The sequence below is a fragment of the Coffea eugenioides genome, chromosome 1, assembly GCF_003713205.1.
Source record: "Coffea eugenioides isolate CCC68of chromosome 1, Ceug_1.0, whole genome shotgun sequence".
Classification (NCBI taxonomy): Eukaryota; Viridiplantae; Streptophyta; class Magnoliopsida; order Gentianales; family Rubiaceae; genus Coffea; species Coffea eugenioides.
In genome coordinates, this window is record NC_040035.1 from 3,067,265 (window position 1) to 3,139,353 (window position 72,089).

The window sequence follows — 72,089 nt, forward strand, 5'->3', positions numbered from 1 at the left end:
AAACTTAAGTTAGAGGTAATTGAAAATCAAAATCAGCTCAAATTTAAACGACATAAAAAGAGACCGGAAGAGATTGGGAAGAAACTAAAACCTTGCAACTCTGTTGAATTCGTAAGACGACTTACCAGGATTAAGTTGCAGAAGTCCCAACTTGGTAAAACTCAGTAACCACCATTCTTCACCTGTCTTGTTTTATACTAATATGGCAATCTTGATCAGTAGCAGCGAGGAATAGCATAATTGTTAACTCTTTAAATCAGTCAACGGGAGAAAATTTCTTGAATATACCCAGAAATCTCGTGTAGATGTTTCCTTTTCAAAAAATTAGGGAAGTGATCTTTGTTTCGTTGAATTTGAACAGTAGTTATTCATCTTTTGCGTGTCCTAAAAGACACGAACATTTGACTCATTTTTACCAGGACCTGATTTTCTCAATTTGGCTAATAATTAATGGCCACCCAACCATTTATTTTTCTTTTCTTTTTGAATGGCCACTCAGCATCTTGCAGCTCCCGAACAAGACTGCAAATGCAAGACTAGTTTGCAAGGACCCATTCAAAAAATATAAACTACAAAAAGTGCTTACCTGTATGATATAGTATTGACTGACTATGGGCTTTGTGTTGATATCACTTTAAAAATGAAAAGCAAAAGAGATCTCTTTCTTGATTTTACTGATAAAGTTAAGAGGGTCCCATTCTTCAAATACTGATGGCCAAAACATATCAAAACAAGTTGACGGAGTACTTCCCGTAGAGTGCTGAAGTTCTTCAAAGATTGGGAATTGGATTTAAGGCATCCTGGAAGTAGCGGAAGAATTATCTGGAGAATCATGGGTGACCCATTTGGATGGCTTCCTAGACATACTTTCAAATAAATTTTTATTTTCACATGAATGACTAATTTTATTAAACTAACATTCAAATTCATGACACACTTTTAAATGAATTTTTATTCTGACATGCATGACTAATTTTATTAAACTAACATTCATATTCATGAGGGTTCTTTAGGTGTGATAATGGAAAAAAAAAATTTGTATGTCTAAATTTCAGATTCAGCTCTTTAACATGCCTAGTTCCATGTTAACTTTAAGACAACAAGAAGATAAGTAAATCTTCTCAAACTTGCTCAAGCAATTGCATGCAATCCAAAATTTAAAGAGTACTCTTTAATTTCTTTTTTGGGGTGTTTTGAGCACTGCATAAATCATGCAAAGGAGCAAAAGACTTATTGTTTGAGTGCATTCCGCTGAATAAGTATAAAATCTTCTGGTTTCTGTAGTTTCTTCAAACAGCATGTGGAAGTTCTTAGACTTTCACCTAAAATAGTCAAGGAGGAGATTCATGTGTTTATTTGTTTCAGCAGAAGACAATTTTAAAGAAACTTTAGGAGTTAGGAGTTAGGACTACCAAATAAACAAATAAATAATACCAAGGCTATACACATTTTTATAAGAGCAAATCTGAGATCCTAGTCCTGCTATTTGATGGACCATTAGTAGTAAAAATCACTGTTATAGCTAAATTATGGCATAATCAAATGTGTTTTGAAGGAAAATATGCAATGATTGGCCAGGGCTCTCAGTTTTACAGTTCCCCTAAGAGCACCTTCAAGAAGTAGGTGATACCATGGAACACTATCAAAATCAATCACCTTTCCAACCAAAGCGAATATTGCTGCCTCATTTATATAAAAACAGTGGGAATACTTGATAACTAGCAGCAATGATCTAGTCCTCCTGGATTAGCAAAGACAAAACCATCAATTCCAGCTCTGCAATCAAAGGATGTAGAAGTACTATATTAATCAGTGCACCTGAAAACAAGCATCAAATCTGTATAGTTCTTCTCACAAGTTCAAGGACCTTCCAGATCTACTAAAGGAATTGCTTGAAGGATTAATGTGGTCTTCACCAAGACCTAAGTTAATAGTTCAGTCGGAGAAAACAAAAACATCCATAAGATTAAGTTTTTCCTGGAAGCATGTCATGAGTAGAAGTCACACAAGCTCAATAAATTATCCAAGAAATCACAATTCCAAATTAAAATCTCAGTAAACCAAGATTTCCTTATATGGAACCCAACAATCAGTTGCCTTGACTTTCTTTTTCTCATTATGATGCCTGTTACAAGGAGATCATAATCGTTTTAGGGAAAAATGCAATTTTATTCCCGGATGTTTGACCTGTATGCGAAATTGGTCCCTAATGCTTTGGCCAAATTTTCAAAATTTGTAATCTTAGGTAGATTTAGGACAATTAACGAAATAGAATAATAACTAACAGTCAACATCAAATTACTGTTAATCAACAACTTTGATTTTACGCTTTCGATCCCCAATGTTTTGACTTTGAATCATTATATTTCTCTAAATTTTAAATAATGATATTAAAGGTTTGAGCATGAATTCAGATACAAATTAGAATGAAATAGTTTTATATGGATAATCAAAATTAATTATGATAATTAAACTTCTTTTTCTTCTTTCTTATTTTTTTTCCAAAAATAGCTTTTATTGAATTCACTAGAAGTGTACAATAAGCTCTGCATCTATTACATCATAGCTTTGTTTCCTGTGTCTGTCAGCACTGTATACTCCAATGCCTCTATCTCTATAGTAACTAAGTATTTAGTTTATGACTCATATATACCTATAACACCTATCTAGTTCATCAAACACTTATCAAGTCCCCATTCGAGCATTAGTTCCAAATTTTCCTTTGTTCTTGGAGCACTCTCCCAAGATTGGACAAAATTTACAATTGCTGCAACAAGTTGAAATTGGTTTTGCTGGTTTGCTTAAAGATCCTGCTGTTCCTCTCTTGCCATAAGTGCCAAACAGTCGTAGAGAGAATAGCCTTCTAAGTTGAGTTGCAAAGGATTCACCCTTCAAGAAAACACTCCACCAATGCACCTCCATCTGCCAGCACATCTCCTCTATATAAAAGACACATTTTTTTTTGGGTACTTTTTGCCAAACTGACTTAGCAAAAGTACACGCAAAAAACAAGTGGTCTACTGACTCAATTCCCCCACAGAGTACACATGTTAAATCAACATTCTGCATTCCCCATTTTCTCAGTCTATCTTTTGTCATCAGCTTTCCTTGTACAGCCAACCATAAAGTAAAAGAAAGCTTCGGAATGCAACCCTTTCCCCACACCATTTTATGCCACTTCACAATTTCATCACTAGGGAATATCCTCATTGCAGATATGATAGAGAACATACCTGTTGATGAGCCTAGCCACCTCACATGGTCCTCTCTATGTGCGTTTTGCAATAGAGATGTAGGAGTTGCATCCTTCAAATCCTAACCAAGAGAGTTAAGTCTTCTTCCACGAGGCCATTTCCGGCACTTGTAATGAATAAAATCAGCCACCTCAGATCTTGTATTTAGTCCCAAGTTCTTGAGCAAGGGTATGGGGTATATCTTGTAGAGTGGTCCGGACGGATGCCAAGAATCATACCAAAATGACGTTTGGGCTCCATTGCCTATAGAAGTGCATATAAATGGCTGAGCTAGAACTCTACATTTTATTATTTTTCTCCAAATCCAAAAACAGCCAGCAGTTGTAGCTCCCAAAAACTTCTCCCATTCAGTATTACTGAATGTATCCACATCACCCCTAAATTGCCTTTTTTACTACAAATGTTTCACACTAGCTTTAAGATAAAGCACACATTCCATTGTGCAATGTTTTTTTTTTAAATTCCCAAACCACCTTCTTATTTTATTTATTCATGCTAATAATATATTATATGTTTCTCTTCTTTTGCATAGTTAATCTCAAATTTGATATAATATATGTATATTACTGTTTTTCACTATTAATAATTAATTGATAATGAGTTTTATTATTTTTATATATAATGTTTCTCACCATTCTCTCATTGAGCATCTAATTCCCCATTGGGCAATCGTTAGAGTTTAGTTCAAATGTTAGACTTTTAGAAATGCAAGTTTATTTAGGAAAAGTGCATAAATGTAAGGGAAGTAAGAATTTTTAGTATGTGTATATATATAGTAGTTTAGATGGAATTTATGTGCATTAATGAGTGCCCAATAGGTACTCATCAGAAAGATCCTTTTTCTAAAAGCATATGTGATATTTAACTGATGAGAAATAGGGAAGTTTCCTTAAAAAAATTGGTATTGGTGAAAGTTTACTTAATTTGGTGTTTAAATTATATAATTATGTATAATGCCATTAATTTGGTATTCAAATTATTGTCTTGTTTACAATTGTTAGTAAAATTGATTAATTCTAAACATTTCCAAATTATTGTATTGTTTACAATTGTTAGGGAACTTAATTAATTCTAAACATTTTCCCTTAATTTGGTATTATAGTTAATAGATAGTCGTGCTTATTTCTGTTATGGTTAATAAGTAAAACTAAGGAAATTGATGGTGGTTTCATTTATTACGAGGTTTATAACGTTTGATTGTTTGCTATAAGTTTGGTAAAACTATTTATGCTCTTATTTTATTTTGTAAAATCACAGGCAACTATGTGGCATGCCATGTTTGAAAGTGTCTACTTTTAAACTTTTTTTTAAAGCTGTATTAGGTAAGGTTAGGACATTTAAATAGATTATCATATGATACGTGGAAACTGTCTAATATTAAGTAATGTATTTACGTTAGTATCTATTCCATATGTTTAAAAGTAATTATAATGATTAAAATTAATCAAATTTCTTAAAAAAGAGAATGGAGAATTAGATCCTTAATGAGAGAATTGACCTGAAAATCCCTCATACAATACATACATACATACATATATACATACATATTATTGAGTTTGACTCATAGTGATCATTTATCAAAGAATGACTCTGGTTATTAATTGATTGAACAATCTGGAGCAATTTACTTATGATACTTAGTTGACATTCATAAAAAATATCTAATGAATTATAGGTAGATATTGAATCCTGGGTAAAAATCAATACTAAGAGGTATCAAAATACTAAGATTTATATATGTGGATAATTTCAAAAACTTCCCTTGATGTTTTTGACAATTACACATAAATACCCTCTAATATAAAAAAATTATACTACCCTCATTTCCTATCTGGCTTCAATCAATTGCAATTCAAATACTTCCTATTCGGTTTCATTGTGCTCCGATTAAAGAAATAAAGGAAACCATGTATTCTATTTTCTTCTAATTAAAACATCAATTACCTTCTTTTATCCAAACATGAATATGTAGACGTGCACTTGGAGCGCTTCTCTCTCTTTTTTTTTTGTTTTTTTTTTATAAATCCTGAAATTTAATTTGCGTAAAAAAAGAAGAAGAAGAAAAAGTAGTAGTGTCTCTTGCATAATCATTCACTCATTTTCCAGATTACATCATTCATCAACGCCAAAACATCATGGACAATTATTATTTTTTCCTAGTCCTCCAAAGAAAATGGTATCTCCCTAATTAAATTGCTTTCCAAGAACTGCATTGTAGCAATTTGGATTGTCGACGCGAACTTTAAAGTTTCCAGCAGGCTTCAAATTGTTTGATTCATCGATTACTTGAAGGGCTCTGATAAAACTTGATCCTCCAAATTTTTCTTGAGCAAAATGGCCATTTGAGTTGTAGTGTGCTGCCCATCTATAATTGTAGAGTTTAGCACCTCTCCACCCCATCCGATCACTGAAACACTTTCAGCCAGGTCTGAGAATATGGGAGGCAGGCCAGTAACCAATTATTTTATCGGCCGTTTTCCATGCTGGCCACCAAACATCTTGTTTTGGGTCCTAAAGAAATTTAGTTTACCCTCTAGATCAAATTTTCAAGTACGAGGAAAAAACAATTTGGAGCAAGGGAAGAAGCAAGAATCAAGATGATTAGAAAAAAGTATGTTAATTATAAGATGGTAAACCTTTTAACAGCTAATCTATGCTGATTTCTCAACCATTTTGATTCTTGTTACCTTCCAAATACGGAAGCCGAGTTCATATTGGGGTCCACGATAGGTAGAAATCCGATAAATGCCGCCTCCCAATACTACGTCTGGATTCGTGTGAACAAAGCCAGGGCAGTCCAAGTTGTAACACCCCGTTGGAATGATAGCTCATCAATGTTTTTAAATCCAAACCAGAGAGTGAACCGGAAAAACTTTGGATTTATGGTTCGATCGATTCAACTGATTTGACTCCGGTTCAAAGGTTTAATAAATTTTATTCATTTTAGTATTAAGAATTTTGAATAAAACTAAATTATTTATTTTAGAAAATAAATACTTAATAAAAATCGGTTGAACCTCCCGATTTTTACCGGTTTAACTGATTCATGACCGATTTTGATCGATTCAATTAATTCTTTGATTTTTTAATTGAATTGGATCGGAAGCATGATCGATTCGCTGTTCAATCGGTTGAATCGATCGGTCTGATCCGATTTTTAAAACATTGGTTTATACAACTAGATTAATAAGGAAATTTAGATTAGATGTAATGGCTTACAGTCCAGTAGGTGAAGGGTCTTGCTGTATTATCTCCATTAAGATTTGGGAGTACCTGTTATTTTAATAAGCAAATTAAGCAAATCATGGAATATGAGCCAAATGCTCAAGTGTTTATAGTTTAACAAGAAAATGAGTAGTTTGAAAAAAAAAATTATAGGGATGAATTACCATCCAACCAGCTTCATTGGAGTTGACCTTTGCATCAGGAATTCCAAGAATCCAGATTTGAGACGAGCTAAAGTCTTGGTTTTGAACTTGGGGTTTCCAAAGGTTTAGATATGCCTTTGTCCCAAAGTACTTGCCACCTTGCACGTATGCAAATGCACGCTAAAAATTGAAACGGAAACAATTCAAAGAACAGGAAAATCAAACTAAAATACAAAAATTAATGAATTCAAATTCCTCCACAATTAGTGTTCTATGATAAGATTCTATTCATATACAAAACTAGACAGCCAATATCGAGACGGATCGAGAAAAAGTTTACATTGGCGGGATGAGTTTTAATACTAGTGTAAAACGGTTTTAAATTTTTGTTGGTTTAAAAGTTCAATTTTTTTTTAAAAAAAAAATCAATTTTCTACGAGAGACAAATCAAAATTTTTGAAACTTACCGGGCCAACCCGGTAACATGGGTCCGCCCTTGGCCAATGTTATCCTAATGGTGTTTGAGTAGCAAGAATATTCTACAGTGCAATGATAATTGTTTCAAGTGATTGTACCATATGTATCAGAACTTTAACAATTGTGGGAAGGTATAAATATTTAATACCTTTATCTAAACAAGAATTTTCTTGATGTTTGCCTTCACATCAATTGGAGAAATTTGGAGAATGTTTTTGTGCTTCTTCTTGGCATATCTCTTGAGATTACTTGGATTTTGGTGTCTTCTGATTCCCTCAGGACACCTCCCATTCAACTGCCATAACTGAGTGATTTTATCATCCTCCCCATGGCCTTCAAAATCGAATGCATCATTCTCACCAATAATACCTTCCTCTGGGTGATAACTAGGCCTCCTCTGCAACATCCAAACATATACATTTTGCTTTCATCAAATAAAACAATTACCAAACGTATTCAAATGTTTACATATAAATCTAGAGAATTTTCCTTTGTATTGCTTTTAAGTAGAACAAAAATGCTCACCAGAATAGCATGGTTTTTGAGCAAAGGATGATCAAATGCTGGCTGATCATAAATATGAATGCAGTCAAAGGATGATTGTTGCCCAATTCGAATTGTTTGTTACCATTTATATTTTTGTAGACTTCTAGCCTTTACTATTTGCCTAACATTGAAATTATGGTAAGTCTTAACAGCTTTGTTACTATTTCCCATTCTAACTTGCTATTTGTGAAAAAAGGGAAAAGGATTAAGAACAGCAATTAGGATCCGATGTAACAAGTTATGATTTCTAATTGAATTTAGATTTAATTTCCATAGATAAATAAATAAATAAATATATCACATAATTTTTTTTTGGAAAAATCGTTCAAAACATCCCTCACATTTTGCAAAATAACTTTTTCTGTCCTTCACTTTTTAAAATGTAATTTTATGTCCATTACAAATTCACATTGGTCAAATTTGGTCCCTACTTAGATTTCCGACTAGTTTTTGGTCGGAATTCACCACGTGCCTTGCACATGATCATATTTTAAGGACAAAATTGTCAAATCAAATTTTATATAATTCGATTCATAATCCCTCACATTTCATAAATTAAATTTTTTCGTCCCTTACATTTTCACAAAATGAATTTTTTCATCCTTCACATTTTTCAAAATGAATTTTTTCATCTTTTATTGATCATGTGTGTGAATAATTTTTTTTAAATCCATGTATATATCTATTTTATTTCATCTGAACAGTACGAATAGCATTTGAAATCAAATAAAGATATATTACATACTATTCGTACTGCTCAAGTGAAATCAAATAGATATATACATGGGTTTAAAAAAATTGTAAAAAATTGTTAGTTTTTCACTTATATTCATTTTCTTTTACTCAAAATTTGAAAATAAAAAAGACATTGAATCTTAAATATTATCGAGTATTTATATCGAATTAAATTTGGACAGAAAAAATAAACAAAAGAAAAGTATGACAAAAAGAAATAAGTGATTGGCATTTTCAAAATTTAAGACAATCACAAGACAAGTAATTCAACTGTTGGTCTTAAAAGTGTCGAGTAGAAATTTCATATTTAAACTGAAATTTGTTAGCACAATTATAGAATTCGAGTTAGGACCCATTAATTAGATGACCTTATTATACAATTCAATAAATAAATTATTATCAAAAGAGAAATGTCACAAATATTGAATAGGTTCAAATGGTGAAATCATATAAATATATACATGGGCTTCAAACAAAATTATTAGTTTTAAACCCCTATATATATCTATTGAATAGCATGTGTATAACTATGATTAGCATGTTTAGATGAAATCCAATAGAGATAAATTGCATGTTATTCATACTGTTCAGATAAAATCAAATAGGCATATACGTGGGTTTATAAAAAAAAAAAAAAAAAAAGCTATTCATACACATGATCAATGAAGGATGCAAAAATTCATTTTGAAAAATGTGAGGGACGAAAAAATTCATTTTGTGAAATGTGAGAAACTATGAATCAGATTATGTAAAAATTTGATTTGACAATTTTGCCCTTCAAAAATAATCACATGCAAGTCACGTGGTGGATTCCGGCCAAAAACTAGTCAGAAACCTAGGTGAGGATTAAATTTGGTAATGTGAATTTGTAAGGGACGTAAAATTACACTTTTAAAAGTGAGGGACAAAAAAAGTTATCTTGTAAAATATGAGGGACGTTTTGAACGATTTTTCTTTTTTTTTACATATTTGGTAGTATGCTATACATATTCATTTAGTCGGCATAGTATACATGCTCATTGCATGCCAGGTGTGCTTACACAATTTTCTAGCTATAAAGCTTATTTAAATGCAGTTCCATCTTTTCCTTCAATAATACATTTTTAATTCTTGCTCATTAATTTAATGGAGTATATGCCTATTCTGGTGTGGATCAATGCTAATTAAGCTTGATTCTTGCAACATAAATTCATTTATGGAAGAAAAGAAAAAAAATATTAGAGTATACAACTGTTCCTTATTTTTTTTAATTAAGAACAATTAGAAAAGGATACACTCTATCGTCCGTATATATAATAAAAAGCTATTCACCTATTTATCTAATTCCAATGCTTATTCAATTTCATTTCTCTCTCAATAAGTGAGCATTATCATATGCGTGTATGTGTGTGTGTGTGTCTATATACATATATGTATGTATGTATGTATATCTAGATTTGATTTTAGAATGTTGATGACTTAGCTACTTTTACCTTCTACCAAGTGGAATATCTATCTGTCTAGTACATGAACCTATTTAATGTTTATGGTTTTTGATATTTTTATTCTTTTTCTTTTTTTTTGAAAAAAATTATTCTCTTTCCTTTTTGACTTCCTTATTTATAACAATTTTCAATTAATTTATTATTTTCCACATTATATGCATTTGTATTTATTATTCTTTTCTAAATTTTTTTTATCAATCAACTTATAGTTTTTTTTTATTTCTCTCCAATCACATCTTGTAAATTATTATTTGGCTTGATTATATATTAGAAGTTACTATTACTAAATTTTGAAAATTTTAGTGTAAAGAAAAATCAAATTCCGCTTATTTGTTTCCTTCAATCAATGCTAATATCAAAATGAAGACAATTTAATTTTAAATTTTAAACTTTTTTCCATTGATGACCACCTTAGTTTTATCCCATTGGTCAATAACAATAATTCCGTCCCATAATGCTCAGTGTGAACAAACTCAAATTTCATTTTGATTTCTACCAAAAACTAATAGTGAAATCGAGGATACTTAAAAAATAAAATATATTCAATTAGTTTAACAGGATATTGGTTCATATTGTGGTTATGCATAGGTTTGAGTACTCTTGGAATATGTAGACTCATTTTTCATCCATTTTGTTTTCTACTCTGCACGTTGTTTGGATGTTCAAATATAAGAGATTCATAGAATTCCATAGTTATATGATAATAGTTGTTGGATTTGGTGGGATAAAACCCAAATCCAACAATAGTAATAATTTTGCTTTTGCGCTTTATCCTTTCAATTTATGAAAAATAATATACAACATTTTCTCGCTCTTCCTTTTAATCTTTACTTTATTTTCTTTTCATGGGATAATAATGAAATATTATTGACTGTTTAATCCTCCCATGCCTTCCTTCTTAAATCTTACTCTTTCCTGCTAAAAAATAATAAAAATATGATTAAATGTGTTATGATACTACTTGATCCAATTTTTACCGATCTACATACTGTTGCCAATGAAGTGATGGTTGCTAGCATGTCACCTAGTTTGTGGAAGGAAAATCAAGAAAACCTTATGAATGAACCGATTAGGTGAAATGAGAATGCATGTATTATGCTAACTTCTAGGACGATTGCTATTCATTCTGCCTTGAGCAGTCTCAAGGACTTAAAAATTTGTGCCAAGAATAACTGATTAAGAAGGAAAGAATACACAAACAATGACCAATGGCTAAAGCTAATGAATTATAAAACATGAAATATGCTAGAAAAGTCATGAAGATTGCTCGGAAATGGAAATAACATTCAAACTAGTCTTGCTGATTTGTACAAAGACAGACATGAAACTACTGAAAATATGAACTAAAAACAAAATGATTGCATGAAAATTTGGAAATCCTAGAAATTAGCCTAATACTTCTAAGAAAACTTTGGAAATTCGAATTCTAGTATATGACTTCTAAGAAAGCTGTATAAAGGAGAGAAACATCAGATTTGTCATGTCTTTGCCGAGGGAAAAGGTTGTTACCAATTTGATGTATTTTTGGATATTTATAGATGTGGAGTTTTCCTCCAAAATCAGCAGTTCAACTCCATTAATGCTGTATCGCTTTGTATCAGCACCCAGGATTTGTTGAAGTGCTGCTTTTGTTGCAATTCCTTAGCCAAATCTTTGATTGCCAGCTTTTTCATCTTTCTGTTTGGTCCGATGGTTGCTCAAAGGGAGACATGCTTCGTTTCTGAGCTTGAACACCAGTCAACCTGAATTCATGTCTGGCCAGAAAATTCTAGGCTATTCAAGCTGATTAAGAGAAAAGGGCGGCCACAATTAATTCTTGCCGGCTTGAGGTTCTTGATGAAATTTGAATTTTTTCTGCACGTTATCCAAAAAAATGTATTTTTATTTAATAAATCAGCAAAGAATGTGATACAAGGCTTATTTTACTTGAAATTTTGTTAAAAAAAAATTAATGAACGGATTTAATTGTATCCAAATGTAAGAGAAATACTGTTATCCAACAAGCTTAATTGAAAAGTATTTGGTCCATTAATTTTAAGCACTAAATAGGGTTATTAAACTCCCTCTAAGTATTCAAAAGGTCTCTTCCAAAAACAAAAGTAAACAAATAGGTAAGCACCAGAAAATGAGGGGAAAATTATCTACATTGACATCTTACCAAACGATTTCAGATAAAAATAGAACAGGTACATCTCACATGCATAGTGTTCATTTTACCTCTCAATTTCAATTTTGATACAATATTTTATTCCTGCTATAATAGTGTGTCTAGAGAAATATGAGTGAACTAAATTCACAGTGTTACTCAAGACCATGATCGCCCAAAATTGGTAAACCTGCGGAATCAGGTCCAAGCAATGATAGAGGGGAAGAAATTGATAGAGGAGATGATGACAAACAGAAAGTGGACCCGCCATTATCCATGGTTTATTGACTATCTATCTTATACCAACTTTTAAGGTTTAAAATTGCAATTAATATAGAATATGAAAGTCATCTAAGTGACAACAAGAGGTTTAAAATTGCAATTAATACCATATGACATGTCACATGCAACCCTGCCTAGATAAAAAACATGGGTAAATTACATATAACTCCTGTGATTTCATTTATTGCCATGTGATCCTCTTAAAGTTTTAAAATATACACTTCACACCTCTATGATTTTATGTAAAGTAAAAATTTGAGGGAAAATAGTCTACAAAACATCATTAGTTAAAATTCTAATAGTACCCATACTTAAATGTTAAGTCAAACAATGACTTAATCACCTTATATAAAACCATAGGGAAATTACGTGTACAAATGCAATGACCATAAGGGAGTAAAGTGGATAATCATGTAAACAATATAGGGGTTTAATAGATATTGTGATTTCATCACAAACATTTTTGGAGCGTGTTTTGTATAATTGCTATAACTAATTGTGTATTCCATCCATTTTCACTTTACATAAATTCACTTGGGGGTTATATGGTAATTTTAAAACTTTAAGCGGGTCATCTGACATTATACAAAAACACAAGGGAGTTATACGTAATTTACCTTGAAAACATTTGGTTAGGCAAGCTCTAATTGAGATAAGGAGCGCTTGGCGCTATATAAGTAGGATACTATATTGAATTAAACCGGGTCTTTAGCAATTGAAATGAAAAAAAAGTTAACAAATTGCTGTCGTTTCTTCATTCCACTGATGACACCAGTACTGCACTAAATCCAAAAATTAGGGTTCCATTTAGCAAGTGAGTTTTTTGAGTGTTTGTCTAAAACTTTACTGTAACTTACTATAGAAGTTTTTAAAAATTTTTTGAAATATGTAAATTTTTGAATATTTTGAAGTGTATAGTTTAAAAATTTTGAGAAATTTTTTGATGTTATTGTAGTTGAAGTTTTTAAAAAACTTGTAGCAGATAAACTTGGCAAAAAACTCAAGTGCCCAATATTATACAATAAAATCTACCTATTCCCAATCCAAAGAAGTTTCTACATTAATATATTATCATGGAATTAAAAATTGCACTAATATACTGGAGAATGTAAATGTAATTACTTGACCAAAAAATAATAGATGAATTGTTTGTCAACAAAGAAAAAATAGTATAAGATGCATGAAATGGTTTTAATTTGCAAAGAAAATTGTTAAAGGATTTTGGTTTCAGGAATTGAAAAAAAAATAATAAAAGAAGGAGCTCAATTTACGCTCTCCATAATTTTGTTATAAACCATGATGTTCGAGCATACAATTAAACGAGGTGGTGGTCTTTTTAAGAATAAGCAAAAACTTAATACCTTACTTATAAATAATAAAACTTCCTCTTTAACTAGTGCCGAATTTTGATCTATATATGTTGCTAACATTAGCTTGACAACCAAGAGAGAAAACATGTCATCCAATTTCAGTAGCAAAAGTTCCACTTCCAATGGCAGTCATAGGAGCTGGGCTGAACAGACAAAGGATCGGTACCGGCATCCCTATGATATCGGGCCTAGCGTTTTTGAGGTTCCTAAGAGGTTGTCGGACACAAAGCCGGACGCTTATGCTCCTCGGAAAGTCGGCCTAGGACCTTATCATCATCTTCGCCCTGATCTCCAACTGATGACCAACAAAAAGCGAGATACAGTGAAAGTTTTGTTGAAAATCGAAGACATTGAGGAATTTATCAGGATAGTCGAGAATTGTCCAATATCTTTTGAAGCAAAGATCCGTTCCTGTTACAGCAGAAGCATTGATCTGGATCGAGAGAGTTTGGCTTGGATTGTAATCATCGACGCCATGTTCTTGCTGCATCTCGTTCAAGCCTACACGGAGAAACGGTCTGATAGTGGTTCTTCTTCCACTTCATCTTCCTCGGATGAATCATTTCTTGGAGATATAGTGATGTTGGAGAACCAAGTCCCCACGTTGTTGATGGAGGAAATCCCTAAGTTCCTCCAATACAAGTATCCTGTTCCCCCGGGCAAAGATATTGGAGAAGCATTGTGTCGCTTCTGCTACGACATAGCTCCAATTGAAATCGAGTATGACCCGAATTCGGAGCTTGATTATGCGATGTTCAAAGCCAGAGGGAACCATATTCTGCAATATGTGTACGATATCTGCTTAGGAGTAGATAGAGAGTTGGAAGAGCTACAAGAGGAGACATACAAGCGGGTTTATAATGGCAAAGTGAAAGCTGCACAACATATATGGGCTGTCACGCAACATGTTCTGTCTAGGCTAACAGAGCCTATTAAGCTGGGGGTAGATGAATTGTTGGCCGTGTTTAAAAGCTCGAAATCTGTGGGTCTTCCCGAGCCAGGAAAAGTTGGCTTGATTCTCACGACGGCTGAAAATGCTCGGAAAATTTGAAGTCCTAATACTAGTATTGATCAAGATGAGCAGCAAGGGAACTTACTCCCATCGGTGTCGCAACTGCACGACGTTTGTGAAACAACGTTTACTTGCCTTTTGCCGGCATCTGGTATCCAAGGTACTGTATACGATGTCACCGAGAATGTATTCTTCCTCCCAACCTTGAAACTGGGTAAAAATTCAGAGGTGATGTTAAGAAATCTATTGGCATTCGAAGCTTCAGCACCCGATCTTTCGTCAGTATTTCAAAATTTTATTTATCTCCTGCCTGGATTGATAAGAGGTGAGAAGGACGTGAAGATTCTAAGGAATGCCCAGATTGTCAAAGGGGAAATGGAAAATGATGAAGTCGTCTGCCTCTTCGCTAAGTTGAGGAAACCCATCATCGCTAACGGAAGTGACAAGAATGAAATGTCTACAGCTGATGAATTTGGCAATGCTCTCCGAAAACAATTCAGTAATAACCCTTTTGTGAAGACCTGCATCTGGATAAAGAATCGTATTGTTGCTTTCTTTAATCTCCTGAAGCCACTCGTCCCAGCATTGATCGTGCTGCTGCTTCTTTTCCAATCATTTTGCCAAATCTATGATTGCCGCCGTTTCAGTCTTCCTATTTTGTCAGACGGCAAAATTTTCAGAGATGCCTCATCATTTCTAAGCTTCAACAGTACTGGTAGTCAAGCTCAAGACCTCATGTCAGCCCGAAAAATTCTTCGCTATTCGAGTTAAGAAAAGAGCGGCCAGAAGGTTAGTTCTTGCCGGCCGCCTGCCTGAGGTTTCAGCCGTTCCAAATTCATCTGTCTCTACAAGTCTGCTGTTCCCTTTACCTTGTCATTTACTGCTGATTATCAATAATAAGCTGTTTCGATTTTGCTATTCCAATAATCTTGCATGTCAAGTTCGTTAATCTTTGAAGAAACTCCCAGCACAAATAGTTGTTGCTGGAAAATTCATCCTCATCTGATTCTCTTTCTACTATGTGCAACGGGAAGCTATTTTCGTTGTTTCAGGGCTTGCTTGCTTACTATTTCTTTGTGTGTGAAAAGGTCCAGGGCGTTCTTCATCTTTTTTCTTCCATCATCAGACAATATTATTACTCCGACATATCATATGGGAGACAGGGCTGGGCGGGGCTGTTTGATTTATTCTCCGGTGATAGCTCCATTGTCCTGTGCCCCACTCGACAAATGAAATTTTCAACATTAGACATAGACTTTTTAGAAAAATATTAAATGTATTCTATTAATTTATAAATGTGCCTCCACAAGCTAAGGATGTGTTTGATAAAATTGATATCTGAAAATTGAAATCTGAAAACTGAAGTTTGAAATATGAATTCATTAAGTTATTGAATTGTTAAGTATTAAATCTAATACATTTAAGTGCATATCACATTCAATGATAAGTGAATAGTTTATCACTTAATTTTGGGAATAAGTTTTGCCTAGAAAATTTAGTGTCACATAATTAATTTAAATGTCCAATTTTTTATTATCAAACGGTCTAAATATATTAAAATCTGAATCTATTAAATTTAAGTATCAAATTGAGTTTTCAAACAGGGTCTAAAGGAAAAACTTTTAATTTAGGTATTCAGATTTACAAAAATTTTGTGTTTACACCTAATAATTTTACATAAATAAAATTTGCATATGTATTTTTAAGTAACTTGATAACAGTTCTTAATCAAACAAACAAATAGTAGACTTGAATCATCGTTTTAATGATTATTACAACTCTAATGCCCTAAACCGTTTAGTCCTCGAATATCCTCTTATATTATTTATTAAATACATTTGTAGTCACTTTTTATTTCTTTCTATTTGAATATCATTTGATGCATCTTATTTGTATTCTTCACTGATAAAACTTTTGTGAAGTGATGCTACTGTCTTCCATGTGGACGGGGAAAGCAATTTCTTGCCTTTCTTGCCTTGTGGCATCGGTTTCTCTGGGTAACGTAATTGAAAATGATCTTTTTTCTTAAGTCTGCTTTGTAAAGTGGGAAACCTTGAGGATGGATTAATAAATAAGATGAAAAAGTCAGTTCAAGAGTAAAAAATGGCTGGAAATGTATTTAGAAAACAACATACAAAAATTGGCTAATAACTTATTACAAAATATTATTCGCTTTTATTTATAGAACTAAAAGAATTTATTTTACTTTGCATTCCCACTGAAAAGTTTTTCTAGCTCTTCCAGTGCTGTATGTCATAGCATATCATACAACGTTTAAGATTACTTTTCTTCCAACATCATACAGTATTATACCCACATTGTTAAAGAATATATCAATTATCTATTAAAAATTAAACCAAATTAAACCAAGCTTAATTAATTAATATAAATCACGTTATTTACATTTTTAGTTGTTGCGTGTCAATTTGCATAATTTACAGGAATATACAGTAGTGTGTGTATAGACACACATGCATATATATATATATATATAGACACACACACACATATATAGACACACACACATAGGACTGCAAACGAGTCGAGTCGAGTCGAGTTTTGACTTAATCGAGTCGAATCTTGACTTAATTTTATTGAACTCGAACTTGAACTTGAGCTCGACGAGCTGACAATTTAAAGCTCGAGCTCGAGCTCAAAAAAAATATTTTAAAAATAAAATAATATTTTTTCTTAATAAATAATAAACTATTAAAGATATATATATAATTTTACTATTAAAATTAAAAAATATATATATACTTAAAATAATATATATATATATATATATATATATATATATATATATACTCGAGCTCGCGAGTAATGAACTTAATATTTTAAACTCGAGTTCGAGCTCGATTTCGATTCAAGCCAGCTCGAGCTCGACTCGAGTTCGATATTGATCGAGCTCGAGTCGAGCTTGACTCCCGCTCGCGAGCGGTTCGGTTCGTTTGCAGCCCTACACACACACACACACGCAGAGTCCTTAAGATCCAATTTAACTAGTAGGGACATTAGTCAGATGATCTGTAAAATTCTTGATCCGACTCACAATTTCTCCTCTTTTCCCCTTCACTCTTGTAAAGTTTAGAATATTCCCATAAAAAAAATCGGGCTCTTCTTATCTCATTGTTTTCACCCTAAATATTTTGTCCCAAAATTCAGTTTAATTCATAAAGAGATTAACTAGATACTGTAAGGTTAATTTTCAAGAGTATAACAGGAGAGGATTGGGTTGAGTGGTAAGATGTGAGGGATTGTCTTCAAGACCTCTCACTTTAAAAAAAAAAAATCAATAAAAAAATTTCCATGAATATAACAATATGTAGCTAATAGTAAAACTGTTGCAACCGAAACAGATAACACAAAGTGGACATGCAAGTGTTAATTCACTGGAAAAGATAAAAAATAAATTATCGTTTAAAAATTTTTAATTGATTTAGTTTCATCTCCTCCGGTTTTGCCCATTTTTGGGTGGAAACTAACTCAATAAAATAACTAGAGTCTTTCCCTCTTATCCTTTCCTTTCTCTCCTCAAAAGTCCATCCAAACAACAAAAATCAAATCCCTCCAATTCTTCTCCTTTGCTTTCCCTCCAATTCCCTCAATCCAAACGGTGCCTAACAGTGCAAGTTTGAATTCACCCTTAAACCATCCCAAAGAATACGTAGTACTCTTAATAATTGTGCAACTCCATATTCAATTTCGTTAAAGGAGCAAACCATATTTTAACGTTCTTCAGTCACACAAGCTGTGCCAAAACTCTAAAACAACATTTCTATTTTCCTATTCCTGAAACTTTGAAAATTTTGAAGGACATCTCAAAGGTAATCCCGCTTAAGGGTGTTATTCAGTTGGTTGCGTATGATGATTACTTGATTTTGCATTGATACCAACCAAAAGGAATGTTACTTGAAAGAGAAAGTCGGTAAGCTCAATAAATCATGAAAGAGCCCAACAAAAAATTTCGTTTGATTGCTGAATTTGGTTGTTCCTCAAACTGAATTATTCCCTTTCGTAATTAAATACTGAGACTGATAGCAAAGAATGTATTCAACATATCTAGCTTTCTAACCATTAGCCAGTAGCAGTGGCGAAGCCAAATCTATGGTCAGTGGGGTAAAATATGAAGCATCTCGTTGTCCATTCTTCCCACCTAATTGATCACCTTAACATATATTGAGCCATTAAGTCAAAGAATCAACTGATCAAAAAATCTTCATTTAACTTGTTGAGTGCCTGAATCTCTAACAGTGCATAAGCTCTCAAGGTGGTAAGACATATCGAAATGCCTAATTGTGATCTACAAATGATTAAATTCTGTTCAGCCACGTTGCCACCTGGGAGAGAGAATTTTTTGAGCTTAAAATTAATATCTGCTTGTATAGTGCTTTTATAGTTTGGCAAGCATGTTCTCACCATAATAGTTTCCGATTGTTCGTTTTCTTTGAATCCTATCGCACGTACTATATTGAATTTGTGTGAATAAAGACAATCTAAACAAAGATCAAATTAACACAAAAGATGAAAAGAGAGTGAATAAGTATTCAAGTGGAAGATATGCCGTCTTGTTTTGTAAACAACAGCCCATAAGTTACTGGGCTGATATTAAGCTATGCAATTTTTGCCAGGCCATGCCTGTTGGCCCACGCCAACCATGAGCATTAGCCAATGGGTGGTCAATCATGAGAAAATCCAATTTATCGCGATCACCGGCGGAATGCTGCTGCCATCAAATGCTAAGGAAATTATAAAAATATACATAAAAAATATGGGCTAATTATATTGACCTCCCCTAAAGTTTAGTTAAACTATCATTTTAACCTCAAAGTTTGACTAAATAACAGATATACCCCTATGCCAAAAATCTGCTAATATATGACCAACGGAGTCAATGAAATGACAAAAATCCCCAGCACACAAAACAACATTTAATTTTACTCAATGTACCAATTGGTCATTAAAATTGTCCATCACACACATCTCATTAAAATCCCATATTAAAATTGTCCATCACACACATCTCATTTTGGAATATACTAACAAACTACTCGTGCCTAATAATTGGATGGGTTGAACGGGTTTCAAGTAGATTGATGTTGGTTTTTCATTTAAATGGGTTTAGATTGATGACTTGAGTTATGTTAGATCATCTTAAATCTATGATCTAAATATGATCCAATATCTTAAGTAACACAATTTGATACATAAATTCTCTCACATACATGGATATACATAAAAAGATTTTTTTCACACACAAAAGCACATTTTCACACACACAAATATATTTTCACACACTAAATCACTTTCACACGCACAAATATACACTCGCATCTTAAACTACCACTACAAGAAAAAAGGTCATTAGTGACAACATTTCTTTGTGACGACAAAAAGTCGTCACAAAATGAGGTTGTTTAGTCACGACTTTGAAGGTTGTCACAATTGATTCAAAGCAACTGAGTTTTCAGTGACAACTTTTAATTGTCGTCACAAAACTACTTCGCGCCATGGGACTTGGAAGGCGCGAGTTTTGCGATAGTGACGACTTGATAAAAGTTGTCAGTAATTCTACCACTTTCTTTGACAACTTTTCGTTGTTGTCACTGTTTATGTTTATTGACGACCAATTTTTGTCAATAAAACTATAGTGTAGTTAGTGACAACATAAGTATCATCACTAACTTGAACATCTCTAATGCATTTATTTAATTGTGAGCCTCAATATTAATTTATTTTTTTTAAATTTGATGATTTATTAACTATGACTTTATTTAATTGTGAGCCTCAATATTAATTTAATTTTTTTTTAAATTTTGATGATTTATTAAACTAGTCATAGTTACTTAAATATTAATTTAAGTTATTTACGGACGACTTTTTGTTGTCGTCACTGATCACTAAAAAAAAAGTTATTAGTGACAACATTTTATAGTGATGACAATAAGTCGTCACAAAAGGAGCTTCTTTAGTCGCGACACCTAAAGTTGTCACAATTGTATCAAAGCAACTAAATGTTTAGTGACGACCCATTATTTTCGTCACAAACTACACTGCAAGAAATATGGTCATTAGTGACAACATTTTTTTGTGACGACAAAAGTCGTCACAAAACGTGGTTGTTTAGTGACGACAAGGAAAGTTGTCATAATTCCTCAAAGCAACTAAGTCTTCAGTGACGACCTTGAAAAAGTTGTCACTAAAATGATCTCTATAGTGACAACTTCTAATATCGTCACTGTCACTCTACCGATTCGGATTTAGTGACAAGAATTAATTGTCACTGTTTAAAGTAATTATTTTTAAGTCACTTTCATTAATTCTACTGTGTCACCCTAACTTTTGCGATTTAGCCCCAAATGTTGTAAAAAATTCCATTAATTCCATTATGATACCTTAACTTTTACAATTTAGCTCCATATGTAGTACACCAATTTCTTTAATTCTATTATTACTCCCTAACTTTTGTAATTTAGCCCCATATGTAATTCACCAATTTCATTAATTATATTATGGCACTCTAACTTTTGCAATTTAACCCCAATATGTAATACACCAATTTTATTATTTCTATTATGGCACCCTAGCTTTTACAATTTAGCCCCTATTTTTTTATTAGGAAATTGCGAATGGTATCTTGATAAACTATGCATAAATATTTTATAATTTTCTCAAAGTTAAGTAATAATTTGTTATAAACTCTAAAGATATATCTTTCATTACAATAGTTATAAGGCAGGTAGGTCTTTTTATCAATGGAATAAGAAATTTATGCTAGATTTATCTTTTGTACTACATGCCAAGTAGTATTAGCAAAGGAATAACAAAGTACTACAAAGTAATTAACAAAATAGCCTTCAGGGAGTGTAGTTTATGGGCAAATGAGCATTATCTATTCAAAGTACTAACTTTTTATGGGTATTTTACTTTCAAACATATAATTTATGATAAATTTATAAATGTTTGTAAGTAAAATTCAAAAAGTGTTACACTGATTTCTTACAAAACGAAAACTGACAGGTTATCTTTTCAACATAAATTAAATTTTTTTAAAAAAAGAAATGACCCATAAAGTACCAACTCTTCGTGGATTTCCTCCATTACATGAACAAATATTCTGCTCTTTATGGGCATTTCACTCTGAATCATTTAATTTATGTTAAATACATAAATGTTTGTAAGTAAAATTCAAAAAGTGTTGCACTAATATTTTTATGAAAGGGAAACTGGTAGGTTTTGTATTTAACATAAATTAAATATGTGAAAGCAAAAAAAAAAAGAAATTACCCATAAATCTATGTCTTGCAAATCTATACTAGTAAAATAGTTTCAAACAAAATTAAACATTAAAATAAACTGTAATTTATACACATTAAAATATCTGTAATTTATACACATTTTGCAACTACTACTTTGTGTTTTCTCTGTAATGAATTTTTTAACTATTGAGAACTTAAGTTTTGTCTTGCAAATCTATACTAGTACAATAGTTTTAAACAAAATTAAACATTAAAATAAATGTTTGAAAAAGAACAAAAGCACATTTATTACTTGCAGTAATGTACCAAAATTTTCTCAACCATTATCAATATTTTCACAAAACTATTAAAAACTAGCAATTGACAATATTAAAAACTAGCAATTTAATTAGTGACGACTTTTCTTGTCATTATAATCTTGAATAAATTAGTGATAACATTATGTCATCACTAAATTTTCTTTGATTTTGACTTAACAATAATGTCTTATTAATAGCATTTGATTATTTTTAATGAAAGTCTGTTATAACCATATGTAGACACCAAATTTTTGGTGTAATTTTATTTTTCATGTTAGTTTTATTTATTACTTTTATTTTCTTTAGTCTTTTATTATTTTTATTTAAGTCATTTTAGCATAAAACTTGAAAAAAGAAGAAAAAGATGAAAATGAAAGAAAAAGAAATGACAAAAAGGAATTTTTGGAAAAAGAAAATGAGAGGAAAAGGCTTGCGGCAAGCCGCGGATAAAAAAAAGGAAAGACGGGAAAATTTGAAAAAAAAGAGGTAAGGAAGCAAAAATAGAAAAATCTGAGAGAAGGGCAAGAGGGGAGACGGATGGAAGAGAAAAGGGGGCTACGGCAAGCTGGAAATTTGGGGGTTACGAGAAAAGAAACAAGGGGGGGCTCGGCTGAGAAAAAACCAGGGAGGATTACGGCTGGAAAATCTGATGAGGAAGGAACCGAACAAAGGAAAACTGAGAAGGAACCCGCGGCTGAAGATCTGAAATTAGGAGGAGGAGCTTCTCGGCAAAGGCTGAACCAAAAACAGAAAAAAAGAGAGGACAAGAGTGGCAGCGGCTAGAGAAAAATCTGGGAGGAGGGGGAGACAACGAAAAACAGAGCAAGGAAGGGAACAAGGAAAAACAGAGAGGAGCTCTCGGTTGCGGCTGAAAGAAAAAAAACAGAGAGAAAGGCAGGGGCTCGTCAATAAAGGGGGGTCGGCTAAAAAACAAGAAAAGGGAGGAAATGGGGAGCTGGGGCCGAACAGAGGAAAATCTGAGAAGGGAAATAGCGAAGGGAAGAAACAGAAAAAAAGAGCAAGGCAGCCAAGGACTGGAGGGGCCTTCGCGTCGCCATTGAGTTCACCGTTCAGAACCGCCAGGCCAAAGTGGCGGTGGTTCCCTCCGTTGCCGCTCTGGTCATCAAGGCCCTGAAGGAGCCCAAGACGACAGCGACGACGAAGAACCTAATAGAAAATCCAAAGCAGAGGCGCAAAGCTGCAATAACAATCGAGCAAGGAAGATACGTCCGTAGAGTTGCCGGAACCACCAGTCCGCATCCGCCGCTGTTTGCTCCCTCCGTCGACCACCACCAGCGCTGCCATCATCCAGATTCGATTCAACCTCAGAAATTGAAAGCACTGTAAGTTTCCTCCTTAAGTTTCAGCCCTTTTCAATCTTGTGAAGCATGTCTGCCGTGACTTCACTCGTGGCTATGTTTCTGAATTTGAAGTATCTGCTTCTTATGATTTTGGTTGGGTTAAATTGTCTTGGGTTGCTGATAAAGTTCTGGGCTAGTTATAGTTTCAATTTGAGCAAAAATCTAGTAAAATGTTAATGCCCGTTTGTTGCTCGATAGAATGCCTAGCCGAAAGTCCTGCTTGGGAAAAATGATTTTGCCGCACTTTGTTAGAACAGCCCACCGTTTGGAGTTTTCATACGACTCATTACTTGATGTTTGTTTATGGGGGACAAAGCCAAGAGATGTTGGAGTCTTTTGTTTCTATTTTGCTGTCTTGCAATGTTTAGTGTGTGTTTGTACGTATGGGATGAAAAGAAAAATTCCAGTCAGTCCAACGTCGGCTGAAGTGATGATTTCTAGTCTTGTTGAAGTCTCGTTGAAGTGATAATTTCCAGTCCAGCCTTTCTTGTCATTTTAGTTGCTAGAATCTGTTTAGGATCTGTTTTCTCTCCGTATGGTATGATAACTTTTTGGATGGCTTGAAAGGTTGCTGTTTATTTGGGGTTTTGTTACCTGCGTCTGACCTGAAATGTTCCGTTGCAAAGTTGCAGATGTTTGAATAAGAAAGCTCCTTCGAATTAGATTTGCATGCTCCTTTGTGAATAAGTTTTCCAGTTCTGCATGTTACTCTTTTCGGAATTTTTGTGCTTAAGTCCAAGGATTTCTATGTCGAAAATTATGAGAAATATTTGATGATCCTGTCGCTTGGATTTAGTTTGCCTTGCACTTAGTTTGGCACACAAGAATCTGGACAGACCCTTTTCTTTCCTTTACTTGTTGAAGTTCAGGCTTTGTTTGAACTGTTTGGTCCGTTTGTGGCTTGATAGGTATACCACCTATGCATTCACCCCAAGCTGTCTTCTTGTTGTCTAGTCGTATGGTTGGGTCTTTTGGGTAGAGGCTGTTGCATTTGGGCAGCCTTTCTTCTTTTTTTATTCGCTGGTGTTTTGATCAATCGAGATTGTGATTTGCTAGTCATTTTTAGAACACCATGTTATAGTTTCATTGTCCTGTGTTATGCTGAAATTTCTTGACTTGTTAGAAGTGTTCATGTTGGCTTGATATTTGACTGCAATGAACTATCCAAACTTCCTGCAAGTTTCACTTCTTCTGGGCTGCATTTTTTTCGGCTGCTGAATTTTTGCGTGTTGCTTGGCACGTTTGTTTTGTCCGTCATTTGGGCTGAGATGTCGTGAGAATGTTTGGGAATTTAATAGTAGAGGCCAACAGTTTGCTTGATTTGTAGTTACCGAAAGGAAAAATCTGCTGCAATAAGTCTGAAGTTTTTTTTAGTTTTGTCGCAGCAGAGGAACAAATAACCTCTTTTCGTATGTTCTCATGCTTTGGTTTTGGGTTGGAGTAGTTCAGGATCTTTTATGTCATTTAGTTGAGCTGTTTTTTCCTTTTTACCTCTCCTTAATTCCATGCTCCTATGGTGGGTAATTGAACGAATAAACTAGAATTCGTTTGAGTTGGAATGCATGAATGTAGCTAAGCTGGAAGAGCAGAGACGGTCTTAATTTGGTTTATTTTCTTTTTCTTTCGGCTCATGTTTGTCTTCCTGCGCATATATAGAAGCTGAGACATCACAGAAATAGACCCATGAATGATTGCTAACTTGCTCGCTTTTCATAGTTTTTCCCTCCTCTCTTTGTTTGCATGTCACGGCTATGTCTCATTTGAGCTGTGTGGGCTGCTAAATGGTTTGAGTTGCAGGAAGTTCTCTTTAGTTGCTACATTTGTTTCGGCAAAAGGCTTCGCCTGAATTCCGTTTGCATGAAGATTTTCAGCATTTCTGATTTTTGTCATTCATTTGCAATGCATGATTAAGAATTTGAGTTCGGGTTTTGGTTTGAGAAATCTGTGAACCTGCCAATGCAAAAAATAGCAGAATCTTAGCATGAGAAACAATGTAAAGGACTTGGCTGCATTTTTTTGTTTTCTTTTCGGTCAGTTCAAGTGATTTATGGGAACACCCTTTTGCACAATAAAAGTATTTGGATGACCGGAGAGATTTTTGTCTACTTTTTCAGTGTCTCCGGTTCAATGCATAACATAATTAGGAAAATACCCATGTTTTTGGTTGATAGGAATGTGGAATCGTTTGTTGCTGTCCTTTGACATCTTATTAAAATAAAGAAGTGGAACAATTCTGCCCATATAATCCTTGGGTCTTAATGAATGTTATTAAACTTCCATCCTCTAGTAGACTCTATTTCCGAACTACCCATATAATGTCTCTTTTTCTACTCTTTGTATAGCCACTATCTAGATGAGACTTAAAACAAATGATTCACTTTATTTTTTGGTGACTCCTTAACTAATTTTCCTTGTTTTAATTTTTCTATCATCTACTAATAACTTTACTATTTTATTGCAGATATATTGCTCATTTTAGAGGTTTGGAAGATTAGCAGTACGGCTTACGTGTCGACTCAAAAACTATGGTTATAGTGCTATCTTAAGTTTAGAAAATGTTTCGGTAGCACGGAAAATGTTTTGGGACTTGGAATTGTTTTTTAGTGTAGCCTTGACTTATATGGCAAATTTTGCTCTATTGAAACTTATCAAACTATTTGTAGTGTGATGTTGCACTTATTTATGACATTTGAATATTTAATATGTTATTATGGCATTTCCTATTGTAACGGGTGTCTACGTTTGTTATTTATTAAACATTGCTGATGTTTTCATTTTTTAGATATTATTGTAGTAGGAAAATCATCAAACTACACATTGCAAGGTGTTGTAAATGAGTAGCATTTCTCAAGCAGGCTGTCTTTATTGACAATTGTTGTTGTCACTGAATCAAAACTATTCATTGATAAGAAGTTGTTGTCACAGTTGATAAGGGGTTTATTGACAACAAAGTTGTCACTAATTAATAGATACACTGACTATGTTGCTTCATGCATCATTGACAAGAAAGCATGTCGTCACTAAATTTGTAACTTTTATTGACAACATATCTTGTCATAAAAAAGTTTTTATTCACTGACGACTTTAAAGTCGTCACTGTATTTGTAGCTTTTATTGACAACATATCTTGTCATAAAAAAGTTTTTATTCACTGACGACTTTAAAGTCGTCACTGTATACTTTTACCGACGGAGATTCAGTGACGACTCTGTGACAACCGAAATGTTGTCAATAAAAGTCATCAGTGACGACTTTTTGCTTTTTTGTGACGAAAAGTAGTTGTCATTGAAGACCAAAATTCTTGTAGTGCACTTAGAACCACATCATTTCGTACACACAAATACACTAGAACACACGCTGATATACTTTCACAAACATACACATATACTAACTATTTAAATTGTTTGGATGAACTCATTATTATTATTATTATTTTTTATCCAAGTAAGGACGAAAAACTGACTCTTCAGTTTGAATTTTATTCACACGAAGCATAGACAAGGCTTTTTTTTTTTTTCAACAAAGCATAGACAAGGTTATTGGCATGACGAAATACTGGCAGTGCTCCTTCCTGATAGCTGTTTACATAGTAAGCTTTAATCTATTTTTGCAAATCAGTACCAATAACCTATAGCCTATGTTATGTGCATAAATTAGCAACAAAAAAAAAAAAGTGCAATCTGTAATATATTGTAGTTACGGATGAGAGCTGGAGGAGTCAAATTAAGGTGAATTTGTTGTTACATACTGTTCTCCCACCAAACAACTTCTTCAGTTTGACTGCGGCTAACGTTGAGTATCCTGTTTTTCTTATTTTAATTTGTATGTAAGCCTATATATAGGCTCATAATGTAGTATGGTAAACATACTTTGAATACATAGAAATCTGGTTTCCCTGTAACCTCCTTGCACCCTTATTTCTGACAGGTGCCGAACCTGTGCAATAATAAATACCTACTCAAGAAAATTACAAATTTTGTATATAGCGGTGAGTAGGGTCGAATCCACAGGGAGCAGGTAGGAAATTATTTCTTTCCAAATCAGTAGAACAGAATTGGGGGATTTTCAATGGGAGACACACACAAATAAAATAAAATAAAACAAACAAAATTCAAAACTAACTCACAAAGCACAATTCACTGAAAATAGCAATTAACAAAAGTTCTACCCAAAGGATCAACTGCTCAGGCACGGTCCAATTAAATGCTCATCGATGCAAAGATATTTCACCCATTTATCACTAGGTTGGTTATAGCCATCAATAAGCTCTGACAACCAGCTCTTCCTTACTTTTTCGACAGTCAAGGTACGACCATTGACTGCTTCTCTAACCAGATAACAACCCTAGGTACGACCGTAGAAATTTAATTACCCAATTGCATTAAAGCTAGAAGAACCCAACCCTAACCAATAAACACGCTAAGAGGGTTTATTTAAATTAGATCTTGCGTTTCCCCATCATAAAGCCAATTATGGTGGTTACCACGGGGCGCTAACTAAATGAACAATTACGGATTCTATTTAATTAACGTGGCAGTAGGCTATTAAATTAAATCAAATACCCGGCCGTTGATATTCAATTAATCAAATACCCATGAACAATTAATTCAGGAAACGCACGAATAGCAATCAATTGGAGGAAATAATGAAGATTCGGTTAGATCTCACAGATATTATGGACCGCGCCTTCGCGTCAACCTTTGGGTAGAGGAGGAAATTAGCCGCTCCTCATCGTGTCAATCCCGCGTAAATTAATTGAATACATTCAATTGATTGCCGAAGAATTGGAAAAGCACAAGAGTAATCTCACGGAATTTTGAAGAGTCAAAGGCAAAACGTAAAAAGGGTCTCCGTTCTACGGAGCCCAGATGCAATCCGCGAGAATATTCAATGCCTGGCCGCCAGCCGCAGGCGAATAAAAGTAGAAGAGAAAGAACAGAAGCAAGCGTCTGACAAGGAGTCGAAAAAAGAAAATTAAAGCTAAGGCTAAAAAGTTCCTGCCCTCCAATCTCGCTTTGTCCTCTTTATATAGCCGCCGCAATTCAAGTCAAAAAACAGAGACGTCTGGAGCAATTTCAGCTAATAGAAGCTATTTCCTTTGAAGTTTTAATCCAATGCTTCGGGTTCACGTGGACCACGATCCGGCTTTCGGTTTCGTCCTCCTTCTAAGGCGTGGCCACGCTCTGAAATGAAAAGTCTTCTGAAAATTTTTCCCCGCGATATCTTTTTGATGCTAACCACCTACAATTCACACAAATGTCAAATATGAGTGAAATCCCCTTTCTTAGCACCATGAATAGCCAAAATTAGGACAAGATGACAGTGCAAAACGTGCCAAATAACGGCTCTATCAAATCCCCCCACACCTAGACAATGCTTGCCCTCAAGCATTTCGGAGCTCAGAAGTACAACCAAGAGAGCGGAGGTCATGCAGTAGTCTATACTAACACAAGCATCTAGGGTCCCTGACAATATTACCAAAGGTAGAACACACCGGACATGTTATAATTCGAAGGATATATATGAATACTAGGATCGCTCAATTCAACATCACGGAATGCCATTACCATAGGCTTGCACGTTTATCACATCTCCACCACTTAAAAGTGAACTAAACACATAAATCAAAGGGACTTTAATAGGGTTGTAATGGGGCTCAGGTGAAAGGCGGGTTAAGTAGGTATGGATAGGGGGTAAAGTGTCAAGAGAACGTCCAAAACTCACCAATAACCACAGTGCTCTACTGGAGGAGTTTCACTAACAAGGCAGTTTCCATTTGCTGTACTCCCTGTACAAGTGCCCCAAGATTTTTTTTTTTTTTTTTTGCCGCTCGCAAGGCGTGGGCACGCCTTGTAGCCCATAGTCCTCTGGTCACAAGGTCTCTTCATGAATTTTTTTTTTTTTTTTCAAGAGGCAGTCCTGTAAGGCGTGGGCACGCCTTGTAAGCCAAAGTCCTCTGGTCAGTGCCCTTTTTTCCAATTTCCCCTCCTTTATACAAGGATAGCATCATATAGCTCCTAATCTAACAGCACTTGCAACCCAAATTTTGTTTGCTTTGCACAAATGATGGAATTCAGGCATCCCTTGACAACACAGGGGTAAACAAGAAAGTTTAAAGAGGTCTTGAGTTAACAAACACGGATATCAACCAGAAACGAAGGATAAAAGTTCAAATTGGTTCACTATTGTGAAATAAGATGAGGGCTTGGTTTTAGATAGCTAAAGAGGGTTAAATCCTAAATGCCCTTATCATTTCAAATGCATCCAGTTCAACAAAATGTGGGTTTGACATGTATAAAATAGCAAGTTCTAGAATGTTCATACCATGTGCGATACCCACTTAATCAAACAAAATAGAGCAAACAAGAATAATATGTTCAAGTAAGGCCCAAAAGCTCCCCAAGAGTTACAAAAATGGGTGAATTCCAGCATACTCAACATTCAATGACATTGCCAAGGGAAACAAAATGCACAGCTAGCATATACGACCACATAACCACTCACTTTGATTGTGTTATTCATCACAGCACATGCCCAACACTAACAAGCATAGAAATAACCAAAAAGCCGACTAACTACAATGTTTTTCATTTTTTTTTCATTCATCCCATGTTATATTTCTTTTTTTTTTTGAGTAATCAAAGCAAAAAGAACTAATGAAAAACAGAACTAATGGAAGCCACTCCCCCCACACCTAAGACCTACATTGTCCTCAATGTAGAAGAGACAAAATAAAGTAATAGGAGGAAAGAAGAGAAACTTCCCTGGCTCCGGGGGGGAAAATGAGATACTAAGGCGGAGGGGGGGTGAGGCGGGGTGAATCCAATGTGAGTGAAGAAGGCCGCCTGATTCTCTGTTTGAATGCGGACGGCGGGCGGCGTGGTCAAGACTGGGAGAAAAATTATTGGAGCTTAGGCAGAAGGAGTTTGGAAGGATTGTCCAAGACTAGTCAAAGAAAAAGGGAAAGTGGAAGGAGTAGGGTCTTGGTCAAACTTTTTTTTTTCTTTTTTTTTTTTCCGCTATCGGAGGGGTTGGAAAGCGTGGGCACGCCTTGGAGGACATTCGCTTCTGCCCACCACATGCAAATAACGTCCAAACGATTTTTTTTTTTTTTTTTTTTCATTCGCAGGAGAGATAATCACCAAGAAGAAAGAAAGAAAATGAGCAACTAGAAATAAAACTAAAAACTAAAGAAAACTAAAAACACTAGCACCCCATTAGGCCCCCCCACACCTATAGGACACATTGTCGTCAATGTGACAAATAACCAACAAGAGTGGGTGAGAGGACAGCAACACTTCCCTGAAATCCGGTCAAAGAGGTGGATGAGGCGCAGCTGGAGGAGGAAAACCCGTATGATACAGAAATTGCGCCAAATTCTGTGCTATGCCAGCTACATTGGCATCAACGTTGACCATGCGAGCCTCCAAAGCCCGAACCTGGAAAATTAAGAAGAGAGGAAGAAATGAGGTGAAATCGCGTTTCTGACGCCTTTATTGGGACACAGAAAATGCGATATAAAACGCGCCTTAAACTCGCGTTTTATGAGTCGCGTTTCCTTCACAAATCTTGCAGGAATGAAAACGCGACTGAAAACGCGCCTTAAACTCGCGTTTTCTAAGTCGCGTTTCCTGCAGAAATCTTGCAGGAATGAAAACGCGACTGTGTAGGTAAACGTGACTCTGAGTCGCGTTTACGATGTCGCTCTTTTTTTTTTTTTTTTTGCAAGGCGTGAGCACGTCTTGTAACCCCTACTCTTCTGTCCAACACCACAAAAGCAACCAAAACATTAAGATAAAACTGAAAAATCATAAAGTAAGGAAAAATGATCACAACTAATATTGTAATCCTTGGGTTGCCTCCCAAGCAGCGCCTTTCTTTAACGTCTTTGGCTAGACACAGCACCACTCTTCAGTTTGGATGTAATTGAATTTTCCTTGTAATTGGTGGCCCTCCTCCAGGATCCACATGGCCATTGAGTGCAACTTTTTTCCTAAATTTTCTCTCCATTTTTACCTCATGAATTGCTTTCACCCTATAGGACTTGTTCGCAGCAACCTTGGATTTACCCCTATAAGCAAACTTAGAAAATTCTTGCACAGAGGGATTAGTGGTATACATAGCAAACACAGAATGAGAGTTAACAGGATGTTTCATTGTATCAAAAATATTAAAGTGGACTATTTCTCCATCAAATTCCATCGTGAGAGTACCCTTACTAACGTCAATTTTAGTCTGGGCAGTACTCAAAAATGGTCTTCCTAATATAATGGGTGATGGATTTGGGGCACTTCTATCATCCATGTAAAGCACATAAAAATCAGCAGGAAAAATTAATCCATCTACTTGCACTAAAACATCCTCAACTATCCCATCCGGATAAGCACATGTACGATCAGCCAATTGAATTATTATCCCCGTTTCTTTTAAAGGTCCTAAATTTAGGGAATCATAGATTGATTTAGGCATCACATTAATAGAAGCTCCTAAATCTATCATGGCATTTTTTATACTAGAATGACCAATCTTACAGGGGATAGCAAACATACCTGGATCTCCGCATTTGGGTGGGAGTTTCCTTTGAAGTACAGCTGATACATTCTCTCCCACCATCACTCTTTCATCACCCCTTAGCTTTCTTTTGTTAACGCACAAGTCTTTCAAGAACTTTGCGTACTTGGGTACCTGCTTGATCGCGTCCAATAGGGGGATGTTTACTTGAATTTTGCGGAACACATCCAGGATTTCTTTTTCCTTCTCTACCCTCTTTGTCTTTTCCAACCTGCAAGGAAAAGGAGGTAAGTTAGATTTAATAGTGGGCGGAGAAGTGAAGGTTACCTTAGGATCCTTGCGAATACACCCTTCCTCTTCAATTTCCTTCTCTATCTCCTCTTCACTTTTGCTTTTTGAACTTTCCACTTTAGGCCCTTCCAGTTCCTTGCCACTCCTCAGCGTCATGGCACTTACATTCCTGGGATTTACTTCAGGTTGTGAGGGTAACTTTCCATAAGCGTGGGACTCCAAGCGATTGATGGCAGTTGCCATTTGGCTTATTCGAGCCTCCATATCCTTCATGCCTGCTTTTGTGTCCTGCTGGAACTGAGTGGTGCTCATGGTTAAGACTCTAGTTTCTTGCTGGAGTTGAGCCATATTTGTGGTCAATGACCTGGTCTCTTGCTGGAGCTGAGTGGTGGTCGTGACGAGTTGAGTGGTAGTCGTGGCCAAACTCTTGACAATTTCTTCCAAAGAACTCCCTGAGCTTGAGGACGAGGGTTGAGACTTATGTTGCCAAGGTTGCTGAAAACCTGGAGGCCGATTAGAGAATGCATTTTGTGGCCTACTACAATAGCTGAAATTGGGGTGATCTCTCCAACCAGGGTTGTACGTGTTGGAGTATGGGTCGTACGGTCTTTGAGGCGCGGGCACGCCTCCAGCCATGTTCACTTGTTCAGCTCCATCCTCTTGCAACATAGGGCATGAGTCAGTGGGGTGGTCCATGCTTGTGCATATTCCACACACCTTCGCTCGCGGCGCGTCTCTCATAGCTAATTGCCTAACAACTGACGTCAATTCTGACATTTGCTGCTGTAAGGATGAAATCTCTACCTCGTTGACTCTACGGGGAGGGTTGCTCTCACGGAAGCCAAATTGCTGGGAGTTCTCTGCCATGGCTTCGATGAGCTCCCACGCTTCCCTTGGTGTCTTGTTTGCCAGTGCTCCCCCACTTGCAGCGTCGATGATACTTCTATCGGTTGATTGGAGCCCTTCGTAGAAGTATTGGATTAACAGTTGCTCACTAATTTGATGCTGCGGCATCTAGTGCACAACTTGTTAAACCTTTCCCAGTAGTCGTACAAGGACTCACCGGGGTATTGTTTAATGCCGCAGATCTCCTTCCTCAAACTCGCAGCCCGGGATGCAGGGAAGAATTTTTCCAAGAATTTCTTTTTCAGCTGCGCCCATGTGGTAATACTACCTGCTGGTAGGTAGTACAGCCAATCTTTAGCTGCATCTTTTAGAGAGAACGGGAAGGCTCTCAGTCTAATTTGCTCTTCAGTGACCCCAGGAGGTTTCATACTAGAGCAGACCACCTCGAACTCCTTTACGTGCTTGTGGGGTTCTTCGCCAGAAAGACCATGGAAAGAGGGTAAGAGTTGAATTAATCCCGACTTCAGTTCGAAAGCGGTATTCTCAGCCAAAGCGGGGAATGTGATGCATAAGGGCTGGTGAGTCAGCTCCGGGGCAGCCAGCTCCCTCAATGTTTGTTTGTTGGCCATGCTTACTTCGTCTTCCGCTGACTCGTTTGCAGCAAATAAGTGCCCTTCTTTTTGCCTCTTGGTCTCTTGCCTTCGCCTACGCGCTGCCTTCTCTACCTCAGGATCGTATACCAATTCACCTGTGCGAGAAGAACGGGGCAGAAACTAGCAAAAATACAAAGAAGAATAAAATAAAATAAAAACTGAATTTAAAAAGAAACAAATAATCCAAACGCCAACTCCCCGGCAACGGCGCCAAAAATTGACAGGTGCCGAACCTGTGCAATAATAAATACCTACTCAAGAAAATTACAAATTTTGTATATAGCGGTGAGTAGGGTCGAATCCACAGGGAGCAGGTAGGAAATTATTTCTTTCCAAATCAGTAGAACAGAATTGGGGGATTTCAATGGGAGACACACACAAATAAAATAAAATAAAACAAACAAAATTCAAAACTAACTCACAAAGCACAATTCACTGAAAATAGCAATTAACAAAAGTTCTACCCAAAGGATCAACTGCTCAGGCACGGTCCAATTAAATGCTCATCGATGCAAAGATATTTCACCCATTTATCACTAGGTTGGTTATAGCCATCAATAAGCTCTGACAACCAGCTCTTCCTTACTTTTTCGACAGTCAAGGTACGACCATTGACTGCTTCTCTAACCAGATAACAACCCTAGGTACGACCGTAGGAATTTAATTACCCAATTGCATTAAAGCTAGAAGAACCCAACCCTAACCAATAAACACGCTAAGAGGGTTTATTTAAATTAGATCTTGCGTTTCCCCATCATAAAGCCAATTATGGTGGTTACCACGGGGCGCTAACTAAATGAACAATTACGGATTCTATTTAATTAACGTGGCAGTAGGCTATTAAATTAAATCAAATACCCGGCCGTTGATATTCAATTAATCAAATACCCATGAACAATTAATTCAGGAAACGCACGAATAGCAATTAATTGGAGAAAATAATGAAGATTCGGTTAGATCTCACAGATATTATGGACCGCGCCTTCGCGTCAACCTTTGGGTAGATGAGGAAATTAGCCGCTCCTCATCGTGTCAATCCCGCGTAAATTAATTGAATACATTCAATTGATTGCCGAAGAATTGGAAAAGCACAAGAGTAATCTCACGGAATTTTGAAGAGTCAAAGGCAAAACGTAAAAAGGGTCTCCGTTCTACGGAGCCCAGATGCAATCATCGAGAATATTCAATACCTGGCCGCCAGCCGCAGGCGAATAAAAGTAGAAGAGAAAGAACAGAAGCAAGCGTCTGACAAGGAGTCGAAAAAAGAAAATTAAAGCTAAGGCTAAAAAGTTCCTGCCCTCCAATCTCGCTTTGTCCTCTTTATATAGCCGCCGCAATTCAAGTCAAAAAACAGAGACGTCTGGAGCAATTTCAGCTAATAGAAGCTATTTCCTTTGAAGTTTTAATCCAATGCTTCGGGTTCACGTGGACCACGATCCGGCTTTCGGTTTCGTCCTCCTTCTAAGGCGTGGCCACGCTCTGAAATGAAAAGTCTTCTGGAAATTTTTCCCCACGATATCTTTTTGATGCTAACCACCTACAATTCACACAAATGTCAAATATGAGTGAAATCCCCTTTCTTAGCACCATGAATAGCCAAAATTAGGACAAGATGACAGTGCAAAACGTGCCAAATAACGGCTCTATCAATTTCCTAAAACAAAACATACAAATCAAGCAAGCAAAACACAAGGCACTAGCAATGGGCAGTTTGGTGGAACATGTGATCCCTTGATTAGGTTTCAAGGAGTTTGGAGGATGATCATGGGAATCATGCTTTACACACACCAGAGTATATTCCCAAAGGATATTGGCAGTTAGATAAACTCGGAATATGGACACGATATTGGCAGTTGCCAATGATGAATCCCTTGAAAGGGCTAAATCATTAGTGAACATTCAGTTTGGCTGGTACCTAATTGGAGTTACAGTTTTTGGTGTGCGTCTTTATTTTTTTTTTCGAAACGATAATTTTGGTGTGTCTTTATTTGATATTTTGCAAAATGCTATCTGGGAAGACTCAGAAAAGGAACAAAGACGCTTCTCTTAGATGAGCCTACAATATTGTTGGCTGACTAAACCGGCAATATTTGGGATTATACAAAATGTTCTTCCGTTTAGATGAGCCAACTGTGATTTTGAATTTAAAAAAAGTCATCCGGATTTCAACAGGTTTTCTTTCTCCTTTTTTGTTCGCCTTTTCTTTTACTCAATAACTTCATTAAACTATTGTCTTGAGCGAAAACAATGACATTGTTGTTTCGAATTTTTGGTTGGAGTTGTGGATCGAAAGCAGTAATTTGGCTGATGATTTTATTGATTTAGTTCATAAATTGATAACATAGTTCGAGTTTTAGTTATAGAAAATTGCCCTTGAATGAGTTTTGGGACCAAAATGGTACATCTTGTATAAGTGAAGGCATGTGGAACCATTTCTTACCATTTTAAATTTGAAGAATCAAAACCAGACTCTTTTTTTTTTATGTAGTATGAAGCACTATTTCGGTGATTTTCCCTTCTGTTTTCATGGTGGAGGTGCATTGCACATAACTTGATCTGTAAGGTTTAACTTGAGTGTAATCAACAATCTATTGCTTTAGGCCTTGGTTTAATTAAACCCCTTGAGTTTTGTACATTTTTTAGGAGATCAATGGAAAGAGTTGCAGTAAATAAATCCATGTAAATATACTAAAACTCCTCTTATTCCTATCAAAATAAAAAGAAGTTGGACATTAAGTTTGTTATAATTTGTTAGCCAGATGATGAAGAATGGCATTATCACAAAAAAAAAAAAACTCAGAAATGTTTGTCAAATCAAAGGTTTAATTAGCACCACGTGCAATAATGAGATTTTTTTTCTTAACATAAATAATTAGATATTAAAAAATCACTGAGTGTGTTTGGATAGGGGATCATTTAGAAAAATTATTTAAAATAATACTGTAGTATTTTTTGTGATGTTATATATTTCAAATAAAAAAGTAATTGAAAATATAAAAAAAGTGGTTGAGAAATGTGTTTATGATATAACCAAAAACTTTTTTATAAATAAGTTTATACCGAAAAAAAAAAACTCAGATCTCTCTTGGATTGTGAGGTATGATATCATGCATTGCCAGTTTCTTGCCGTGTTATTCTCATTTGCCTACCTAAAATTGACGATATCAATGTACAAAGAATTAGATTGATCGCAGCAAAGCGAGGAACCGGTTATCACTCCACATGATATCTCTTTGCATTTATATCTATGTGTAATTGTTTATACACCAAAGATCAACTCTATAAATCCGATTTGCTCCTCTCTTTTTTTTAACGCATATGGTGAATATGTGGTGTAATTTTTCAAGAGATTTTATTCCAAAGATGATTTCTTTAGTGAAACTATTTTTTTTACTCCAATCAGGAAAAGGAATGAAAGAATTAATCATTGGAGAATGTATATCAAGCCAAAAAATGTAATGAATTGACAATAACCACATAAAAACTCATAATTACGTATGTATACGTCAAAGAAAACACAGAAGCATGTATAAATGGATAATCTCTTAAAAGCCACAAAGAAGTAGTTATAAATGAGTAAAAATATTCCACCAGAAATCAATACAACCATAAGTTTATGGCATCGTGGGTCACGATTTGGGTCCAAGAGTTGGTCCAAGTAATTTTTGGACTGAAATTCATTAGCCCAAAATGGTTAACCCAAATTACAAGATAGTCCATGAGCCCAAGTCTTTAAACCATTCTTTTTCCTTCGCTTTCTTCTAATGTGGGACGCAGCTACTACATTCTCCCCACCTTTAACATTTTGCATCCTCGCAAAACCCGTCAAAATTCAGACTGTCCAATTGGTCATATTTGGACTCTAGAGGTGGCTCGTATGGGTTCTAGAGGTGGTCTCCGTCCGACGTGGCATTTAGTCTCGTAGGTTCTAGAGACGGCCTCCATTAAACATGGCACTTAGCTCCGCACAACACTTATCTCCTTGCACTTCTTTGCGTAGTCAACATCATAACCCACTGGCCCAGACTCACTCCACGCAAAGACTACGCGAGATTCGCTCTGATACTAACTATTACGACCCGAGTTTAAGGGCTGGCCAAAATAATTTTTGGATCGAAATCTATTGGCCTAAAATGGTTAACCGAAATTACTATGTAGCCCAAATACCCTAGTCCTTAAACCATTATTAATCCTCTTTGTCTTATCGATGTGAGATACCTCATTCTCCCGACCTTTAGGACTTTTAGGACTTTTGTGTCCTCACAAAATCCGTCTAAATTCAAACTGTCGACTCGGTCATGCTCGGATTCTAGAGATCGATGTATTTGGATTTTAGAGGTCCACTTGGTCATATTTGGATTTTAGAGGTGGCCCCCACTCGACGTGGCACTCAGTCCCGCAGGTTCTTAAGGATGCAAATTCTAGAGGTGGTTCCCGTCCGACGTGACACTTAGTCCTGTGGGTTCTTTAGGACTTTTGCGTCCTCACAAAGCTCGTCAGAATCCAAACTGTTGGTCATGCTCGAATTCTAGATGTGGCGCCCATCAAACCTGGCACTTAACTCCACATAGAATCCAGCAGTTTCTTTAGGACTTTTTGCATCCTCGCAAAACCCATCAAAATCTAGATTGTCCATTTGGTCATGCTCGGATTCTAGAGATAGCCCCCGTCTAACATGGTATTTAGCCCCGCACAGCACTTAACTCCTTATATTTCCTTGTGTAGTCAAAATCATAATCCGCTGGCTCAGGCTCACCTTACGTAGAAATCACGCGAGGTTCACTCTACCAACTGTCACGACTCGAGTCCAAAAAATGACTCAAGAAACTTTTGGCCCACAATTCACTTATCCAAAATAAGTAATCCAAATTACAAGACATCCCATGAGCCTAAGTACTTAAACCATCTTTTTCCTTTGCTTCTTCCGATGTGGGACGCGGATACTACATCGTGAGACTGTTTTGTTCTTGAGTAACTTTCAAAATTACAGATGTCTTACCTAACTACTGTTTATTTGGTAAAATGTGAAAGGAACAAATTAATTTATTACTTAAGATTTCGATCCGTTGGCTATTGACTGTTGATATTTGAAATGTAGAGTGCAGATCACATTGTTCTTGGTCTGCCAAAATGGAGTATCTTACGCAAAAAAAAAAAAAAAAGAAAGTCCAAAACAGGGAATATAACTGGATTCATATCACAGAAAATGTCATACCCACCCAACCACATTTCTTTAGACATTCTTATGTTCACTCAGACAAGCTAGAAGTAGCAATTTATTACTTAAGATTTCGATCCGTTGGCTATTGACTGTTGATATTTGAAATGTAGAATGCAGATCACATTGTTCTTGGTCTGCCAAAATGGAGTATCTTACGCAAAAAAAAATAAAATAAAAAAAGGTCCAAAACAGGGAATATAACTGGATTCATATCACAGAAAATGTCATATCCACCCAACCACATTTCTTTAGACATTCTTATGTTCACTCAGACAAGCTAGAAGTAGCCCCACCAGGAGCTCTTAAAGGTTGTGGTACCTCCAAACAGTCCATACTGAGCAATACATGGAAACTGACAGAGCTTATTGCTTGATATTGTCCCATTCCATCCAAGGCCACATAAACCCAATGCTCCAATTTGCTAAAACACCAAAATTACACGTTACAGCCAAATTCTTGTTTAAGCTTAAATTATCTAAGCAACAGTATTAATTATATCTAAGCAACAGTATTAATATATCTAAGCAACACGCCTAAATTATATAGAATTTATTATATAAATACACACATCCACCTCCATTGCACCTGCTATATTTGAACACTTTTTTTGAAATTAATTTCACTTTGATCAAAAAATTAATATATAAAATTCTTTTAATGAGTGCCCTCCAATACCTGTTAATCAAATCCTTGACTATTTGGCAGTCAACATCAGCAGGTTTCCATCTGCAATTGTTGTTACTTGTGGATATTAGGTATATCTAGTCACATTGATGAGTGTTTTGTGGTCAGCTAAGAAAGTACAAAGACATAATTTGTTGTTTAATGTAAAACCTACCCCTGTTTTGGATGTTTGGTTCTTTAATTTGCTGTTGAATGAGAATTGGCAAGAGAAACAGGAAAAAATTTTAAAAATTAAAATAAATAAATAATTTTTTTTCGTTGTGAGCTCTGTTAGATGAGAAAAAAGGGGATCGATGCAATCACAAACCTTCAATTTGTGGCAGCTTTTAAGAAAATATTTCCCAAAACAAATACTTGTAAAAACCAGTTATGTAATTATAAAGCATAAGATGATTCTTGTTAAAATGACTCTCATGGTCTTCCTGTTTCTTCATAAAATAAAATAAAAAATTGTCAATCGTTAATTAGATTTCATTGTATTTTAGAAGTTATTTGTGATGATAGTCTGCAGACCAATTATGATAGGGTGAATTCCAACTGCAAAGAAAGCAATATTGTAACACGCTTTCAAGCCATTTCTCTTATTCCAATACTAAAATTCTGAGGTATGCTCAATTTTTGTCCTTACGTTTCAAGGAACCCTACATAGCAGCCATGTGTAAATAATTTGGTCTTTCTTTATTATATAACAGATGTATATTTTTTCACCTACCATCTGTAAATACGCCTAATTTGCTTTTAAATGCTTAATTGGATAAGAGGTTATTTTAGTCTATAAAATCCATTCATCTGTATTGCAGTCAGGAAAGGCATTTGGAGCTCTACAGCTTCTTATTTGATAAGACATTCAAGTCCCAAAGGGGATTGAATGTGATTTGATGAATTCACAAGATTCGCTTGGTTTATCATCCATTGTCTTTTTCTCAAACCAACCGACAATGCTTTTGTATTCATGTTTCTTCGCACATTTAACAAAGTTCCTGGGACTGCTTTCTGGGGCCAAAGAGTCTAATCCTTTTCGACAACTTGGCCATCAAATTTTGGCTTTTATCGTACGAAAGAGAAAGCAAATAAAAAGAGCACTGCAAGCAAAACAAGTCATTCATTTGTATTTATCGGGCGGTAGGTTCTATGTTTGAGGAATGCGAAATCATTCCTTTCATTTTGTAAGGGTTTGTAAATGGACGTGAATGTGTACATTCATTTAGTAAATTTTTTTTTTTAAATTAGGTGCACTAACAAGTGTCCAAATACTAATTTTAGAAAATCTCAAATTTTTGTAATTTTTTTGGGCAAATTCCTTAGCCTTTTTTTACATAACCCCCTATGATTTTAAAAGCTATACATAACCCCCTTATAGTTTGGATTAAAGTATCAAAGTGACAGAAATGATCATTCGTAATGGAGCCACCTAAAATGTCAAAAATACCGTTATGTAAAGTTGAAAATTATTTATTAACCAAGGGGAGTTATGTGTATATTTTGAAAATTATACGGGGTTATATGGTAAAATATAAAAATCATACGAGGTTAATGTGTCATGTATTTATAAGGGTAATTTCGACATTTTTAGAAGTTCCGTTACGAGTGACTATTTCCGTCACTTTGATATTTTAATCCAAACCATGAGGGGGTTATATATAGCTTTTGAAACCATAGGAGGGTTATGTAAAAAAATGCTAAATCACAGGGGGTAAAATGTACTTTGCCCTTTTTTTTTTGAGTATGCATTGAATGTGTTTTAATGAGTTAAAATTTCTAACACTAACTAATATTCGTAGGAGCAAAGAGTTTATTTATTTACTTTTGATGTATATCTCCTAATCTCCTAATGTCCGATGACCATATTAGGCCTTGACTAATTTAGAATTAAGCATTGTGGATCCCTTTTGAAGGGTGACTCTAAGGTTTTTTTCTCTATCCACAAAACTCAAAATCCATAACCATACTTTGGAGGTATTGAGCTCTTTGTCACTTGATCCAACAATCGTTCAAGAAGCAAAGACTTATTGTCAAGGTTCAAAGTGGTAATGTGTAATTACTCCTAAAGCACAAGGAAGCAAGCTTGATTCAATCATATTATTGCACTCCAAACCACAAACTATTACCATACCCACTTACCACATTGGTGAAACAATTCTTATATTTAATTGTTATATTTACTCGTAGCAAGCAAGCTACAAGCACTCCTCACTCCAGCAACAAGCACCATTATTCGAGCTCTCAAAGATTGTGAATTTCTAGAGAATCCATAACCTGGTCTCGTGGTTAGAGCAAATGGAAACTCACAAAGCTCATTGCTTGATATTTCCATATCCCATGCAAGGACATATAAACCCTATGCTCCAGTTTGCTAAGCGTTTGCAACATCAAGGCACCAAAATTACACTTGCTACAACTAAATTCGTGTTCAAAACCTTGCACGAAGTCTCCGGTTCTATCAGAATGGAGACCATCTCTGATGGATTTGATGAAGGAGAAAATGGAGTTGCCGTTGATACATATTACGCTACGTTTCAAAAGGTTGGCTCAGAAACTATAACTGAGCTAATCTTGAAGCTTAAAGATTCGGGTTGTCCTGTTGACTGTATTGTTTATGATGCAGTCCTTCCTTGGGCTCTGCGTGTGGCCAAGAGTCTTGGCTTACGTGCGGCTGTGTTCTTCACTCAATCTTGTGCTGTCAACAAGATCTACTACCATGTTTACACAGGCCTTTTGAAACTTCCTCTGGAGGAGTCTAAAGTGGAAATTCCTGGCTTACCACCACTTTCAGCTTCAGATCTGCCTTCTTTTATTTCTAGTTACGGTTCATATCCGCCAATTTTTCAGCTGGTTACACATGATCAAATGAAGAACATTCATGAAGCTGACTCGATCATCTACAACACATTTTACAAGTTGGAGGAAGAGGTAAAGGCACGCCTGGATTTATCTCTATATTACCTGTACATTACAGCTACCTAATTCCTTAATGACCCTGAAGAAGCTAGGCTTCCAAATTTCCAATGTGAATGTGCCTATCTATGTTGTCATTGGATAGTCCTTGCCACCAGATTTATCCTCCCTGCCATCTTACTTCTGAGAGTATCACACGATTAGATGGAGACAATAATAGTACATTAACCACATGGCATGAGTGGCATCCACTGCTCCAAAAAAAAAAAAAAGTAGTATCACAATATCTTACCTACCTCATATTTCTTTTGCTTTGTTTTTTCAGTTATAGAGGAAAGAATATAAAAAAAAAAAACTAAATTTTTGATCAATTTGTTTCATATATTGCTTAGGTGATTGATTGGACATCCAGGATCCTACCAATAATGACAATTGGACCAACTATTCCATCTATGTACCTTGACAAGCGCCTTCAAGATGACAAGCAGTATGGTCTCAGTCTTTTTAACCCAATGACTAATGCTTGCATGCCATGGCTAAATGAAAGATCAACCAGTTCAGTTGTTTATATATCATTTGGAAGTATAGCAGAAGTTGATGCTGAGCAGATGGAAGAAGTAGCATGGGGCTTGAGAACTAGCAACTACTATTTTCTATGGGTGGTTAGAGAATCAGAATCAAATAAGCTGCCAAAAGATCTTGTTAAAGAAACATCTGATAGAGGATTAGTCATTTCATGGTGTCCTCAGCTTGAAGTTTTAGCACACAAATCTATAGGGTGCTTTATCACTCATTGTGGATGGAATTCAACATTGGAGGCCTTAAGTTTGGGAGTCCCAATGGTAGTCATGCCACGATGGACAGATCAAAGCACAAATGCCAAGTTTGTAACGGATATCTGGAAAACGGGAATCAAAGCTCAGTCAGATGAAAATGGAATTGTTAGAAGAGATGTCATTCGTCAATGCATAAGCGTAGTGATGGAGGGGGAGAAAGGACAAGAGATTAGGAAAAATGCAGATAAATGGAAGGATCTGGCGAGACATGCCTTTGATGAGGGAGGAAGTTCAGATAAAAACATTAAAGACTTTGTTTCCAAATTGATTCAGTCTTGAAGCGATAATAAAGTAGATCTATCTTATCCAAATTGATTCAGACTTGAAGAGATAATAAAGTAGATTTGTCTTCTTCAAAGATAATCGACGGCAACCAGGTAACTGTCACACAATTTTACGAAGAGTAACTACACATTTGTTAGGAGATTTCCGTCAGCAACTGCAGTAGAAATGTGGTATTCCTGGTGCCATTGATATCTAGAAAGTAGACTGTAGCAAAGAGGATATAGCACATATTGTCCCAAGTAGTGCACGCAAGTTCAATCCAATGTGAACACAAGAGTTTGCAATCATCTAAGGTAGAACCACTGAATTCTATAAAATTTATTTTGATGTGTAGGGTACCGTATAACCTATCTCAATTTGTATGCCTGGTAGATGAAATGTGAGCCTATTTCAAAATTCAAAAAAATTGATAGCTTTCAAGATATAGAGAAAATGAAAACAAAATGTTTGGAATATTCATTGTTTTAATTATTTGACGTGTTGATTTTCTATTTTGTTGATAATTTTTTAGAGTTGCAGGATTAAGTACTCTTATTGATTTGAAAAAATGTTGTATTACTTGATTTGTTAATCTAATTCTTTCTTTCCCTATAAGTAGAAGAAGGTTCGGTTATCCTGCATATCTGATTCGATCCTATAAATTAACTGGTCATTGATTAACCGGTTGAACTGAATCAAGGTATCGAATACAATTTTACAGAACCAATACATTCGATTAGGATTAACGAAATTTTAAATGGATTGATAATCCGGTTCATGAATATTCCTATCTGTAAGTTTTCATCAATTGCTCTCACCGGGAGACTTGAGTACGGACTGTTTGGAGGCACCACAGCCTTTCAGTGCTCGCGGATGGGGTAGTTTGAGCTTGTGTGAGTGGACATAAGAACGTGTAAAGAATTGTGGTTGGGTGGATATGGCATGTTCTGTGATATGAATCAAGTTATATTTCGGTGTTCTGGACTTCTTTATTTTTTCCCTAGGATAGGCTGGTCCAAGAACAAAAAGGTGATTAAAAAATGTGATATATGTGATATAAAAATATGTTTGGATAGTAGATTATTTGAGATATTTTTTAAAAAAATACTGTAACACTTTTTTGATATGATGTGAGATAAAAAAATGATTAAAAAATATATTAATAATGTAAACAAATAAATTTTGATAATTAATCTGATTTGCATTCTGCTTTTCAAGATATCAATAGGCAATAGGCAATATGCCATGCATCTACATCATAAATAATAAATTTGTTAAAAGGAGAACATTTTTACTCAAAAGTCCGTATCCATGGGTTACCAACCTAGACTATACTAGGGGTGGATATGAGTCGAATACCTGTCATATGCACCATTTTGTTGACCCAGTCTGCACCTTACGGGCCAATTATTTTTTTATCTTTATTCGCCCCACATATCAATAGGTACCCACTGAGATAGGATTGGGTAACGGATACCCGCCCTGCCTTGCTTAACACTTAATTTTTTTAAAAAAAAATAATTTATACTAATTTAATTTTATATTTTACATATTCATCTAAGATTTAATAAAGATTTTTTTTTCAAAAAAAGTCTCCTACCAAGAAATAAACATGCGAAGAGGATACAAGAAAAAGGAAAAATTAAAACAATTTAAAATCAATAAAAATTTGAAATAACTAGCACATTTTTTAAATATATATTTTACATTAATTAAATTCTTTTCCAAAAAAGCATAAGATCATGACCTCTACAAATGAATTTTTTAAACAAACTATAACCTCTCATATTTGTAATTCAATTTGTTCAATGAAATTGCTTATTTAGCTCTAAAAATATTATTTTATAGTAGTGTATAAAAATAAAAAAATAAAAAATATATATATGCGAGGTGGGTTAGGTACTCGCGAATTTTTAATTATATGAATTTAATTTGTCTCGCATCTAAACAGATACCCGAACCTCTTTTGATCCAATCAAGTAATACAAATTGGGTATCCTAACTATCGGATCGAATCGGATAGTATATGATGAATTTTCGAGTTATCGGGTATTTTTGCCCACCCTTAGATTACAGGAGAAATTAATGCAGCAATAGATGATACCGTCCTTTGACGAAGGGATAGAGAGAAAGATGGGACAGTTTTGTCCACCGAAAGCCACCATAGGGCCTGTTTGGAACTTGAGTTTTTTGGAAGTTTGTCTAAAACTTTACTGTAGTGCACTGTAGAAGTTTTTAAAAAAATTTTGTAAAAATTTTTGTAAGGTGAAAAATTTTGTAGAAGTTTTTGTAAGGTGAAAAACTTTTTTTTCTTTTTTTTTCCTTTTCTTTTTTTTTTCTCTTTCCCTTTCTTTTTCTTTTTCTTTTTCTTTCTTTCCTTTTTTCTTTTCTTTCCTCTCTTTTTCTTCTTCTTCTTCTTCTTCTTCTTCCTCGTTACCTCCGCTACCCCCAGCTGCAACTCCACCTCCCGCCGCCCCTTCTGCCCGCCACCCCTCTGCCCCGCACTGTCCCCCTCCTGCCCTTCCCCCCTCCTCCCCGCCGCTCTCTCTCCCCCCTCCCTTCCCCCAGCCCCATTCTGCCCCTTCCCCTTCCCCGCCTTCCCTCTCTCCCCCGCCGTCCCTCTCCCTGCCGCCTTCCCCCTCCCCCCGCCGCCTCTCTCTCCCCTGCCTTCCCCCTCTTCCTGCCATCCCCCTCTGCCCCTTCCCCCTCCCCCTCCCCTCGCCGCCCCTCTCTGCGTCACCCCCCTCTGGGGCCGGACGTAGAGAGAAAAAAAAAAGACAAGAAAGGATGATGGCAGGGGAGGAAGAGGGGGAGACGGAAAAAAAGGGGAAAAAAAAAAGACCAGCACCGGAAATTGGTGATGGAGCCGGCAATGGAGGTGGTGGCGGGGGAGGAAGAAGAAGAAAATGGGAAGGAATTTTTTTTTTTGTGTTTTGGATATTTTAAGTGTGTAGGTTAAAAATTTTGATAAGTTTTTTGGGGTTCCTGTAGCAAAAGTTGTTAAAAAACTAGTTTTATACAAACTTGGTAAAAAACCAAGCTTCCAAACAGGGCCATAGATTGTTTTCCTTCCGTGGAATCCAATTCAAGTTTAAAAGGGGGATTCTTCTTTTCGGTCCCAAAAATTTACACTAAAATCAATTTGAAATAGGTTACTTCACAGCCAAACATGTCAGTTTTAAATATTAAAAATAAAATAATTAGTAGAATTTGTGAGAAATGAAAAGAAGTTTTAAAAAAAAGACAAAAAAAAAAAAGAGTGGCAAAGTAAATGATATGAACTATTCAGATTAGCCTAGTGGTTAGAAGAGGATTGCTAAAGTCTTTTCCGCCGTCAAATTCAAAATTCGAATGTTGTACCTGATAGTTGAAAATGGAAAGAGTGTCGCTAGGGGTGGAAGAGTGTAAAAAAAAAGTTAATTTAATAAAATGAAATTAGTGGCAACAAATGTCGGAACTGGAAAAGGTAATGGGAGTTAAGGTTAGGTAGATAAATTTTAACTTTTGACACAAAAAATATATAATGATCCGCCTAACTCAAATTATTAGTAGATGACTAAAAAATTATAGGTTGAAATTTGGGTATTGGTTACCCTAAACAACTACATATCCTACACATATGCAGGCAGATTTGGATAACGGCAGTTTTTTAAAACCAAAAACCATGCCCTAACTTAATTGTTTAAACAAGTTCAGGTAATCTAATTATTTAAAAAACTATAGATTGGTTGCCTTATTTTTCGATTTGGATCAATTCAGTTTTCTCAATTATCCGACTTTTTGATTCCTTTTGAACACCCCTACTTACAGAACTCATTGATTGATATTGTTCCATTCCATCCAAGTCCACATAAATCCAATGCTCCATTTTGCTAAGCTTTCGCAACATGAAAACACCAAAATTACACTCGTTACAACCAAATTCTCGTTTAAAACTGAGCAAGAATTCTAGGTTCTATGTCAGTGCAGACCATATCTCATGGATTTGCTGACGGAGCAAATGGAGCTGCAGCAAAAATATACTTGGTTGTGGCAAGAATAAATTTTCACGAATTCACCTTCCCCTTCAACTACGGTACTAGATCTAAGAAACTTAACTTCCTTTTTTGAGTTTGTTAAATTTTGTGTATTACTCAATTAATAGTTATTGAATTTTAAGAAAATAAAAAAGAATTAAAACATGATATTTATATAGAAGAAATAGCAATATAATAAAAAGTGGGACAGAGAGTGGCACAGAATGTGGGACAGAAGATCCGTTGCTCCAAATTCGAGGCCACATTAGATATATCTATATATATATATATATATTTCAGTGGACGATTAGAGCCAATTCTTAAACATGTATTCTTGATTATAAATTTTTCTAGAGCATTGGTTAATGCATTTAAAATTATACAGAACTTATTATATAAATACACACAACCGCATCCATTGCACCCGTTACATTTGAATATTTTTCTCAAATTAATTTAATTTTACCAAAAAATTAATATATAAAATTCTCTTAATGAGTGCCGTCCTGACACCGTTAATCAAACCCTTAATCATTTTGCTGATTGCAAAGGCACGAAGTAGTATTAAGCTCAACTTGCGCATGCAATGACGTTTGCAGTCAACATCAGCAACAATCATTACCTGTGGATATGTAGTATATATGGTCACAATCACATTGATGTAAGTGTTAGTGGTCAGCTAAAAAAGTACGAAGATATGATTGCCAATATTAAAAAATTTGTTGGTCAAAAAATGGAGAATTCAAATAGAGCCGATAATGTATTTTGACATATTATTGACAGGTTGTCAGCCTGTGCAATAATAAAAACCTGCTCAAATAAAATATAAATTCTGTATATAGCGGTAAGCAGAGTCGAATTCACAGGGACTGGCGATAATTTAATTTCTTCTCAAGTTCCAGATATGGGGGGTTTTTGAAAATGAGAGTAACTAAATTACTTGGAATTAAAATAAAATAACTACAACTCAAATAACTAATTATCACAATAAAAATAATAATGGACGAACTCTAACCAAGAGACAACTTCGAAGATGGTTCACTTAATTCGATCACAGATGCAAGGATTATTCCAGTTACTATCTGATAAATTAGTTATAGTTGTCATACACGCGATAAACAATCAACTCTTCCTTAATTTGTCGATAGCCAAGGTACGACCATTGACTATTTCTCTAATCAGGAAACAACCTTAGGTACGACCATAGAAGTTCAATTCCCTAATTGCATGAATAATTAGAAGAGCCTAATTCTAACCAATCAACACGCTACGAGGGTCTCTTTAAGTTAGCCTGTTTATCTTCCTGACACAAACCCAATCATGTCAGTTGCCACCAATTTAGAATAATTAAACAATTACGGATTTAACTACCCTAATTGGCTGCAGGTTATTGAATTAATCTAGAATCCGAGCCCTGGATAATCGAATAATAAAACAACCATATGATCATAAAGCAGAAGATAGACGGATACCAGTGAATAATGGAAATAAATAAAAACTAATTCAATCTCACAAATTTAGTAGAACCAAATTCTCCGTTGTTCCTCGACTAGACGAAGGGATTTAATTCATCTTCATCGAGGAAATCCCATGCAAAAGTACAAAAGTAATTATTGCAAACAAGCTATGTCTTCGTCCTCCCGAAGAAACGGAAAAAGGGCAAATAAATAAGCGAAAGAATTCGACGAAACCAAAAGAACGAAGTTCCCTCTTCTAAAACAATTGCCTCACTTTTCTCGGTGGTCCCACAGATGAGTAACAAGGCTGCCGAATTACTCCTTGTTTTAAGCCTATGTACGTTTCTTTCTTCTTAAAAGCCCAACATGACTAATGCTTCGTACTCCGTGGTCCCCGCCGAATTGAGTGAAAGGTTACCAGAAGTCAAACTCTGCCTAATTCCCTTATTGTTTCCTATTGACCTTCGTACTCCAATCTCCTAATCAGCAAAGGACATGCAATCCCTTTGTAGCACCATGTGAGTCCAGTTGTGGCTTATTTGAAGTCTCAATTATCTCCAAAAAGTTCCTCCTTTTTTGCAGTTTTCTGTTTCATTTCCTGAAATTGGGTCCAATACCAAATATAAGTAAATATTAATAATTAAAACAATATTTGACAAGGATAAAAGGAAAAATTAACAATAAAATTACTAACAATTAACACCCTATCAATTATTATATATATTTTTTTACATAAAAGAAAGTATTTTCGCATATAGTCTAATGGAAAACCTGCCTGTGGTTTGGATGTTTGGTTCTTTAATTTGTTGTTGAATGAGAATTGGCAAGAGAAATAGAAAAAATAAAAAAATAAAAAAAGATTTTTTTCCCCTTATGAGGTCTTGTTAGATGAGAAAAAAGGGAACCAATTAAAGTGCACAACTTACAATCACGAATCTTGAATTTGTGGCAGCTTTTGAGAAAAGTTTTCCTAAAATAAATACTTGTAAAAAACCAGTCGTGTAATTGTAAAAAAAAAAAAAATTATTCTTACTAAAACGAGTCTCATGGAGTTCCTTTTTCTTCACAAAATAAAAAAAAATTGTCAAGCTTTTGAACACCTAGTGAATTGATTTCCTTAGTGTAAATCATCTTTAATTAGATTTCATTGTATTCTAGAAGTTATTTGTGATAATAATTTTGCACACCAATTATGAAAGGGGGAATTTAAACCACAAAGAAAGCTATTGTAACACGCTCTCAAGCCAATTCTCTTACGCCAACGTTACAATTATAAGGTATGTTCAAAGTTTTTGTCCTTACATTACAAAGGACCCTACATAGCAGCCGTGTGTGAAGCAAAGTAGAAAGAGCATTTCAAGTGAAATAAGTAACATGCTTTTGTATCTATCAGGCAGTAGGGTCGATGTTTGAGGAATGCTAAATCATTCCTTTTTCATTATATAATAGTTTGTAAATGGATGTGAGTGTGTACATTCATCTAGGACCTTTTTGTTTAAATTAGGTGCAGTAATATTTTTTTTCTACCAAAAACGGCAAGAACACACACACAGTTAGATTAACATTCAGGAGACACCAAAGAACGGTCCAAAGAACAATCTAAGGGGGACCCACAAAGTAACCCTGTTCAGCCAATTGTTAACTGAACGGGGCACTTGTGGACCTTAAATTCAGACTAACTACCCCACGATCTTTCGATGTGGGACGGGAAGCCCTTATCCCCTCCCCCGAGCACACCCTCGCCACAATTAGGTGCATTAATAAGTATCCAATTATATTGTTAGAAAAATTTCATTTGACTATGCATCTAACCTGTTTTAATGAGTTAAAATTTTTAACACTGACTAGCACTCGTAGAAACACTGACTAATCCAAAATTGAGCACTGTCAAACTCCTTTTGAAAACTGATTCGAAAGTTATTTTCTCCATTCACAGGACTCAAAATCCGAAATCTTATTTTATCAAACTCCTTATTACTTGACCAAACAATCGTTGGTGGAGCAAAGCGTTTTTTGTTAAGGTTCAAAGTGGTAATGTGTAATTATTCCTAAGCACAGGGGAGCAAGTGTGATTAAATTTGCACTCTAGCCACAAACTATTCCTATATCCGCTTGACCGTTTGTGAAACAATTCTCATAATTACTCATAGAAAGCTACACGTACTCGTCACTCCAGCAACAAGCACCATTATTTGAGCTCTCAAAGATTGCGAATTTTCAGGGAATCCATACCCTGGCCTCGTGGTTAGAGCAAATGGAAACTCACAAAGCTCATTGCTTGATATTTCCATGTGCCGCGCAAGGACATATAAACCCTATGCTCCAGTTTGCTAAGCGTTTGCAACATCAAGGCACCAAAATCACCCTTGCTACAACTAAATTCTTCTTCAAAACCTTGCAAGAAGTCTCGGGGTCAATCGCAGTGGAGACCATCTCTGATGGATATGATGAAGGAGCAAATGAAGTGCCCCTTGATACATATAATGCTGTGTTTCAAAAGGTTGGCTCAGAAAATCTTACTGAGCTAATCTTGAAGCTTAAAGATCTGGGTTGTCCTGTTGATTGTATTGTTTATGATGCACTCATTTCTTGGGCTTTGGATGTGGCCAAAAGTCTCGGCTTACGTGCTGCTGCGTTCTTCACTCAATCTTGTGCTGTCTACAAGATCTACTACCATGTCTACGCAGGCCTTTTGAAACTTCCTCTGGAGGAGTCTAAAGTGGAAATTCCCGGCTTACCACCACTTTTGGCTTCAGATCTGCCTTCTTTTTTTTCTAATTACGGTTCATATCCGCCAATTTTTCAGATGGTTGCATATGACCAAATGAAGAACATTCATGAAGCTGACTGGATCTTCTGCAACACATTTTACAAGTTGGAGGAGGAGGTAAAAGAACACTGGATCTATCTCTATATTACCTGTATATTACTGTTTCCAATATATTTCGATGTGCCTACGTTCTGATTGGATGGTCCTTGTAACCACATTTTGACTCCCTTAACATTAGGCCATATTACTTCTATGAGTATCATGCGATTACACGGAAACCACACTAGTACACTAATCACATGACTAGAGTGACATCCACTACTGAAAACAAAATATAGTAGTATTACAATTTTTCTCCCTACCTCATATTTCTTTTCCTTTTTTTTTCATTTAGTGAGGAATGCGTATAGACTAAAAACTAGATGTTTGGTCAATTTGTTTCATATATTGCGTAGGTGATTGACTGCACATCCAAGATCCTACCAATAAAGACGATTGGACCAACTATTCCATCTATGTACCTTGACAAGCGCCTTCAAGATGACAAGCAGTATGGTCTCAGTCGTTTTATGCCAATGACTAATGATTGCATGCCATGGCTAAACGAAAGATCAACCAGTTCAGTTGTTTATGTATCATTTGGAAGTTTGGCAGAACTTGACGCTGAGCAGATGGAAGAAGTAGCCCAGGGCTTGAGAACTAGCAATTACTATTTTCTATGGGTGGTTAGAGAATCAGAATCAAATAAGCTGCCAAAAGATTTTGTTAAAGAAACATCTGATAGAGGATTATTCATTTCATGGTGCCCTCAGCTTGAAGTTTTAGCCCACAAATCTATAGGGTGCTTTATCACTCATTGTGGATGGAATTCAACATTGGAGGCCTTAAGTTTGGGGGTCCCAATGATAGGCATGCCACAATGGATCGATCAAAGTACAAACGCCAAGTTTGTAGTGGACATCTGGAAAACGGGAATCAAAGCTCAGCCAGATGAAACTGGAATTGTTAGAAGAGATGTCATTCATGAATGCATAAGCGTAGTGATGGAGGGGGAGAAAGGACAAGAGATTAGGAAAAACGCAGATAACTGGAAGGATTTGGCAAGGAAGGCTTTTGATGACGGGGGAAGTTCAGATAAAAACATTAAAGACTTTGTATCCAAATTGATTCAGTCTTGAAGAGATAATAAAGTTGATCTGTCTTATCCAAATTGATTCAGACTTGAAGAGATAATAAAGTAGATTTGTCTTCTTCAATGATAATCAAAGGCAACCAGGTGACTGTCACATGAATTTTTGACGAAAAGTAACCACACATTTGTCTGGATCCACTAGCAACTGCAGTAGAAACGTGGTTTTCCTGGTGCCATTAATATCTAGAAAGTAGACTATAGCATAGAGGATATAGCACACACTGTCCCATGTAGCGCACGCAAGTTCAATTCAATGTGAATACTAGAGTTTGCAATCCTCTAAGGTAGAACCACTGAATTCTATAAAATTTATTTTGACGTGTAGGGTACCGTATAACCTATCTCAATTTGTATGCCCTGGTAGATGAAATATGAGGCTTCAAGTTCTAATAGACTTTGAAATTAGTTATGCAGAACAAAAGATCATGAGGTCTTCTGCTATTATTAAAGAAACAGTTTTCAAGCATGAACCATCATGACAATGTGGATGAGTATTCTCACCATTCATCGCTCTCCAACATGGTTAGTAATATCGGTCGATTTCGATATGACTCAATCGAGTTGTAATAAGAACGAAGGAACTAGTATGATATTGATTCCTGAATCATGGATAATACTATATCCGCGGCAACTCGCTCTGACTCGGTCAATATTAGTCAATTTAAATCCGTGATGTATTGTGTCGGCCGATATATTCGAGTCAATTCGGATTCAATTCTAATTTTTTTTTCAAATTGTATTTTTTTTATATATTTTCTAATTTTAGTAATTTTTTTAGATTTTTTTGAAAATTTTTATGTGTTATAATATGTGTATCACCCGATATACAATCGATATACTGCTATAAATGTGGAACAACTATGACTGCAGCGCAACCGCGACCCACGACGGGAACCACGCTCTCCAATGACAAAAACAAATAATTCTTAAAGAACAAAAGTTCCTTCTCTACATCTATAGTAGAGGTGGCAAAATGGGCGGGATGGGCGGGATTTGATTGAGTTTGAGATGGAACCGAGTCATATGGGTTTGGGCCCAACCTTACCCATATGTGTTTTGGGACTAACTTGGGCGGGATCACTTTGGGATGTGTTTAGATTGATCCCGCCCAATACCAAATCTATTTTCTACATATTTTTTTTTCTTTAATTCATTTTTTATTTTTTATATAACTTTAATATTTTTGTTTTATTAAATTTCTTTTAGTTTTATTAAATAAACATACAAGTGTTTTATACTCAGGATTCCCACCAAAAATTGGATTAACAAATAAAGGAAAAGATAGATATACAGCCATATTCTAACATATATCAAGATGACCAAGGCACTTAGGGTGTTGAATATTTATCCTCATCATTGTCCAAGGATGATAGGTCTAAACTAACTGAAATGCTGGAAATTCGTGGATAATGACTAGGAAGACTGCTATATTATATTTGCTCGTATGACTATAAAAATTGTTAAAGATAATTTTTTAATCTAAGACTCCGTTTGGATTGGCTATTTTTTCAAAAAACAAGTTTTTCAAATATAATGTTACAGTAATATACAATAACTCAAAAAACATCTCATCCATATTAGTATATCAAATATTTCAAAAAAATTTTATAGTAAAAATTTTTCATATACACTGATACAATAAAATATTTCAAAAACACCCCAAAAAACAGCTACTCCAAACCGAACCCTTGTTATTTGAACCCAATGGGTACCCAAGTATTTCCCAAAATTTCCCATCAATTAATGGATACAATTGGGATTTGTCCCATTTTAAACCCAATATCAAATTTCAATACCCATCCCGCCCAAAGTCCCCATGGACATGGGTAACCCATTGAGACTTGGGACAAATTGCCACCTCTAATCTATAGTCATCTTATACTGATGAGTACTTTCTCTGCTTGCTGCAGTCTCTGTAAAGCTCCTCTGGATGCGTTTAGCATATTCACATGAAGAGTTTTCAAGATACAAAGCTCTTTAGATGTGTTTCGCATACTCATGTGAAGCCTTTTCAAGCTACAAAGTTACTGCCTTTGGCAAGACTACTGTCTACATTCCATTAACTAGCACGGTAACAAGGGAATGATGGGGTGTTAATTATCGATTATTTTATTATTAATTTTTCCTCTTATTTCAGATAAATATTATTTTAATTATTAATATTTACTTATATTTGATACTTAGATTTAATTTCAGAAAATAGAACAAAAAATTACAAAAAAAAAAGACTTTTTAAAGCAAATTACTTCGTATATGGGAGTCTACTGCAAAGCTCAATCAACGTAGCCCACGAGAGGGGACCAAAGCTGATTTCCTTTTCCTTTTTTGGGGCTGATGAAGAGATGGCAGGGACGGAGAGTCCAAGGAGCAATAGGAAACAATAAGCAATTCGGCAGGGCCATTTTTTTGCATTCTTTTCTCTTAATTCGGCAGGGCTTTCGGCGGGTAGTTGGGACTCTAATTTCGGGGAGGGGGGACCACCACTAGATAGGATTAGTCATTTTCTTTTGGCTGAAGAGGGAAAAATCGTACGGGGGCCAGGGACATCTCTGTAGCAATAGTTTTAGTTTCTTTTCTTCTACTTGGCATGCGTGCCTTCTGTTCGATGTAATTTCAGACTAGAAAAATAGCTTTTACCTCTTGCTTTTTGGTGACAAACGCGATGCTTTTACCGTCAATTAATTTGCGTGAAGATTTATTTATACGGCGTGGCTAAATTCTTCATCTAATCAAGGATCAATTTGATGGCACAGTCTCGAATATATGTGAGATCTAATTAATTTTCACGCGTTTCTTAATTTGTTAATATTTACACGTTATCTATTTGAATTTTCATGAAATTATTTTGTTAATTGGATGACAAGGGCCCGATGTTCAATGTGACTTATTAATCTCCTGTCAAATTAATCAATTAAATCCGTAATTATTTGATTGATTAATATTAGTAGCAACTGGCGTGTTTGCACCATAGGGGAACGTGCGATCTAATTTAAATAACTCTTGTAGCGTATTATTGATTGGAGTTAGGTTTTTCTAGTTCTTAATGCAATTGAGAAATTAATTCTTATGGTCGTACCTAAGAGTATTTTCTGATTAGGAGTAATCAATGGTCGTACCTAGGTTATCAATAAATTAAGAAAAAATTGGTCGTTAGAGTTCGTCGGCGACTATAACTAGTCTATTGACAGGTGCCGAACCTGTACAATAATAAATACCTACTCGAGAAAAATACAGATTTTGTATATAGCGGTGAGCAGGGTCGAATCCACAGGGACTGGGGATAACTCGTTCCTTCTAGAGTCCAGAGTATGGGGGGTATTGGATTAAATGCTAACTAAATAAGTTAACTGCAGGAAATAATTAATTCAAAGAAATAATTAAGGGGAAACTCTAGCCAAGGGTACACTTCAGAAATGGTTCATGCAACTGATCATTGATGCAGAAATAATTCCAACATTTAGCAATAGATTAGTTATAGTTGTCATGCACGCGATAAACAACCAACCCTTCCTTAATTTCTCGATAGCTAAGGTACGACCGTTAGCTATTTCTCTAACCCAAAAATAACCCTAGGTACGACCGTAGGATTTAATTTCTAGATTGCATTAATAATTAGAAAGGCCCAATCCTAACCAACAAACACGCTACGAGGGCTTGTTTAAATTAGATCATATGCTCCCCTGACATAAACCCAATTACGCCAGTTGCTACTGAGGTAGAGATAACGAACAATTACGGATTCAATTACCCCTATTTAGCAAAAATAGCCTATATGAATAATTAATTATTGCGCACTAATCAATCATACACAAGGCCATAGCAATTAAAATCAAGGAACATATAAATACCAATAAATGAAGAAAATAATTAAAACAGATTCGATCTCACAGTAATTGTCGAACCAAATCGTCAGTTGTCCCCTTGACTAGAAAAGCTTAACCACGCCTCATGAGAAAATCTCCCCGTTGGGGAATATTGTCGAACACCTGGCGTGTGTCAGAGGCCAGTCTAAGGAAAGAAAGAAAAGAAACTAAAACTAAACTAAAACTAGAGATATCCCTCATACTCTACGTTATCCCTATTTAAGCAATAAAAGAAAGATGACTAAAGGCTATCTAGGTGGTCCCCACACATGTGGACAAAGCCTTCAAAGTACTTCTTGCCCCCAAGTCTCTTTCCGTAGCTTTCTTTTCAGAGTCCAAATGACTAGATGCCTTCCACTAGCTTGTGGTCCCCACCAATTCAAGAGCCCAAGCATTGAAACCCTTAGAAATCTCCATATTTTCCATAAAGTCCCTCCTTTTTGGTAGTTTTCTGCTTTATTCCTGAAATTAAGTCCAAATACCAAATATGAGTAAATATCAGCAATTAACACAATATTTGTCAGGGATAGAAGGGGAAATCAATAATAAAATTACTAACAAATTATACCCTATCAATTCCCCCCACACCTGAATCATGCTTGCCCTCAAGCATGAGAACAACAATTGAACACCAAAATTCGACCATGGCTGTTACTCCAACTACCGTATTGCCAAGACACCAAGAAAATCATATATCAAGCGACACAGGTCAAGATCCAAGAAAAATCACTCCGGTTAGCATATAAACTACCAACTCCTCCAATTTCAAGCAAACTAATCTAAGAAAAAGGAATAATTGCTCACATTTATCAGCAAATGGTCCATCTATTAACCAAAATCTCGACATTAAGATCACAAATAGGCAAGCTGACTTATACACATACTAACACAATCTTTATTTTATTTTTTTCTTTTTGTTTTGTTTTTGTTTCTTTTCCTTTTCTCTTTTTTTTTTTTTACTATTTTTTTTCTTTTTCAATAATAACAAAAGACTTAGTTTCTAGCCATTAGAGCCTTTTGACGCGAACTCCAACATTTGATAGATGGAGGAGCCCGGTTACTCAGCTCCAATCGCTACGAGACCATGCACTCATAGCAACTACTACCTTTTGACGCGAAAATCAACACTTTAGGTGAAGATCCCCGGTTACTCAGTAGTAACTACTAGCGGAGTACAGTCAACTCTTATTTACAATCATATAACACAACAACTAAAAATAACAGCAGCCAGCCTCAAATTCCAAATATGGAGAACTAAAATTAATAATTGGACCAATTCACATGAAGAATGCCAACAATCATTCCCTATGCCTAGAAGAGTTAACCAAAAATTGGAAAAGTCAAGCAAGTATTGATATTCACCAAAGAGATGTTCCTGAACTCAACTACATCAACTTGATATCCTTTTATTACTAAAACTTGGCAATAGCAGAATTAGAAACAGCAATCCAATATCAAAACTTGGTATTCATATAAAACTGATCACTAGTAAAAGTAAAAAAAGAAAATAAACGAGAAAATAGAACAAATAACAACGAAAATAAAGGAAAAAAAAACTAAAAACTAAACACCAGAAATACCAGCTGTACCACAGCTCTCCCTCCACACCTAAATCCGACATTGTCCTCAATGGAGGTAATATAGCAATTAAAGCGAAGAGAAAAACGAAACATCCCTCTCAAGCGGCTACGGGATAGGCAGGAACGGGGGAGTGAAGCAGACATGGTGGAAGTACGCGGCCAGGTTCTTAGAGATTGGAGCCATCGCGTGGTGAACCTGATCTCGGAAGTGGCGCCACTTAGCATCAGAGGCCATCGGTGGGAGAGGCCACTTAGCAAATTAAAAACAATAACAATTTAATAGCCACTGGTGCCTCCCTCGTAGACAACCCAATCAACAAAATGCACAACCTAGGCACCTAGAGACTATACAAATATCCCAACAATACAGCAATTTCAATCAATACTCACTGGTGGCCCCAATTCAGTCAGATGTAGAAACAAAGCAGTCCGAGATTACCAACACAACCAGTACCATTGGTGCACATAAGACGAATAAATTATACGCCAAACACCACAACCAGTACCACTGGTGCACATGTAGAAAAGAAGTAAATCACACGGCCAAACTAAACAATAAAATGCACCCCTAAGGCGCCCAAAATGCTAGAAAAGTACCCTAACAACACAGCAAATTGAATGAATATGCACTGGGTCTCCCATTCAGTCAAAATAAGATCAAGGGGCACGATACAGAAACTAACAAAGCAGAACTCAAGTGATACCAACAGGGACCCCAATAGAGCAAAGAATTTAACCAAACGGAGCAAGTGAAACTCAATAAATGTCACCAATTGGACATTCAATTACCCACTTTAAACGACCAAACCTAGCAATTGGGCCAAGCAATAGGCAATTCTAGCAACCACCGTTTAGAATTTGAGAAACAATTTAAGCACTAAAACCCAAGAATCAAGTAGGCAGTCAGCACAGAGGATTAAGAAATGGAAAGCAACACTGCAACCAGTACCACTGGTGCACAGACAGGAAAGAAATAAATTCAATGGCAGCAACACAACCGCAAGAACTTAAACTTTAAAATTAATCAACCAGTACCACTGGTGAGTCACAGGGAAAAATTAATCAACCGGCCAAAAATTCAAATAATAGCAGAAAATATCCCCACTATGTCAGCAATTAAACCCCAATTCTGTCCAAAAAGTTCCCTAGAAAATGCCCAAATTATCACCTGCTTTATCCGGTAATACACCCACGAAAGGGACACAGGCCCAGTAATTGTATATCTAGAAAAATGCTAAGCAGGGGAAGAATTCAATACCTCCACCTGTCGAAGAAATTCGACAGGTGGTTTGCGATGTGGGGACCGGCGGTGGAGCTTGGAGGTGGCGCGCGACTGCTGGTGAAAGGGCGGCGCGGCGTCGATGGGCAGAACTGGTGGCGCTCGGCTGCTGGAGTGCAACTCGAGCTGAGGCGGCGAAGAGCTGCGGGGTGGGCGAGGGAGAACAGGGCCGAGCTGGTGGTGCAGAGCTGGTGGTGGACAGCAGCGGAGAGAGAGGTGAGAGAGCGCAGGGGCTGGTGGAGGTCCCCTGCTTGTGCGCACGATGCAGCGCGGCGTGTTGCGGACGAAGCTGGGGAAGAGCTTGCGGAGGAAGCGCAGGTGGAGAGGGCTGCGCGCGAGGGCTGCAGCGTTGCTGGTAGCGCGCGAGGAAGCTCCTGGTCGAGTGCGGCGTGGTGGTCAGCGGCGCGCAGGTGGGGCGCGACTTGGTGCTGGTAGCGGCGCGCCGTGGATGATGAAGAGGAGGAGGTGCTGCGTGGGTGAGGTTGTGGCGCAGTAGCGGCGGATGAAGGAATAGAAGGAAAAGGGGAAACAGGGGAGCGGTGGAGAAGAAGAAGAAAAAGAAAGAAAGAAAGAAAGAAAGAAGAAAAAAAGAAAAAAAGAAAAAGAAATTTTTTTTTTTTTTTTAAAATTGAATTGAGATTGGAAAATTCGATTTTTGAATACCAAAACTGAAAATGAAAAAGGAAATTACTGTTATTTAAAGAAAGAGGGAAATTTTTTTATTTTATTTATTTATTTATTTATTTATTTTTTTTTGAAAGTGAAAAATTATTTTCTTTGTTTTTGGGTCGTCAAACACCGCGTGGGCACGCCAAGATTGGTCTTCGTCCTCTGACCTCAGGAGACGCAAACACCGCGTGGGCACGCCAAGATTTCACTTCCTGATAACAGTGGAGGAAATATGAAAACCAATTACTACTCAATCGAGAAACGAAAAACGAAAGAAATGAACAACAACAAAAAAAATCAATATTTGGGTTGCCTCCCAAAAAGCGCCTTTCTTTAATGTCTTTAGCTAGACATTATCATGTTTTGCTCATGGAGGATAAAATCTTGTGGCTCGCTTCAATGCTTCATCTTCTACATAGTCCTGATAGCCCTCGTAGATAGAATAATCTTTGGGCATACGAGTTACGGGCTTCCATGGACTAGTAAATGGCGCCAAACGAGTCGATGATAATTTGCACTCTCCATTCACTCCTCCCTCACTTGCATTTATTGGCATAAGATATCTTGCCATCGCCACTCTTAATTTATTCCTGTCATGAAATTCAAAATTGTCTGGTATAATAAAATCAATTTCATTAACAGGAATTGAAGAGTAAGAGTCAGGAGAATAGTGATGAAGGAGTGGAGGGGATGTCACCGCATTTGGAGATTGTCCACTGGATTCATTCACTTGAATGAGTTGATCCTGGAGTCTCATTTTTTGCACTTCAGCTTCCTTTTCAACTGCATCTTTAAATCCGTTTTCTTGAAACTCTTGCAGTTCCATGTCATTTGACCGGACAATTGCACTCTCATCTTCCTCAAGATTGATATTGGTTTGTGCGGGCAATTCTTCCATTTGAGAAGCCAATCGATCTATCCTGGATGTCAATTGACGCATTTGATCCGCCAGGTCGCGAAGGCTCGCTTGTGTCTTCTGATGAAATCGATTTAGGCTCGCTTGTGTCTCCTGATGAAATCGATTTGAATTAGCAATTAGTAAACCTATCATTTCTTCAAGAGACATACCTGACACGGAGGATGATTGCTGAGACTCTTGCTGTTGAAAATCCATTGGCCCCGTCGCATAATTAAAATTGGAATTATCCCACCATTCTTGATCATACCCGTTTGAATAAGGGTCATACTGCGTTTGATATTGGGGTGGAAAATCTCCAAAAGTATCAAGTGGAGAACTTAAATTATCTTGAAATGCGGGGCATGTGTCAGTTGAATAACCTGAATCAAAATAAGTTCCACAATTTGCAACAGCCCATTGATCATTAGGAAAAACATGAATCTCATAACCCCATTCAGGAACAAAGTCCAGTCTATCATCAAAATATGGAATGTTAGCAGCCATAAAAAATAAAAAAAATAAGAGAAAAATAAATTAAAAAAAATGAAAACAAGATAAACTCAAAAGGAAACAAATTAATCTGGCACCGGTCCCCGGCAACGGCGCCAAAAATTGACAGGTGCCGAACCTGTACAATAATAAATACCTACTCGAGAAAAATACAGATTTTGTATATAGCGGTGAGCAGGGTCGAATCCACAGGGACTGGGGATAACTCGTTCCTTCTAGAGTCCAGAGTATGGGGGGTATTGGATTAAATGCTAACTAAATAAGTTAACTGCAGGAAATAATTAATTCAAAGAAATAATTAAGGGGAAACTCTAGCCAAGGGTACACTTCAGAAATGGTTCATGCAACTGATCATTGATGCAGAAATAATTCCAACATTTAGCAATAGATTAGTTATAGTTGTCATGCACGCGATAAACAACCAACCCTTCCTTAATTTCTCGATAGCTAAGGTACGACCGTTAGCTATTTCTCTAACCCAAAAATAACCCTAGGTACGACCGTAGGATTTAATTTCTAGATTGCATTAATAATTAGAAAGGCCCAATCCTAACCAACAAACACGCTACGAGGGTTTGTTTAAATTAGATCATATGCTCCCCTGACATAAACCCAATTACGCCAGTTGCTACTGAGGTAGAGATAACGAACAATTACGGATTCAATTACCCCTATTTAGCAAAAATAGCCTATATGAATAATTAATTATTGCGCACTAATCAATCATACACAAGGCCATAGCAATTAAAATCAAGGAACATATAAATACCAATAAATGAAGAAAATAATTAAAACAGATTCGATCTCACAGTAATTGTCGAACCAAATCGTCAGTTGTCCCCTTGACTAGAAAAGCTTAACCACGCCTCATGAGAAAATCTCCCCGTTGGGGAATATTGTCGAACACCTGGCGTGTGTCAGAGGCCAGTCTAAGGAAAGAAAGAAAAGAAACTAAAACTAAACTAAAACTAGAGATATCCCTCCTACTCTACGTTATCCCTATTTAAGCAATAAAAGAAAGATGACTAAAGGCTATCTAGGTGGTCCCCACACATGTGGACAAAGCTTTCAAAGTACTTCTTGCCCCCAAGTCTCTTTCCGTAGCTTTCTTTTAAGAGTCCAAATGACTAGATGCCTTCCACTAGCGTGTGGTCCCCACCAATTCAAGAGCCCAAGCATTGAAACCCTTAGAAATCTCCATATTTTCCATAAAGTTCCTCCTTTTTGGTAGTTTTCTGCTTTATTCCTGAAATTAAGTCCAAATACCAAATATGAGTAAATATCAGCAATTAACACAATATTTGTCAGGGATAGAAGGGGAAATCAATAATAAAATTACTAACAAATTATACCCTATCATCTATTAATAAATTAAGTGAACCTCCCTTGTATCAATGATCGGGTGAGTGGATTGTGTCTGAGTAGTTGTATTCTTGGTTAGAATTTATCTATTCTTGATTTAATTCCTACTATATTCGTGCTAGTTATTTATTTATTTTTAGTTGAATTGTTTAATTATTTTTAGTTTCATTATAGTGAAATCCCCCTTTACCAATTGAAATTTAAAAGAGACAAATATCCACAGTCCTTAAGGAGACGACCCTCTTTGCCATTGTCTACTATTTAATAATTTTTTTCAACTAATTAATTCTGGTATATCGGATTAAACAAACTCTTCAGAACAAGGTGTGTTAGGAAGAAACACCTCGAGAGAGTCCACGAAAGAGCCCAATATGTAAGTTAAGAACCCAATTCTGATCCAAAAACTTAAGTTATTAGGTCTTGGATCCTTACTTACATATTAATCGCTCTTTTTCCATCTCTCGGACCAATGTGGGACACAACCCTTTACTCATGAACTTAACAGGGTAAATCAAGTAACCCATTGCACACCTAAAGTCCCTGCTCCAGTACCTAGGATTAATTATTGACTGTTTTTAGTGGTAGTTAGGTTTTATTTTTATTATTGCACAGGCTCGACACCTGTCAGGGAAAAAATATATGCTAATCTTATAAAGGAAGCCAGACAAGCTCATTAATCATCAAAGAAATCGCAACGTCAATTAGTCATCACAGAACAAGATTTCATCAAGAAACACCATCATCCCCCCAAACAAAAATCAGAAGCAGTAAAAACTATGTGTGAGAGAGAGAGAGAGTTAAACTAGTGTTACTGACAGATTTTTGTCACCTCAGTATTTCCGAGCCCTTAATCCAATCCAATTCTCTTTGGATCTCAATCTGACAGTCCATGGAACATTTTCTGAATGACAATATGTTGTTGCAACCTTCAGAGAATTTAAAGGCTCTATAGCTCTATGGAGAGTCATCTTCTTCAAAGATTTTCCATGCTGCAGAAAGTACCCTACTAGCTTCACTTCATCTTTCTTCCCTTTAAATTTTGTGATTTCAATCTGCCTAAGATGCTCAACAATGTGTACTGGGAAAACCGTTGAAAAGCAGATCAAGTCCTTATCTATACAAAAGTCCTCCTTACACACCTGTACATATCGAGAACATCAGATGCAGCAGAACATAACTAATTGACTCTGTGACAAGAATGTTTACTGCAGCTCACTCTGTTAAGGACTAGCACTTCAAGATTGGCGGCGTTGTCAAATAAGCATGACAACCACATTGCTATAAAATACAAGTCTCCCCACACCGAAAGATCGTGGGGTCTTTATCTTGGGTTTAAGGTCCATAGAGTGCTCGTTTTATCACCAATTGACTGGATCGGATTGTTCTATGAGTCCCTCTTAGATTACTCGTTTTGAGTCGAATTTTCCATTAATTCTCGTGCTTGTTCTAATTGTGTGTGCGTGGATTTCTTACTGTTTCAGTAAAAAACAAGTCTCCTAAGCAGATTCCTTAGATTATCGTTGTTTTGAAAAATAAAATCGGTCCAATATGGTTGCCTGGAATTGTTGTCTTAATCTATGCACATCGTGTTTACTTGGCACGACGGGTCAAGCAGATTTTTTTTTTTTTTTTTTTAAACCCAAAGGGCCGTCGCACCGACAAAAAGTAAAGCAATGCCCATCGCGTCGCACCACACCATGCTGCCGCAACAGGCCTGACAGGATTTTTTTTTTCCCCCATAATGTGTTTGGCTAGCGCGACAGCGTGACGGATTTTTAAAAAAATAAAGAGAAACCTTTTTTGGGTTTATTAAGTTTTAGCAGGTTAGGATTTACAATTTATTATAGTCATCTATAACATACTTAAATACTCAATCAACCGTAATTGTATTAAAAAAATTACTACATGAATTGCGATTTTTATATTTAAAAATTTATATAAAATGCATACATAGTAAATGTACTCTTATATGTCATTATTTGGCATACCATACTTATACTAAACGATTATATTAATTAAAGCGGTTATAGATTTACTCATACCTCTATATCTATCAAATTAAGAAACCCTTTTATCCAATTGTAGTGTTTCATCAAATAACTTGCACTTTTGTATTTTGAAAGTATTTAACATTATTCAACTTCAAAACGGTTAGATTAAAAAAAAAAAGTAAAATAGTAAATATATGTCAAGATGGTGCAGAATACATTGAATGGATGAGATTTAAAATACTGTAGAAGGCAACACAATTTCAACGCCTCGCGAGTTTCTTGCATTTATCCTTACCCTTAACCTTCTCACGAGGTGCCGTGGGAGGACAACAATATCTATTACATAGTCAATTTACCATGACAGCTTTTAGCTTTTGCATTGCTTTGGAGTACATTATTAACAACATTATCTGCACCTATTTACATTGTTAATTACATTGATTATGTCTATTTAAGCTTTTGAATTGCTCACAAATAAGTACCTATTGTTTAAAGTATAAATCTTCTACTTAATTACTTTAATCACATAGTAAAACTACATTGATTGGTTAATAACACTTAAACTAATCCATTCATAATCCTATACTTAATGATATGGCCAATTTATTTAGTAACTAACTAATTTACCTACGTAGAAACTTGCTAATTAACTACTTGCATGTCCAATTAAAATACTTAATACTACATTATTTGGCTAATTATTTATACTATTTATTGATTAAAACTACATTATTTGGCTAATTATTTACAATTTTAATCTAACAACACCAATATAATACATACAATCAATACAATAAAGTATTTTAATACAGCAATAATTAAACACAAAACGAGAATAAACATTAAAGCACAAACACCTGCATAAAGTAATTAATAATTATGAATGATAACTATCAATATAATCATGTAAATAAAGTATTCACAACAAAGGGCTTGCAAAACATGGCTGCCTGAAACAATCGCCGGGAAACCAACGCTGAAGGTTATGTTAGTTACAACGATGAGGGAGGAGGAGAAATTTGATCCAACGAAATTTTGAGCTTAGAGAGAGAGAGAGGGGAGATGAGAAATGAGTTTGGCAAATGAACAAAGCAACTAGGACGCGATGATCCTTTTTTTTTTTTTTGGTCTGTGCAGTACCTTTTTGTGTTTTGTTCTAGCTCATCGTGGGCCTAACGAGCCAATTGTGTCAGTAGTGCCATTGCTCGTCGTCTTAGTGAGCTCGACCGGCCAATTTCTTTTTCAAAAAAAAAAAAAAAGGTACGACGATCAGCTACTATTTAAAAAAAAAAACTCTGTGCCAATTTTTTTTTTTTTTTGAAAAAAAGAAAAGGTACCACAAGTAACTACTATTTTAAAAAAATATTTTATGATGTCTACATGGCACGACGGGCATAGAAGTAAAACACTCTTACAAACAATAACATTTGATCGATTTTTTTTCAAAACAACGATATTCTAAGGAATTGCACCTTCTCGAGGATGGTCAAATTGTTGAAATTTGGAATATAGATTGAAAATGACAATGTGCCTTCATGCAAAAAATAAGATCAGTTTAAGCATAAGTCCTTTTATCTTTAAAAACTTCAAGAAAATATCTAAAATGAAGCGAAATAAACACAAAAAAAGAAAAGGAAAAACACACCCTCAGACTCAAGTGAGAGAAATAAAGGGATTGCACATTTTGCGGCTCACTTATAAGTTTTGTCAAACTTCCTTTTTGGTCAAAGTTAAAAATTTCAAAGACTAATTTTGTTTAAAAATTTAGAGACCATTTTGGCATATTACTTGTACTTTGGGACTAAAAGTGCTTTATTCCCTATCTTTCGCAAAGAAGCAGTGTGCGTAAGGAATCACAGAGACATGCATAGCGAAAAATTTAAAAATTTTGATTCCTTTAATAAATCGATCTTTGATTAAATCCATGTCACATAAAGTTGTTCAAGAAAATTATTTCAATTCACAGAGATCTTCTTGAATTGATGGAGATTTGATGCAAAGGATGGTTGTAGATACCGAATTTTTCTTAATTTTAAGTATATTATTTCATTTTTCACTTAAATTGCTTGAATAATTGTTTTAATTTTGTTTTGTAGGTTTGTGCATAAAGAAAGAAATCAAAAGAAAAATTGATGCTCAAAATTGGAAATTTTTTGTAGAATTTTCTCTTGTGTTTCGAAACTCAAGCAAAATCCATGCAAAAATCTACCCAAAATCCATGCAAAAACCCAACCCAAGTAAAGAAGCAAAAGCTTGGAAAGTAGGCTTGAAAAAAACAAGGCCCATTGCCCATTTCAATCTTCCTTTAAAAAAAAATGCTGCCTTGTGCGAGCGTCTTCAATTTTCCCGCAACAACGCAACAATACAAAAAGGAAAATAGTTGGATTTTTTTAAAAGCAATTCAGATTCATTTTTGCTTCCCATTTCTTTTCCCCAAAGATTAGTTCGTGCCAGGACACCTTACCATCAAAAATCCATCAAGAAAACAGCTGGCAAAATGGATCAAAGGGACCAAATATTGCCACAAAACCTGGTTTCATCTCAACCATAATTCTTAGGGTTTTAGTTCATTGGTTTCATTTAAAAGGCTGAAAAGTGGGTCTTTAGGGTTGAGGGAGAGGGTTAAGAAAATCGGCATGATAAGGTTAACAGTAAAGAGTATTTCAGAGAAAAGAAAGTATGGAAGGAATTCAGTGTAGCTTTGAATGAGAAATGTTTGGTTATAAATAGCCGTACAAAGCAAACAGAAAATACAATAAATAAGAAGTCTACTGCTAACAGTTTTCTAAACAGAAAGACCTATTCTAAAGCAAAGAATCCCAAATAAAATGGGATTTTATTTACTAGTTAATATTGACTAAATCTTACAATTCCACCCTTAAACTAAATGCTGAAAGAATTTAGTTTACACTGTTCTCTGCACAAACCCCACGCATAGTACGCAGCTTCAGAAAATCATCCAACTTAAGAGGCTTTGTCGTCACATCAGCTATTTGTTCCAAAGTATTGCAATGAACTAGCTCTATCATACCTGCCTGTGCGAGTTCTCGAAGGAAATGGAAACGAACATCTATATGCTTGCTACGACCATGCATAACTGGGTTTCTTGAGAGCTTGATTGCAGAACTATTGTCACAATGGATAGTATTTTTCTCTTGCTGAGTCTGATCTAGCATTTTGAGCACCTTTTTTAACCAAATTGCTTGACAAGCACAAGCAGCAACAGCAATAAATTCAGCTTCGGTGGTAGACAGACTCACAATAGGTTGTTTCTTAGAAGACCATGATATAGCTCCTGAACCGAAGAGAAAAACATAGTCTGATGTACTTTTTCTATCATCCAAGTCACCCGCATAATCACTATCAGTGTATGCTATAAGATCATCATTTCCTCCTTTCTTATAGAAAATTCCATACTCAGTTGTTCCTTGCAAATACCTCAACACTCTCTTTGCCAGTTGCAAATGAAGCTGAGTAGGATTCTCCATATATCTGCTCAAAAGACTTACTGCAAACATCATATCTGGACGAGTCGCAGTAAGATACATAAGACAGCCTACAAGTTGTTTGAAGTAAGTCTTGTCCACCTTAATTCCTTTTTCATCCTTGCAAAGCTTGAAACCAGGAACCATTGGAGTTTGAACAGAATTGCTTTGACTCATTTCAAAACGTTGCAATACCTCCTGAGCATACTTTCTTTGACCGATAAAAATTCCACCTGATTTCTGCAAGACTTCGAGACCCAAAAAATATTTCATTTTACCAAGATCAGTCATATCAAACTCATTCTTCATCGAGTTCTGAAACTCAGTAAACATCAGCTCATCATTTCCTGTGAAAAGAAGATCATCAACATATAAACTTACAATGAGCATGCTGCCCTCCATGTTTCGTTTAACAAAAAGGGTATGCTCATAATCACATTTTTGAAAACCTTCCTTCATGAAATATGTTTCAATACGGCTGTACCAAGCACGCGGAGCTTGTTAAGCCCATAAAGAGCTTTCTTCAGCTTGTACACTTTTTCCTCCTTTCTCTTTTGAATGTAACCACACGGCTGCTCAACAAAAACATCTTCAACCAGTTCTCCATGTAAAAAGGCAGACTTCATATCTAATTGATGGATAGCCCACCCTTTTTGTGCTACTAAAGTGATCACCAATTGAACAGTCTCCATACGAGCCACTGGAGCAAACACTTCTGTGTAATCTATACCATATTGCTGTGTATATCCTTTTACAACCAGCCTCGCCTTAAACTTGTCGACTTCTCCCTTTTCATTAAGTTTAGTCTTGTAGACCCACTTGACTCCAACTATTTTGACTCCTTTTGGTCGATCGATTAGTTCCCATGTGCCATTTTTCTCAATCGCCGCAATCTCAGCATCCATGGCATTTCTCTATTTTTCATTCTTCACAGCTTCTTCATAATTAAGTGGATCGGCAGCCGCTGTATATGAGGAAAAAAATGCTGCTGCCTCTTCATCAGACAAACCTTCACCTGAAACATAATCTTTCAACCAACTTGATTGCTTCCTACTCCTCCCTTCCACGGGATCTGGAGAAGTTTCTTGATTAGTGGCAAGAGACTCCTCTGACTGTGTGTCAATAGCATCTTTTTCTACAAGAGATTCTTCAGTCACTGCCTTTTCATCATCTTCCCATTCCAGCTCGCAAGTAACAGCTAATTCATGTTGCTTGTCCCATTCCCATTCTTCACATTCTTCAAAAACTACATCTCTGCTCACCACAATCCTTTGTGAGATAGGATCATAGAGCCTGTACGCCTTTGATTCCTCGCTAATTCCTAGTAAAACACATTTCAAGCTTTTCTCATCTAGTTTAGTTCTCGAACTGTCAGGCATGTAAGCATAGGAGACAACCAAAAATTCTGAAATATTGAACTGATGGCTTGATTCCGCTCCAGGCTTCTTCAGGTGTTTTGTCCTTTACATCCAGCGTTGGACTACGATTTAAAACGTGCACAACCCAATTTACTGCTTCTGGCTAGAAAGTTTTGGGCACGTTCTTTTCAGATAGCATGCTACGAACCAAATTCATGATAGTCCGATTCTTCCGTTCTACAACACCATTTTGTTGTGGTGAATATGCAGCTGTCAATTGTCTTTACACTCCATGTTCCTTGTAGAAATTGTTGAATTCTCGAGATGTAAACTCTCCATCACGATCCGTATGCAACACTTTTAGAGACATATCTGTTGCTTTCTCAACATGTATCTTGAAGCTCTTAAAAATGGTAAAAGCTTCTGATTTTTCTGCCAAAAAATACACCCATGTTTTTCGACTAAAATCATCAATAAAAGTAATCAAATACCTTTTCTTGCTATTCGAGGCTGGCTTAATTGGTCTGCAAATGTCGGCATGAACTAGCTGCAGAATCTGAGATGCTCTCCAAGAACTTTTCAATGGAAATGAAGCTCGATGTTGCTTCCCTACCAGACAATCTTTGCATAGCTTCGAGGGCGGCTTAAGTAATGGTAGACCTTTCACCATTTATTTTTGCTGCAATGTTTGTAAGCCTTTGAAGCTTAAATGCACAAACCTGTAATGCCACAGCTACGCTATATCTTCTGTGACTGTGTTAAAACAAGTGGGTGCTATAGGCAAAGAGATGGCATGCAAGATGAACATTCGATTTGCAGACATATTAGCTTTCATGATCAATCCTTTGTCAGGATGATATATTTTGCATTGCCTTTGTTGGAATAAAATGCTCAACCCTTTCTCTTGCAATTGTCCCAGACTCAGCAGATTATTCTTCAATTCCGGAACATAAAAGACTCCTGAGATGATGCTAACAACTCCATCAATTTCCAACCTGATGTTGCCCTTCCCATTGACCACCATGTTTGAATTATTTCCCAGCTTCACTGAATCTGTGAATTTTTCATCAAAATCTGAAAAATATTCTCTTTTTCCACTCATGTGATTGCTGCACCCAGAGTCAAGAAACCACATGTCTGTTTTGTGTTGCTCATTTTCTTCAACATAAGCCATCAGCAGCATGTGTTCTTCACTCTCCAATTGACTCTCTGCAAAATTGGCCTCTCCTTTCTTGCATTCCCACTGAAAATGACCAAGCTTGTGACAAGCATAACACTCCACAGTTGCTTTGTCAAAGCTTTGTCTGCTTCTTCCATGGCCTCTGCCTCCAAAGCTCCCATGCCCTCTTCCTCGTCCTGCATATTGGTTTCCATGAGTCACCTTCAGTGCATGTTCTTCATGTACAATGTTACTCATACGTTGTTCGTGCACGAGCAAACTGCTTTGCAACTCATCAATTGACAAAACACTTGTATCCTTAGATTCTTCAATTGAACAGACGACATAATTAAACTTAGTTGTCATTGACCTTAGAATCTTATCCACAACAACAACATCTTTCAACTCTTCACCATTTGCTTTCATCTTGTTAGTGATAACAAGAACACGAGCAATGTACTCATTCATAGATTCTCCTTCCTTCATGTGAGCAATTTCATACTCCTTTTGCAATGCCTGTAGATGAGCACGTTTTACTCGCGTTGTTCCTTGATATTTCAACTTCATAGAGTCCCAAATACTCTTTGACGTATCTTTGTTAATGATAGTCTCCAAAATGGAACGATCTAACGCCTGAAACAGATAGTTCTTAGCTTTGAGATCTTTCAACTTCTGCTCTTCACAAATTTTCTTTTGTGCCTCAATT

The 72,089-nt window shown here is 35.9% G+C and overlaps 4 protein-coding genes across 4 annotated transcripts; 3 read left to right on the forward strand and 1 right to left on the reverse strand.

Moving 5' to 3' along the window:
- Window positions 1–6,455: 6,455 nt before the first annotated feature.
- On the reverse strand, window positions 6,456–7,816 carry LOC113765484. Its single transcript, XM_027309687.1, has 5 exons — window positions 7,760–7,816; window positions 7,625–7,666; window positions 7,281–7,496; window positions 6,644–6,802; window positions 6,456–6,527 (listed from the first exon to the last, which is right to left on the reverse strand). The coding sequence occupies exons 1-5, from the start codon at window positions 7,814–7,816 to the stop codon at window positions 6,456–6,458; spliced, it is 546 nt and encodes a 181-aa protein (XP_027165488.1).
- Window positions 7,817–13,747: 5,931 nt separating this feature from the next.
- LOC113765490 (putative UPF0481 protein At3g02645) lies at window positions 13,748–15,445 on the forward strand. The gene is made up of 2 exons (XM_027309699.1): window positions 13,748–14,616; window positions 14,716–15,445. The coding sequence occupies exons 1-2, from the start codon at window positions 13,748–13,750 to the stop codon at window positions 15,443–15,445; spliced, it is 1,599 nt and encodes a 532-aa protein (XP_027165500.1).
- Window positions 15,446–42,031: 26,586 nt separating this feature from the next.
- Window positions 42,032–44,178, forward strand: LOC113783809 (UDP-glycosyltransferase 74E2-like). The gene is made up of 2 exons (XM_027330041.1): window positions 42,032–42,709; window positions 43,087–44,178. The coding sequence occupies exons 1-2, from the start codon at window positions 42,077–42,079 to the stop codon at window positions 43,807–43,809; spliced, it is 1,356 nt and encodes a 451-aa protein (XP_027185842.1). The 5' UTR covers window positions 42,032–42,076; the 3' UTR covers window positions 43,810–44,178.
- Window positions 44,179–51,417: 7,239 nt separating this feature from the next.
- LOC113781654 (UDP-glycosyltransferase 74E2-like) lies at window positions 51,418–53,621 on the forward strand. Its single transcript, XM_027327623.1, has 2 exons — window positions 51,418–52,154; window positions 52,493–53,621. Exons 1-2 carry the CDS (start codon window positions 51,522–51,524, stop codon window positions 53,213–53,215), a joined length of 1,356 nt encoding a protein of 451 aa, XP_027183424.1. The 5' UTR covers window positions 51,418–51,521; the 3' UTR covers window positions 53,216–53,621.
- The last annotated feature ends 18,468 nt before the right edge of the window (window positions 53,622–72,089 follow it).

Bases quoted from the DNA above. Each gene is read 5' to 3' on its own strand.
- LOC113781654 (XM_027327623.1), top strand. From the start codon at position 51,522: ATGGAAACTCACAAAGCTCATTGCTTGATATTTCCATGTGCCGCGCAA. The intron at 52,155-52,492 runs GTAAAAGAACAC...TATATTGCGTAG, and splicing joins TTTACAAGTTGGAGGAGGAG to GTGATTGACTGCACATCCAA.
- LOC113765484 (XM_027309687.1), bottom strand. From the start codon at position 7,816: ATGGGAAATAGTAACAAAGCTGTTAAGACTTACCATAATTTCAATGTT. The intron at 7,667-7,759 runs GTAAAGGCTAGA...ATTTATGATCAG, and splicing joins ATTTCAATGTTAGGCAAATA to CCAGCATTTGATCATCCTTT. The intron at 7,497-7,624 runs GTGAGCATTTTT...TGGATGTTGCAG, and splicing joins TCAAAAACCATGCTATTCTG to AGGAGGCCTAGTTATCACCC.
- LOC113765490 (XM_027309699.1), top strand. From the start codon at position 13,748: ATGTCATCCAATTTCAGTAGCAAAAGTTCCACTTCCAATGGCAGTCAT. The intron at 14,617-14,715 runs GTTGGCCGTGTT...GAAAATTTGAAG, and splicing joins AAGCTGGGGGTAGATGAATT to TCCTAATACTAGTATTGATC.
- LOC113783809 (XM_027330041.1), top strand. From the start codon at position 42,077: ATGGAAACTCACAAAGCTCATTGCTTGATATTTCCATATCCCATGCAA. The intron at 42,710-43,086 runs GTAAAGGCACGC...TATATTGCTTAG, and splicing joins TTTACAAGTTGGAGGAAGAG to GTGATTGATTGGACATCCAG.